Genomic DNA, 72,089 nt, shown 5'->3' with positions numbered 1-72,089 from the left:
TTGCTATATATTTCTTTCTTGGTTTTAGACTCCAGCATCTTGCCAACATCAGTGAACTGGTCTATAATTACCTGTCTTTCGTCTCTCCCTGTTTTAAATAAGGGAATCACATTTGCAGTTTTCCAATCTGCCACTCTATTTTTGGGACTCAGGTTTCTAACACGTTACTAAGGCTCTCCTATCTCTTCAACTGCTTCTTTTAAAACCCTCCAATGATGGGAAGGGTGCAGAGAAGAAGCCTGCAATCAATGATTGTTGACAAATTTCCTCAGTTCTATTTCCAGTTCAGTTTTATTTCTATTCCTTGAAAAACCTAACAGTTTATTGGGTTTGTTCTCCAGCAGTTCCTCTGTCTTTATTGCCTTCCTTTTATATTCAGCTGAATCAATTCATTGATCTGAATTAATTTTTCAAGAAGTAGGGAAATGATTTCCACAATGGTATTAAATAGCTCCAGTAAATGTTTTGAGTGATGTATTAATTTTTAATATTTCATGCACAAGAACATGTCATTCAATGATTTGCAATCCCTCTCCACAGATAACAATATGCCCGTTGATTCTTCCCATAAATACTGTATCTCTAAATTCTAGGTGCAGAAGTTTGACATATTCAAACAGAATTAACTGGCTTTGGGGCAATTGTGGTGTTGTTGATTCTGCATCAGATTAACCTAATCTAAAGGGTAAATTGGAAGTCACAAAGATTGACTGCTATTTTACAATGACAAAGCAGTGTGAATTTACTTTTCTTCCAAATCAGGTGGGATTAACCTATGAGAAGGAAAGAGGTAGAGCCAATGATCTTTTATTGGGATTTTCCGAATTTGCCTGCTGATGTCAAATAGCACAGCATGTGAAATTTTCAAATTAACACTGAACATATTTTTTTATTTTCCAAAACAAAAGGAAGCAAGCCCAATTTCTACCCAAAATTTAATGTGAGGAAAAATTAGGTGAACGTCAAATAATTAATTTTTCTTGGAGGATTTTGTGACTGTGCTTGTGCACATTTTAAGATAATAGTCTTTGAAAACCCAGTCCCTGCCCCAGGCACTGAGTTACGAAAATCTAAAGACTCTTTTAGGTACATTGAGTTTAGAAAGTGATGACTAAAGATTCAAAAGAGGCAAAACTTAGTAATGCTTACCTGAAGGCTCAATACTTTATACTTTATTGTCATCAAACAATTAATACTAGAATGTGCAATCATCACAGCGATATTTGATTCTGCACTTCCTGCTCCCTGGATTACAAATCGATGCTAAATATTAAAAATTTAAATTATAAGTCATAAATAGAAAGTAGAAAAATGGAAAGTAAGGTAGTGCAAAAAAACCGAGAGGCAGGTCTGGATATTTGGAGGGTACGGCCCAGATCCGGGTTAGGATCCGTTCAGCAGTCTTATCACAGATGGAAAGAAGCTGTTCCCAAATCTGGCCGTATGAGTCTTCAAGCTCCTGAGCCTTCTCCCAGAGGGAAGAGGGACGAAAAGTGTGTTGGCTGGGTGGGTCGTGTCCTTACAATACAAGATTAAGAAAGGCTGGAAAATCTTAGTATAGATTTTCCAATACCATTATTTTATTTCTATAAACAGTCATTTGGGAAAAGAGAGAATAGTCAGCATGTGATCTGGAAAAGACGAAGTTTGTCAAGAATTAATGCCTTCTCTTAAGCAGGATTCTGCTGTGAATTGGATTCAATGCTAATTAAAATACATTGAGAGTTACTTTATGGATTGTGTTGTGGTTGGTAGAGTACAGCAATACATGCATGTGAATGATGAGGAAAGTTGTCTTGAGTCTACAGCAAGTTACAGGTTACTTGGAAAATCGGATGGAGCATTGACAGATGGAATTTAATCCCATCAAGTAAAAGGTGATGCATTTTGTAATGTCAGATAATGGTAGCACATATTGTTACGTACCCCGTAACTGGGTTGCCAAACCAGCAGAAATGGATCACTCAGTTGGAGTCTGGATTACTAGAACTAAGAAAGTTTTATTAAAGAAACAAGCAACACAGTAATTGAAAGGATAATAAATGCAACAGTTCAGCAATGATAAACACACATGTGCACAGAATTAAGATACCAGCATCAATCAAGCTCTATCGTTGTCTAGGGGTAAATGACCAATTTCAAAGTGACACAAGAGTCCAGTTCGATTTAGTTCAGTGCGCAGTAATCGTTGCCATGGCGATGGACAACGTGGGGGGGGGGAGGGAGAGAGAGAACGAGAACGACTGATCATGCAGAAACGGCTTCCACTCACAGACCGGCGATATTGCTCACAAGCAGCTTTCGGGCGGGTCCTTTGTGATGTCACCTGAGGTCACCGACTGTGACCCCTCCTCCAGATGCGGTCGATCCTCTGCAGTGAACCCGGCACCCAAGCGAGGGTGGACACACACCGGGTTCCCGCTGATCATACCTTTCCACCCTGTGCGTTTAAGGTCCAGTACTTCCCACCGACTCATGAGAGGCGCACCGCTTCCAGGGTCTCGTTACCTCGGGTGTCGTGTGTGTCCTGCCTTAGCGAACCTGTCCCTTTTTATCCCCCTGCTGGGGTATCCCCTGTCCATCACTTCAAACAGTTCAGGGTTCAAAGGGGGAGCCGCTCCAGACAGCTCTCTCTCCCGTCCCTTCATTACACATCTCCAGATCGCCTGTCCATCACTTCAAACAGTTCGGGGTTCAAAGGGGGAGCCGCTCTCGACAGCTCTCTCTCCCGTCCCTTCATTACACATCTCCAGATGCTGCTTCATTGTTCCTTATCTCTCCTTCCCCTGAGGACAGGTGACAGACCAACGGCTGATGCCACTCATGCTAGCCCAGGCCAGCAAACGTCTTAATTTATGTGTATTCTCGTCACAATATATACCAAAAACTAGGGTGCTGATAAATGTTATTGAACAGAGTGTACTTTGCTTCAAGTCCACAGCTTCCTGACAGTGGTAGCGCAGGTGGATAAAATGGTGAAGGTACGTGGCATGCTTGTCTGTATAGGTTGGGGCATAGACCATAGAAGTTAGGATGTGGCATTCCCCCAGTACCCAATACACATTAGTTTGTACTGTGATGGACATTCACTGTCCAGTGCCAGGGAATTTTTTGCCAAGCTCAGCTTTCTGACACAGTAGCTAACACTTCTAAAGACCAGAGTTGTTTTTTGAGTAAAGTAAACCTCCACCCAAAATTCTTGTCATAAATAGGAGCCAGTCTTTGGTTCTTAATATAATTGGCAAGTAATAATCAGTCTGAAGTTAAAAGGACAGCTTCGCAAACAAACAACACAGTCTATAGAGCGCAGGCTGTTGGCCCACAGTTCAGTGACCAGAACTGCCAAATTTGGAGTATTGTGTACAGTTCTGGTCACCAAATTATAGGAAAGATGTCAATAAAATTGAGAGAGTACAGAGGAGATTTACTAGAATGTTGCCCGGGTTTCATCTCCTAAGTTACAGAGAAAGGTTGAACAAGTTGGGTATTTATTCTTTGGAGCGTAGAGGTTGAGGGGAGGCTTGATAGAGGTATTTAAAATTATGAGGGGATTGATAGAGTTGACGCGGATAGGCTTTTTCCATTGAGAGTGGGGGAGATTCAAACAAGAGGATATGAGTTGAGAGTTAAAGGGCAAAAGTTTAGGGATAACGTGAGGGGGAACTTCTTTACTCAGAGAGTGGTGGCTGTGTGGAATGAGCTTCAAGCAGAAGTGGCTGAGGCAGGTTCGATGTTGTCATTTAAAGTTAAATTGGACAGCTATATGGACAGGAAGGGAATGGAGGGTTATGGGCTGAGTGCAGATTGGTGGGACTAGGTGAGAGTAAGAGTTCGGCATGGACTAGAAGGGCCAAGAGGGCCTCTTTCTGTGCTGCAATTGTTATATGTCATATGGGGCTGACTGATGCAGAGAAATCCTACGGGGTTATGTTAATTGACCTTTATCAACTATATAACTAAATATTTGCAGACCAGGTTGATGCTATCACTTCACGCATCAAATACCTGATTTATCAATAGTTGGGAGATTTGTGTACTCAGAAGTCAGCATTCATAGCATTGATTTTGGGAGTTTGGGAACTCTGTCCCCAAAAGCTTTTAGACCACTTGTATAAAAAGGTGAAAAAAATCTCATGTGTAAAGGCAACTAAGTGGCAATAATGGAGAGCAGTGAGGCTTGTTAGGAATGGTCAAAGAACACAAAGAATGACAGAAACATGGTGTGAACTAGAAACCATTCCTCTGCCTTTGATTTCTGTGACAGATGACCTGTTCATCTCCAGTCTTCTTAGCTCATAGGAATATATCTGTGTTTTCCAAACTCTTTGTGTTTTAGAAATCATTTGTAATTTTGAAGTATTTTACAAGATAAAAATTCTCTGCATTTTAAATGTGAATTTTATCTAAATTTAAACATGTATCATGAAAAATAAATGAACTGTGATTGAACTACTTTGTTGGCTGAAAGTACCTCCTCCTTGACAGGGATGGAGTCCCTGTATTGGCAGCTAAATGCACCATGGAGAATAAATGGGGAAGTAGACTAGCATTTGGAGTGTGGTTGGCAACTGAATAACCTCTTTTTAGTGAGAGTACCTATCTCTTAAAGTCCAGCGCTACGTCCCCATCATGAGAAGTGGAAGTAGGTAAGGCTGGCCAACAGGCCCCAGGTGAAACTGTATAGGTTATTCTCCTGTACAGTGGCTACAATGCATCAGAGAAACATTGATGAACTCCAACCATACCAGCGACTTTGGATGATGAAGACGGAGAGTCATCAATGGCCTATGCTCCACTGGGATCTAAGGGCCCAACAAGTAAAATGGGAAACCTCATTTTCCCTTATTAGAAAGAGAGAGAGACTACGGTATGTTGAATTACTGGGTGAACGAGTAGTCTTTGGGGTATTGCAAGTCTGTGTATTTATAGATGCACATGCGAGTGCTCAGTGGGGGGTGCCGATGCTTTTTTACTGGTGGGGGAGGAGGGGCTTGTTACTTACGTGTGGGAGGGGGGAGTTTGGGGGGGCTTTGGGGTTCTAACATTTAACTGTCATTCATTCTTTGGGGCACTCCTCTGTGTTTGTGGATGTCTGCAAAGAAAAAGAATTTCAGGATGTATATTGTATACATTTCTCTGACGCTAGATGTGCTTTTGAAACCTATTGAAGAAGAAGAAGAGTGAGGGTACCTGTAGCTATCTATATTGGAGAGGGCTTATCATCTTAATTTGAATTTAGAGCTATGGTCATCAAATCTAGTACCATCAGGGTACTTGGAGTATCATGTGCAGTTTTGGTAATCATGCTGTAGGAAAAAAATCGGTGCACTGGAGAAAATGCAGAGGAGATTCATCAGAGTCTTGCCTGGATTGGATTATGTTAATTCATACTGAGATTGGTTGATAGAGTACACCAACACACAGTGTCAGTTTTATTCCAAAAGTCTTAAGTTTAACAGTCCAGAATGTTTCAATGATTGCAAGTATAATTTTGTCCCAAATTACCAACTGAAAAGAGTTATTTAAATAAGCCTGATGTTGGTCTTCACATTTTGTCAATGGCCATGGCCCTCCCCTATCTTAAATGTTCTGCAGCTCCTATTCTTAACAAATAACTGGCCTTCTGGATTACAGACCAGTTTCCTGTGAAATCATGCTGAGTTTGTTACCATTTATTGAAGAGCATCTGGTGATGTGGTTGTAAATGAAGCAAATGGTACAAAGCTGGGGCTGTTTCAAAGTTCCAAGCTGGAGGTAGCTGAGCCAGAGCGAGCAGGAGGATAATCTTCTCAGAGATCACTGGGTGGGATACAGCAGGAAACCAGCTGATCATTTAATACAGCGGTCCCCAACCACCGGGCCGCAGAGCATTTGCTACCGGGCCGCGAGGAAACGATATGATTTGGCGATATGAGTCAGCTGCACCTTTCCTCATTCCCTGTCATGCCCACTGTTGAGCTTGAACACACGCGAGGTCATTAACAGCGCATCATCCATGTCAGCGCGGGAAGAAGATCAACTCCTCGAGCTTGCAAATGACGGCGGGCTGAAAAGTATGTTTGACATAACATCTCTGCCGGCATTCTGGATCAAAGTCAAGGCTAAATATCCTGAGGTAGCCACGAAAGAACTGAAAATGTTGCTTCCATTTCCAACATATCTCTGCAATGAATGCAACGAAAACTAAATAGACTGGAGATAAGGAACCTCCTTCGAGTATCGCTGTCTCCCATCACCCCTCGATGGGACCGTCTTGTTGCAGGGAAACAAGCCCAGGGCTCCCACTGATTCAACGATACTGGTGTGTTGCAATGATTTTATATGTTCATACGGGGAAAATATGTGCTGGGTGTTTAATATCCAAACGTTCCTTAAAATGTTATGATGCTATTGACTGATAAGTGACTTATATAACCATATAACAATTACAGCACGGAAACAGGCGATCTCTGCCCTTCTAGTCCATGCCGAACGCTACTCTCACCTAGTCCCATCAACCTGCACTCAGCCCATACCCCTTCATTCCTTTCCTGTCCATATACCTATCCAATTTTTCTTTAAATAATATCGAACCTGCCTCTACCACTTCTACTGGAAGTTATTTCAACACTTACTTCAAGCTCCCCGTCCTCCCCTGATGATTGACTTATCACTATATTCATGCGAGGTAAATATGCGCTGTGTGTTTAATATTAAATTTGTTAGATAAACCCTTTTAGAAACGAAATTGAGTGTATTAGCCCCTTATTACCAATATTCCGGTTGTGATGAACACCCCCCCCGAACAGAATCGCCAAAAACGCTTTGCAGAGAATAATATCGGCAGGTACACGCATGCGCACTGGTGCCCGCACAAGGCTTCATGGTCATTGTAGTCTTTTTTTGACTGCTACTCTTGTCCGTTGGCAACCCTACCACCCCCCCCGGGTCGGCCGGTCCGCAAGAATATTGTCAATATTAAACCGGTCCGCAGCGCAAAAAAGGTTGGGGACCCCTGATTTAATAAAGTAGTTTTATGCCTCTGATACTCCTCATAGATACATTAACTATAAGACAAAGAAGAAAGTGAAAGTGAAGAAATGTACATGTGTGATTAGGGAAATGAAGGTGGAGTTGGCAGGGAGAAGACAGTAGAAAGAAAGATGGAATGAGCAAAAGAATGAAAGATAATGAACAAGTCAATTAAACTACATTTAGATCATATCATTTTTGATCTCCGGGCATTCTATTGAATTCTAGTGAAATTTGCACTTCGACAACCAGCAAACTGTCTGTAACTTATTGTTAGCCATTATCATGGACAGGTCTTTCAAAGTTTTCCCACTATAATTACAAGCAACTTCGCAGATCCCCAACTTACATCTTACAGACTTCGGATAATCTTCCCTATCCACCTATTTTATAGTTATTTACACGTGGTACTGGGAACAGCCCTTGAATTCTCATTGGATACATACGACTCTTGTTTTTGCTGCATTTGCCCAGCTTTCTATGGTGAATGGCCTGTCTTCATCTGAGGGCACAAGATCCAAAGATCAGTGAAACCAACATTAACCAAAATAAGCCCATTGGGAAGAAACAAAATAGTCTTTTCTTGTGGATTCTTTATGGAGTTCATACTGTAAAAGAAGAACTGCCTTCATAATCGCACTTAGGACAGGTCCTCTGAAATGATAGCACCCAGGAATCTAAAATTGCTGACCCTCTCCACCTCTGATCCCCCGACGAGGACTGGTTCATAGACCTCCAGTTTCCTCCTCCTGAAGTCAATAACCAACTCTTTGGTTTTGCTGATATTGAGTAAGAGGTTTTTGTTATGGAACCACTCAGCCAGATTTTTAATCTCCCTCCTTCACGCTGATTCATTGTCACCTTTTATTTGGCCAACAACAGTGGTGTCATTAGCAAACTGGAATACTGTATTGGAGTTGTGCTTAGCCACACAGTCATAGTTGTGACTATAGCAGGGGGCTATACACAGAACCTTGTGATGCACCTGTGCTGATTGAAATTGTGGGGGAGATGTTATTGCCAATCCGAACTGACTAGGATCTGCAAGTGATGAAATTGAGGATCCAATTGCACAAGAAGCTATTGAGGCCAAGGTCTTGACCTTATTGATTAATTTTGAGGGGATGATAGTTTTGAATGCTGAGCTGTAGTCGATAAAGAGCATCCTGATGTATGAATTCTTGCTGTCCAGATGTTCCAGGTTTGAGTGAAGAGTCAGTGAGATGGCATCTGCTGTTGACCTGTTGTGATGGTAAGTAAATTGGAGTGAATCCAAGTCACTCCTCAGGCAGGAGTTGATATGCTTCATCACCGACTTCGCAAAACACTTAACCACAGGATGAAGTGCTACTGGACAATAGTCACTGAGGTAAGTTACCACGTTCTTCTTAGGCACTGCTATAAGTGAAGTCTACTTGAAACAAGTGGGTACCTGAGACTGCCGAAGCAAGAGGTTAAAGATTATGGCGAACACTCCAGCCAATGGATCAACACAGGTCTTTACTACTTGGCAAAGTAGCCCATCTGGGCTGGATGGTTTTTATAGATGCATCCTCCTGAAGGTTGCTCACACTTCAGCTTCAGGGATTGAATCACAGGATCATCAGAGGATGTGGGAGTTTGTGATGGTTCCTCCGTCTTTTGACAATCAAAGTAAGCATTGAAGACATTGAGCTGATCTGGAAGTGAAAACATGTTTTTGCCTATGTCATTAAAATTTATTTTACAGCCCTGGCACAACTGTCGAGCATCCTTTGTTGATTCAATTTTAGTCCGGAATTGCCAATTCACCCATGATGTGGCTTTCTGGAGACCATACCTGAACCTTTTGTAACCTTCTTGTCACAAGACTTGAATGCCTCTGATCTGGACCTCAGCAGATTTCAGATCTCATGATTCATCCAGGGCTTCTAGTTGGCAAAGACTCTGAATAATTTTGTGAGTGCAGTCTCATCTACAACTATTTTAATAAAGCCCTTGTCAGCATGGTATGTTCATTCAGATCCACAGATGAGTTTTTGAACACTGCCGAGTCCACCAACTCAAATCAATCCCATAGCTACCCTTCTGCCTCTTCTAACCCTATCTTTGTTGTCCTAATCTCTGGAACTTTACTTTTTAGCCTCTCTAGATGCAAGTAGGAGAGAGTTAACTAAGTGATTAGATATCCTGAAATGCGGTCTGGTCATGGAATGGTAGGCATTCCTTATCTTTGTATAACGTTGGAAGTGTGTTGGGACCTCTGGTGATTCAGGTTATTTGCTAATGGAAATTGGGCAGATTTTTCTTCAAACAAGTCTGGTTGAAGTCCCCATCTATGATCTGAAATGTGTTAGGGTGGACTGCTTCCTGTTTGGAGACCGCAACATCTACGAAGCATCTGGACAACTACTTGAATTGCCAAGGCATAATGGGCTACAGGCCAAGTACTGTTCAATGGAATTAATATAGACAGCTAACCATTGGCTGATGTAGATATGGTGAAGTGATGGGCTGTGTAATTCTTCAACTCTAATTTTTAAATGAAGCACAACTAATTTGGTCTTCACACCCAAGTAATCGGATTTATTTCAATTCAATATTCTGGTTTTCCACCAGATTGTACACTCTCAGAGAAAGCATTCTAATACAAACAACAGGAATTCTGCAGATGCTGAAAATTCAAGCAACACACATCAAAGTTGCTGGTGAACGCAGCAGGCCAGGCAGCATCTCTAGGAAGAGGTGCAGTTGACGTTTCAGGCCGAGACCCTTCGTCAGGACTAACTGAAGGAAGAGTGAGTAAGAGATTTGAAAGTTGGAGGGGTAGGGGGAGATCCAAAATGATAGGAGAAGACAGGAGGGGGAGGGATGGAGTCAAGAGCTGGACAGGTGATTGGCAAAAGGGATACGAGAGGATCATGGGACAGGAGGTCCAGGAAGAAAGACAGGGCGGGGAGGGCGGGGGACCCAGAGGATGGGCAAGGGGGTATATCCAGAGGGACAGAGGGAGAAAAAGGAGAGTGAGAGAAAGAATGTGTGTATAAAAATAAGTAACAGATGGGGTACGAGGGGGAGGTGGGGCATTAGCGGAAGTTAGAGAAGTCGATGTTCATGCCATCAGGTTGGAGGCTACCCAGACGGAATATAAGGTGTTGTTCCTCCAACCTGAGTGTGGCTTCATCTTTACAGTAGAGGAGGCCGTGGATAGACATGTCAGAATGGGAATGGGATGTGGAATTAAAATGTGTGGCCACTGGGAGATCCTGCTTTCTCTGGCGGACAGAGCGTAGGTGTTCAGCAAAGCGGTCTCCCAGTCTGCGTCGGGTCTCGCCAACATATGAAAGGCCACATCGGGAACACCGGACGCAGTATATCACCCCAGCCGACTCACAGGTGAAGTGTCGCCTCACCTGGAAGGACTGTTTGGGGCCCTGAATGGTGGTAAGGGAGGAAGTGTAAGGGCATGTGTAGCACTTGTTCCGCTTACACGGATAAGTGCCAGGAGGGAGACATAATACAATATGATTTTGTTATTTAGTGAATTCCTCATTATGAGATCACAATAAATCCTATCTCATTACAAGAAAATGTTGAAAATTGTCCGGTGTGCATTACTCCAGAAAACTTCTCCAAATCCAATCAGTGTATTTCTGTTCCAAATTACTTTTGTGCAGTAGATTTGCTTCATCTTTGATTATTATTTTTATGTTATCACACCTAATTTTTTTTACAAAATAATAAACTTTAGTTGTTACACAACTAAATGGCCCACTCCAGTTCCTCTTTCTACCCAACACAGGCATCTCATGATCTGCTCCAACTAGTTCATGTGGATGTAAAGTTTAAACAACCAAGGCTCTCCCTATCAGCACTGTGGGTGTACCTACACCTCAGGGACTGCAGCAGTTCAGGAAGGCAGCTCATCACCACCTTCTCAAGGGCATCTAGGGATGGGCAACAAATGCTGGCTTAGCTGGTGATGCCTACATCCAGTAAGTATATTAAAAAAGGGATCAGAACTTGGGCTAATATCAAGAAGGGAGCAGTATCAGAGGGAGCATTCAAGTGAAGGGAAAATCATGTGTTGAAATGAATGGATCAATGGTCATAGGGCACCAGAGTAATTTTGTTAGATGTGCTCCCCATAAAGTGCAGGAGTTCTGGGTTTGGGACCCCCTAATCATTTTTCATCATCATCATCATCATCATCATGATGTGACATGTCGTCTGACATGAGCAATCATGGTCTTCCTGTCTCTATCCACGACCATGATTGTCCCTCGCAATTTTTTCTATAGAAGTGGTTTGCCATTGCCTTCTTCAGGGCAGTGTCTTTACAAGACAGTGACCCCAACCATCATCAATACTCTTCAGAGACTGTCTGCCTGGTGTCAGATATCGCATAAACAGGGCTTGAAATTTGCACCAGGTGTCCATATGACATCCACCACCTGCTCCCATGGTTTCATATGACCCAGACTGGGGGGGCAGGGGGAAAGCAGGTACTACACCTTGCCCAAGTGTGATCTGCAGGCTAGCAATGTCTTACACCTCCTTTGGCAGAGACGAATCTCCACTCCACCACCCACCTAATCAATAACCCTTATCAAACTCCAGCCCACAACCTAACATTGAAGCCACTAGACTCCATTATCCCCTCCCTGAGTACCATACAAGCCCCAATAGTGTTGATGCAAGATGGAGAACGACCTTTTTATGTGTTCAAAGATGCAAAGCTGATTCTATCGCACACAGTTTCATGGTTCACATGAGGATGAAGCTTCTCTGCTTGGAATCCTCAACCATCACTACTTGAATGTGCCCACTAAAGCACCTTGTCAGTTCTTAACCGTATTGTTGTTGTTCTCTCTGGCTATTGATTGAACAACTTCAATTCATGACTAGTGCAAAGATTAGATTACCCCTCAGTAATAATGATCAGTTAGACACAGAGAGAATATAAAATTTCTGACAAATACATGAATTTACACAAATAAATCGCTGTGTGCTCACCCACAAGGTTTCCTTGACCCTCCAAAAACTGTTAAAGAAGAGAAAAGTTAATACCCGGGAAAGAGTTCATGCTAGCCTGGTGTTCCTCATAGTCTTGATAAGATCCCCACATGTCCAACATGAGGTCCTCCACATCCTATCCGTGATGATTAGTCTCTGGAGCGTTATCGCTGTCCGTACTCCCAAAATCCTCCATTCTTATTCTTTTTCCTATCAGGTCAATCTATGATGTTTCAATTTTGTTGGGTCAAGGCCATCTGACTGACCTGTGTCAGCTTCTCATTGGATGTGGCCCCAGGGCTACAAGCAGGATTGCTCTATGGCTCTCCTTTCTGCCTCAGGTGATTTCATTTGATCAGTCCAACTCAGACTGGTTCAACAACCATGAGAAAACCTGCAGCTGGTGGAAATCCAACAACAAAGCACGCAAAATGCTGGAGGAACTCAGCAGATCTGGCGGTATATATGGAAAAGAGAAAACACATTGGGTCAAGATCCTTCATCAGGACTGGAAAGGAAGAGGAGAAGAGGGGGAGAGGAGGAAGAAGTAAATAGTGGTTGGGGATAGGTGAAACCCGGAGAGGGGGAGAGAGTGCAGTAAAGAGCTGGGAAGTTGACTGGTAGAAGAGGTAGAGGGCTGGAGACAGGGGAATCTTATAGGAGAGGGTAGAAGATCATGGAAGAAAAGGAAGAAGGAGGAGGGAAGTAATGGGCAGGCAAGGAGATAAGGAGAGAGAGGGAAACAGGAATGGGGAATGGTGAGGAGTGGGCAATTATCGGAAGTTCGAAAAATCAATATTCATGCCAGCAGATTGGAGGCTACCAGTTGGAATATGAGGTGTTGCTCCTCCAGTCTGAGTGTGGCCTCATCGTGGCAGTAGAGAGGCTATGGACTGACATGTTGGAATGGGAATGGAAAGTAGAATTGAAATGGGTGGCTACTGGGAGATCATGCTTTTTCTGGCAGATGGTGCGCAGGTGCTCAGCGAAGCAGTCTCCTGATTTACTTCGGGTTTCATCGATATACAGGAGGCTGCAGCAGGAGCACCGAGTTCAGTAGACACAGATAGACACAGGTGAAGTGTCACCTCACCTGGAAGGACTGTTTGGAGACCTGAAATGTAGTGAGGCAGGAGGTGTAGGGGCAGGTGTGGCACTTGTTCCGCTTGCAAGTATAAGTACTGGTATGAAGATCAGTGGGAGGGATGAATGGATGAGGAAGTTGTGTAGGGAGAGATCCCTGCAGAAAGTGGAAAGGGGAGGAGAGGGAAACGTGTGCTTGGTGGTGGGATCCCGTTGGAGATGGAAAAAGTTACAGAGAATTGTGTGCTGGACACAATAGACAATAGACAATAGGTGCAGGAGTAGGCCATTCAGCCCTTCGAGCCAGCACCACCATTCACTGTGATCGTGGCTGATCATCCACAATCAGTACCCTTTTCCTGCCTTCTCCCCCCCCTTCACTCCACTATCTTTAAGAGCTCTATCTAACTCTTTCTTGAAAGAATCTAGAGAATTGTCACAGAGGCTAGTGGGGTGGTAGGTGAGGACAAGAGGAACCCTATCCCTGGTAGTGTGGTGGGAGGATGGGGTGAGGGCTGACATATACAAAACGGAAGAGATATAGGTGATCACAGAGTTGATGGCGGAGGAAGAGAAGCTCCTTTCTTTGAAGAAGGAGGACAGCTCCTTATTTCTGGGATGAAAAGTCTCATCCTGAGAGCAGATGCAGCAGAGATGGAAGAATTGAGGGAAGGAAATGGCATTTCTACAAGTGACAGGGTGGGAAGAGGTATAGTCCAGGTAGCTGTGAGTATCAGTAGGTTTATAAAAGTTATCAGTAAATAGACTGTCTCCAGAGATGGAGACAGAGAGAGATCAAGAAAAAGGAGGGAGGTGTTGGAAATGAACCAAGTAAATCTGAGGGCAGGGTGGAAGTTGGCAAAGTTGAGGAAGTCGATGAGTCCATCCTGGGTGCAGGAAGCAGCACCAATGCGGTTGTCGAAGTAGCATAGGAAAAGTTGAGGGGCAATGCCAGTATAAGCTTGGAAGACAGTTCCACGTAGCTGACAAAAAGGCAGGCACAGCTGGGACCCATGTGAGTGCCCATGGCTACACCTTTTGTCTGAAGGGAGTGGGAAGAGCCGAAGGAGAAATTATTGAGAGTAAGAGCCAGTTCCACTAGATGGAGGAGACTGGTGGTGGAAGAAAACTGGTTGGATCTGGTGTCCAGAAAAAAGCAGAGAGCTTTAAGGCCCTCCTGATGGGGTGTACAGGTATATAGACACTGGACATTCATAATGAAAATGAGATGATTGAAGCCAGGGAACTTGAAATTATTGCAAGTATCAAGATTGTGTTAAGTATTATGGATGTAGGTAGGAACGGACTGAGCAAGGGGTGATAAAACTGAGTCAAGGTGTGCAGATGTGACTTCAGTGGGGCAGGACAATCAAGCAATGAGTCTATCCGGACAGGCTGATTTATGGATCTTGAGTAGGAAGTAGAAACAAGAAGTGCAGGGTAAGAGAACTATGAAGTTTGTGGCAGTGGAGGGGAAATCCCCGGAGTTAATAAGGTTGGTGATGGGGTGGGAGATGGCGGCCTGGTGCTCCTTCATGGGGTCCTGCTCTAGGGGTACGGAAGAGGAGGTGTCTGAGAGTTGATGCCTGGCCTCAACAAGGTAGAGGACAGTCCGTCAGACTGCTACCGCACCCCCCTTAACTGCAGTGAGGTTAGGATTAGTGCAGAGAGAGTGGAGAGCAGTGCGTTCAGAAGGAGTGCGGTTAGAATTGGACAGGAGTTGTGAAGCTGAGATGGTTGTTGTCTCATCAGCAGTTAGCAGTAAAAATATCCAGAGCAGGTAGAAGACTAGAGTGGAATGTCCAGGAAGAGCAAGAGGGTTGAAAACAGGAGAAGGGGTCATTGGTACGGACTTGTTCAAACCCATCAAACCAGGTCAGCCAAAAGAAGGGTCCAGATTGCCTGACCACAGGCTGTTCCTTCTGCAAGTCTGCATTTTACATAATAAACAGCGTTACTTCCAAGTCTGGTGTCAGATTTAGCAGGTCATTCGCAGAAACTTTCTGTGATCATGTTCAATTGCTTTGATTAAGTTATCGCTGAGCAAGAATCAGTTCGCCAAACAGTTCACAAAATGGCAGCTGCAAAGGCAGTCTCATAAAATATCCTCCTCCCTTCCTGCCACCACATCACAAAAGCAAAGTCTTTTGCTTTGTCTGTTTCCACTACCCTGTTCACACATTTTTACATTTTAGATCTTTCTGGTCAACTGAACCCTCCCTCTGTCTCCATTTCCCTCTGTAACCAGTATAAGTCTCAAATAATACATGCCCAAGTTGTACTTTCTTTAGTAAGACCTCAGTTCTGTTCTCTTTTTCCATTCTGATAGTTCTTTTACCAAACACTTTTGAAAACTTGAGGGGAAGTTTCAGCACACCCTATCACAAGTGAAATTTGGGCAGAGCCAGATGCTGATGGTTCCTGTTAATAATATGATTAGACATTAAAATGCATGACTACTACCCATTTCTAAGCCAGTTAATGAATGAGACATACCTATCATGGTGATAAGGAGCAGAGGGAGAGTGAATAAAAGAGCTCACACTTTAAATATTGTTGAGCTAGGATAGACTGAGACGAGGTGTGGGTGATGAGTCAGAAATTTAATGCTGAGAGCACAATTTGTTTATTCTTGGCTGACAGCCTTGTTTTTCAGTTCCAACAGCTGGTGCCCTTGTTAATCTACTTTACTACTTTCGCAAATGATTTCTGCGAAACGGAACCAAATTCCTTGGGGTCACTGGTGTTTGGAGTGCTGCAACTGGAATTCCCCAAGTTTACGGTGAGATTTAATTGGAAACAGTGCATCAATGTTAGCTGAAGGAGAATGGCTAAGGAACCATCAGGGTTTATGGTCAAGGTCAGGGATGAGTTCCACTGGACCCATCCGGATCATCCTGGGTCCCCGGGGAATGGCCGTGGGATGCACCTGCTGCTCATTCCAGACTCATCACTTGCAGCCTACTTAACCCTGGTTCTCATCCACAGTCCTTGTTCACTCATCAAACCAGTCAGTTTCAACCAGTTGCTCCTACCTTCACTCTCCCTGCCTAAGGTTTACCTTGTTGCCTGTTGTGTTGGTAAGGTTTAGATTCTGTTCTCTCTTGTTTTGGGCCTCTTCTTGGTTTATTATTTTGCTGTCTATAGGTAAAGTACTGTTTACTTCTAAATTGTCTCCATTGCTCTGCTGTTGGTCAACCCTACGCTACATTTTCTGACACTGTCCAATCAAAATAATCCAAGTAATCCTGATTTGCAAAATTCCCTGAATTCTTCATCTGAGTGTGTAAGTAACTAACTTCAGTTCTCTCCATAATTCATTATTCTTGTCTGGCTCACGTCTCCCATTGTCTCAATGGAGAGTTTTATCCTTGAGTCCGCCCAGGGATGCCAATCTATGCTGAAGGTATTCACCCTCAATAGTAATGAGCAGTTCAGCAGAGAGAGGAACTGTATGAAGTGACAAATATTTTTATTGGTTCAATTAACAATAAGCATGCAAATTATACAAAACTAGATACCTGTCTGCATACTCACTAGGTTTCTCTGACCTTCCCTGGACAGTCGAATAAATCAAATGGTAATACCCAGGAAGGGTTGTTGCTCTTAATCCAATGTCCACATTTCCGATGTGGGATTGTCTGCTTCTGTGATAGTTGGTCTCCAGAGTTGTCACAGCCTTTACTACCAAAATCCTCCATTCTTATCCTCTGACTTAGAGATCAATCTGTTGTGTTTCAATTTTGTTGACTCAGAACCATCTGCGACAGCCAAGTCAGAGCAATTCAACCCAGGTCAGGTCCTGATGAAGGGTCTCAGGCTGAAAAGCCGATTGTTAACTTTTTTTGCATAGGTGCTGCCTGGCCTGCCAAGTTCCTCCAGCATTTTGTGTGTGTTGCTTGGATTTACAGCATCCGCAGATTTTCTCGTGTTCAGCCTACCACTTAGCTAAGGCTACTTTAGACCACAGGCTGTTTATTCTACAAGCCCACCATTTCCACATAACCAAAAGTAAATTTGGAAATTGTCTCAAGTTTATTGACAGAAACCTCATTGTGGTCACTTTCAGTTGCACCAATTTAGCAAATCCCTGAACAAAAACTAGTTCACGAAACCGTGCACAAAATAATGGTTGTCACCACAGTCTCACAAAATGGCAGTTTCCATTCCTTTAACCACATTGCATGAACATGAAATCCACTGTCCCTTACTATTCCCTGTTTACTAATTTGTGGATTTTACTGTAAGTCTTTCTTGCCAGCAGTCTGATAGGATGTTATAGTTTCAATAGGTTTCAATAGATACATTTAATGTCAGAGAAATGTATACATTATACATCCTGAAATTCTTTTTCTTCGCAAACATCCACAAAAACAGAGGAGTGCCCCAAAGAATGAAAGACAGTTTACTGTTAAAACCCCAAAGCCGCCCCCCCAGCTCCCTCCACCCATGCATAAGCAGTAGCAAAGCAATTAACCCCCTTCCCCCACCAGCAAAAAAAGCATCGGCACCCCTTACAGAGCACTCAAGCGTGCAGCAAAGCATTAATAAAGACACAGACTTGCAGTACCCCAAAGACTACTTGTTCACCCAGTAATTTGACATACCGTAGGCTCTCTCTCTCCCTAATAAGGGAAAAAGATGTTCCCATTTCACAGTGAGAGGGGAGACATAACAGAACAACTCACCGATTTATGATGTTAGAAGTCTGTTGCATCGCTTCTTCCGAGCTCTGCGCCCAAAGAACTTGGGTCTCTGGGCACACAGCCAGCAGCCAGCTCACTGCTTTTGATATTCTGTCTCCCACGACACACCAGTTTCTGCGGCGGCACCGACTTCGAATCCGCCTGCCTCCAGAGCCATGAGAATCGGCACCCTAAAGGCGCACTGTTCTTCTAGGCCGCATCCTTGGCATATGAAAAAACGGCCAGTTGTGAGACACCGAGAGCGGGTCTCAGTTCCACGAAGAACCAAAGTCAGTGTGTAACTCCAGGTCAGGGTCTTCAAAAGAACCCTGAAAGGGAAAAACAGAGATATTAAAGATAGAAATAGAGCTGTTTCTGAAGATGCCAGCAAAGCTCCCAAATGTAGACAATATCTACTGCCCGACCATCACATGATGATCACCGGAAATGAGGAGTTAGAGTTTATTAATTTTATATTCTGAAACTTGAATTTATTTGCAAAACCCCCAGCTGTAATAAAGGGATGAAAATTGAGCAGTCACATAAAGTGACAATCATAAGAAACTAAATATATGAAATTTAAGAAAATACATAGGATATAATTAGCAGATCAAGAAAGATTTCCATTCAATAAGGTTCCATGAGAATTGGTAATGTGAAAAGATAAAATACTCTTGAAAGATTCAAATATTCACTCTTGTTTATTTCTCCACCGAAGTTGTCTGACTCATTGAGGGCTTCCAGCATTTTTCATTTTTAAATTTGCACTTCTAGTGTCAGCATTTTGTATTGCTTTTCAGCAGATGAAGACACAACAACTTCAAAGTGGACACTAATGGTGGGGAGCAAAGGCCAGGGACAGTAAAAGGCAAATGGAGTGGATCCCATAGAAACAGGATTGATTCAGTGTTAAAAGAGAGGGATCAAAGTGAAAGAAATAGACTGGAAATGGAAAAGATGCTTTCAGTAGTGGAGAAATCTAAGACCAGAGGGTACAGCCATAAAATAGAAGGTTGGACCATTAGAACTGAGATGAGGTGGAATTTCTTTGGCCAGAGGATGGTGAATCTGTGAAATTCATTGCCACAGATGTCTATAAAGGCATCTTTATAATCAAGAAACTATCAACCTCTGTTTCAAATATAAGTTTACGAAAAAAAAAGGCAGGAGAATGGGGCCGTGAGGGAAAATGGATCAGCCATGATAAAATAGCAGAGCAGACTCGGTAGACTGAATGGCCTAATTCTGCTCCTGTGTCTTATGGAATTGGTCATCAGGCGTGAAGTATTAAAAAAATGAAAATTAAAACTTGAAGATGCTGGAAAACTGAAATAAAACATAAAATGCTGGAACCAATCAACAGGCCAAACAACATCCATTGAAAAGGAAACAAAGTAATTTTTTCCAGTTGAGAAAATTTTGTCAGAATTTGGAAAAAGATAAGAGATTACTCTCAAGTTGTACAGACAGAGGAGGGAGGATGGATAGAGCAGCAGGAATTTTCTCAGGCTTTCAGAGAGTGGATAAACGCTACAGTAATTCCATGAAAAATTATTAACTAAGGTTGCATTCAGATATAAGACTATAAAACCATAAAACATAGGAGCAGCTTAGACCATTGAATCTGCTCCACCATTCCATCACGGATAATTTATTATGCCTCACAACCCCATTGTCCCGCCTCCTCCTTGTAACCTTTGATGCCTTTACTAATCAAAAACCTATCAACCTCTGCTTTAAATATAACCAATTATTTGGCTTAAACAGCTATCTGTGGCAATGAATTCCATAGATGCACTACCCTCTGGCTAAAGAAGTTCCTCCTCATCTCTGTTTTAAAGGGACGTCCTTCTATTCTGAAAATGTGCCCTCTGGTCCTAGACTCCCCCGCTATTGAAAACATTCTCCCCGTGCCCAGTCAAGCTAGACCGTTTAATATTCAATAGGTTTCAATGAAATCCCCCCCGCCACTCATCCTTCTAAACCACAGGAGTAGAGTCACACAGCTATCAAAAGTTCCTCATATGTCAACCTTGACATTTTTTTCATTTTTAAATTTGCACTTCTAGTGTCAGCATTTTGTATTGCTTTTCAGCAGATGAAGACACAACAACTTCAAAGTGGACACTAATGGTGGGGAGCAAAGGCCAGGGACAGTAAAAGGCAAAAGGAGTGGATCCCATAGAAACAGGATTGATTCAGTGTTAAAAGAGAGGGATCAAAGTGAAAGAAATAGACTGGAAATGGAAAAGATGCTTTCAGTAGTGGAGAAATCTAGGACCAGAGGGTACAGCCATAAAATAGAAGGTTGGACCATTAGAACTGAGATGAGGTGGAATTTCTTTGGCCAGAGGATGGTGAATCTGTGAAATTCATTGCCACAGATGTCTATAAAGGCATCGTTATAATCAAGAAACTATCAACCTCTGTTTCAAATATAAGTTTACGAAAAAAAAAGGCAGGAGAATGGGGCCGTGAGGGAAAATGGATCAGCCATGATAAAATAGCAGAGCAGACTCGGTAGACTGAATGGCCTAATTCTGCTCCTGTGTCTTATGGAATTGGTCATCAGGTGTGAAGTATTAAAAAAATGAAAATTAAAACTTGAAGATGCTGGAAAACTGAAATAAAACATAAAATGCTGGAACCAATCAACAGGCCAGACAACATCCATTGAAAAAGAAACAAAGTAATTTTTTCCAGTTGAGAAAATTTTGTCAGAATTAGAAAAGAGAAAAGATATTACTCTCAAGTTGTACAGACAGAGGAGGGAGGATGGATAGAGCAATAGGAATTTTCTCAGGCTTTCAGAGAGTGGATAAACACTACAGTAATTCCATGAAAAATTATTAACTAAGGTTGCATTCAGATATAAGACTATAAAACCATAAAACATAGGAGCAGCTTCTAAAATTGACTCCTTCTACCTTAGGCCACGAATTTATCACCCCTCGTATAGCCACTGTCTTGCTTTCTTTATAACTACATTGATATGTTGGGACCAGTTTAGCTCCTCAGAGATCTTGACACCCAGGAACCTGAAACTGCTCACTCTCTCCACTTCTGATCCCTCTATGAAGATTGGTATGTGCTCCTTCATCTTACCCTTCCTGAAGTCCACAATCAGCTCTTTCGTCTTACTGCTGTTGAGTGCAAGATTGTTGGTGTGACATCACTCCACTAGTTGGCATATCTCTCTCCTGTACGCCTCTCGTCTCTGTCTAAGATTCTTCCAACAATGGTTGTATCATCAGCAAATTTATAGATGGTACTTGAGCTATGCCTAGCCACACAGTCATGGGTATATAGGGAGTAGAGCAGTGGGCTAAGTACACACCCCTGAGGTGCACCAGTGTTGATCGTCAGCAAGGAGGAGATGTTATCACCAATCTGTATAGATTGTTGTCTTCTGGTTAGGAAGTTGAGGATTCAATTGCAGAGGGAGGTACAGAGACCCAGGTTCTGTAACTTCTCAATCAGGATTGTGGGAATGATGGTATTAAATGCTGAGCTATAGTCGATGAACAGCATCCTGATATAGGTGTTTGTGTTGTCCAGGTGGTTTAAAGCTGTATGAAGAACCATTGAGATTGCATCTGCCGTTGACCTGTTGTGGCGATAGGCAAATTGCAATGGGTCCAGATCATTGCTGAGGCAGGAATCGAGTCTAGTCATGACCAATCTCTCAAAGCATTTTATCACTGTAGATGTGAGTGCTATTGGGCATTAGTCATTAAGGCAGCTCACATTATTCTTCTTAGGCACTGGTATAATTGTTGCCTTTTTTGAAGTAAGTGGGAACTTCCGCCCGTAGCAGTGAGAGTTTGAAAATTCCCTTGAATACTCCTGCCAGTTGGTTGGCACAGGTTTTCAGAGCCTTACCAGGTACTCCATCTGGACCTTCTGCCTTGTGAGGGTTCACTCTCTTTAAAGACAGCCTAACATCCACCTCTGAGACAGAGATCACAGGGTCACCAGGTGCAGTAGGGATCTTCACAGCTGTAGTTATATCCTGCCTTTCAAAATGGGCATAGAAGACATTGAGTTCATCTGGTAGTGAAGCATTGTTGCCATTCGTGCTATTGGGTTTCACTTTGTAGGAAGTAATATTTTGCAAATCCTGCCAGAGTTGTCATACATCCGATGTTGCCTCCAGCCTCGTTCAAAGTTGTCACTGCCCTTGAAATAGCCCTCCGCAAATCATACCTTGTTTTCTGGTACAGGTCTGGGTCGCCAGATTTGAATGCCACAGATCTAACCTTCAGCAGATGATGTACCTCCTGGTTCATCCACGGCTTTTGGTTTGGGAATGTACAATAAGTCTATGTAGGCACGCACTCATCCATTTAGGTTTTAATGAAGTCAGTAACAACTGCAGCATACTCATCCAGGTTCGACAGTGAATCCCTGAATACAGTCCAGTCCACCGATTCAAAGCAGTCCTGTAATTGCTCCTGTGCTTCCCTTGTCCATACCTTCTTGGCCCTCACCACTAGTGCTACAGTCTTCAGTCTCTGCCTATACTCATGGAGTAGAAGTACAGGCAGGTGATCAGACTTCCTGAAGTGAGGGCGTGGAATAGCATGGTAGGCATTCTTGATGGTGGTGTAACAATGATCCAATGTGTTGTTTCCTCTGGTATTGCAAGTTATCTGTTGATGGTAATTGCTTAGTGATTTTTTTCAGAGTGGCCTGGTTAAAATCCCCCAAAATGATGGTGAAGGCATTACGGTGTGCTGTTTTTTGCACGTTGATCCCATGGCTCAGATCATCTAAAGCCTGCTTGATATTGGCCTGAGGTGGAATTTAAACTGCTATCAAAATGATCCTGGAAATCTCCCGTGGTAGGTAAAAAGGACGACACCTTACTGCTAGATATTCCAGGTCTGGTGAGCAGAATTGGGACAGCACTGATATATTTGTGCACCAGGAAGAGTTGATCATGAGGCATACTCCTCCACATCTGCTTTTGCGAGACTCTATAGATCTGACAGTGTATAGTAAACCCGTTGATTTGAATCGCACCCTCTGGTACAGAAGGAGTTAACCAGGATTATGTGAAGCAAAGGACACACGCTGTCCTAATGTCCCTCTGATTCAGCACCCTGGCTCGGAGATCGTCAATTTTATTCACCAGAGACTGCACGTTTGCCAGCAAGATAGCTTGTATTGGGAGTTTAAAACTCCGTTTTACTTAAACACACTTGTAACCCTGACGTGCAGCCACTTTTCCTGCGTGGAAACCTACGATGAACCTGTCTCCAATTGGCATTGTTTCTGTCAGTTCTAACCAATGATTGTTTGTTTAAGCGCATTAAGACATCTTTGATGACTTTACTGACCTTGGAAGCAGTTGAGTTTTTTAGCTGTATCAGGCTGAAACGAAGATACTTAATCGCATCCATTGAGAGTTCTGCCACCACATGAGTCGCCTCGAGGCGCCCCGGAAGTAAAAACCAGAAGAATTGTTAATGGACAGGAACTTGAAGCTACAAACTGTCCCCATCTCTGGCTTACCAGTGAGATTTAGCACATGGTCTCTAGAATTCCTCTTTCTGAAGTCAATGATGAGATCCTTGGTTTCAATGACACTGTGTGTGAGGCTGCTATTGCAGCAACATCTAACCAGGTCTTCTTTCTCTCTCCATATACTGACTCAATATCAGCCATGGTTCACAGTATTGTCAGCAAATTTATCTATGTTATCACAGTTGTGGGTGTAAAGATAGCATGTAGCACTGAGGTACATCTGTGTTGATTATCAGTGAGGAGGAGATGTTGTTACAGATCTGTTCTGACTGAGGTCTGCCGATGATTGTGGTCAATGCTGAGGTATTACCACTGAAAAGCAGCCTGATGCACTGCTATCCCGGTAGTCCTGAACTGTGTAGGGAGTCAGTGAAAAGGCATCTGCTGCTGATCTGTTGCAGTGATAGGCAGATGAAGTGGATCCAGGTCATTTCTGAGGCTGGAATTGACTTGTGCCATAACCATCCTCTTGAACCTCTTGGTTACGGTGGATCTAAGTGGTGAGAGATGGTAGTCATTGAGGAAGACCACCATGTTCCTCTTGGACACTGATAGATTCACTACCCTTTTGAACAGGTGGGAAAATCAGACCACAGATGTGAGAAGTGTGAGAAGCTTTTGGAAACACCAGCCCATTGGTCTGCACAGATCTTCAGCACTCAGCGAGGTGCACTGTCTGGGCTGGAAGTTTCTGACTACAGAAACTAAACAGTCATAAATAGGGTGGGTTGTCAGAGGTTTTTTTCCCAGGGTAGAAATGCCAAACTCATGTGAGAATATCTTTAAGGTGAGGAGCAAAACAGAAAGGAGATTTACAAGGGAAGGACTTCTACACAGAGAGTGGTAGGTTCTAGGGAAGCACTGCCTGTGGAAGTGGTGGATGCAGATATGACAGCAGTGAGTCAGAAGCATTGAGACAGATACAGGAACAGAGGGAATGAAATGATATAGACAGAATGCAGACAGATGGGACTATTTCAATTGGCATCATGGACATATTTTACAACAAAAGGTTCTCAGATCCACTCAGAGAGGCAGAACTACACAAATCCCTATTAACTACTTAGAATGACAAATTGATGTTTATTAGGACAGAGCAGGGCAAGTATAAAGATACTTATCTGGGTAGGTGTGGGCCCCTCTCACTGCAGTACACCCCTCACTTGACTCGCGGTGCTGTTCATGACAGACGCCTTGAAGAACTACCCCCAAACCCCGAGACTGCTCACATTTTATACCCTTTCCAATAATATGCAATGCTGCAGTAAGTGAACCAATACAAGGCACCAGCTGAAGCAATTGAATCGGAACCATTTATGACTTGTTGCCACTCTTCATGAGTCCCACCCCTATGTTGATCGAACTTTCATGTTCCCATGGTAGTAATGCATTTCCATGGTTGTACACCCATAGTAGTAATCAAAGTTCTTTTACGTTCAAGGCCACAGCAGTGGTGAGGCATTTGATAATCACAAAGATGCACTAATCCTTTACATTACAGGTTATTGCAGACATTGTGGGCTATTCCTGTACAGCACACTTCCGTGTTCTGTATGTTGTATGTTTTAACCTCAGCAATGAACCATTAGGATTTCTTAAACCTCAGACGTTGCTGTTCATTAAATTGTAGAAAATTAACCTGATTTTATTTGACATCTGCTGAAAACACTTTGCACTGGAAAATATGGAAGAACAAGCTTGAGGAAAAGTAGAGAGAACATCTGGAATCCTCTGGTTAAGATTTTTACTGCTATGCAGTAGGTATTTCATTTTAGCAACTCTGTAAAAGCACTATGTTCTCCTTTTAGGATTTATTGGCTCTGGCTAAAAGATAAGGGGCTATGATCTTCAACTTAAGAATGTTGTGTCAGCCAATCAGGAGGAAGTTGGAGAGAGTGGAGCGGAGAGAGATTTGTGACGGACGGATTTTTTTTTGGCAGGAGCTGCGAAGTACAGGAGGGAAGATAGCTGAGAATGCCATTAGAAGGAGAGTCCCCATTTCACGAAGTGCTTTGTGCATATGAATAGCTACAAGGAGAAAGGGCCAATGCTCCCGTTGGTTCGAGATGGATCTCCAGCGAAATTCGGAATGCGGTGTGTGCTTTCCTGCAGACTGTGGGTCCAGCATGTGAGTGAAAAGGACAACTTCAAGATGAGCTCCAACTTTATGTGCACATTTGGACTCAGTTAACTGTAATAGGCCCTTTGCTATTTCTTTCTCCTACTAACTGTTCCATAAAGCTTAAATTTGTAAATATACTATCTTTAAAATTTTATACTGTATACGTTCTGTTATTTTGTGCTGATTGACAGTTGTGCATGGGCAGTATTTACACAGCATTAGCTCAAATCGAGGTTTCTTTAATCAAAACATCACAATGTTTCTGTTTGACTGAACCCCAAATCGTATCGACCCTGGATGTATATTATTTATGAAAGATGGCCTTCTCACCACTAAGTCCCGTGGCTGTTAGCAGAGCCGGCTAAGGAACCTCGTTTGCATACGAGCCTGGGGAGGGGGTTGCACATGTTTCAGCTGTGCTAAGCCTCAGATGTTAGCTGCAATTCATGCTCAATAATGAATGGCAGCAATGGTTATGTCATGTGAAACATCATTTGGCGTATGACAGGAAAATTGATTTTGGTCTTTGTTGTTTCACGTACAAGATTCATAATCAGCTGAAGGCCATATCTGTGTAACAAGTGATCCAGTGGTGAACAAGAAGTCCAGGTGCTTATTTCAGAGGGTCATCACCTGTACAAAGAGACATTTCCTGACAAATCTAGGTTCACAGATGGGAAAATGACTGCTGTGGCAGGACTTGCATACCATCACTTCTTACAAGGTGAAACCAGGTTGCACATATTATGCCACTGTTACGTACCCCGTAACTGGGTTGCCAAACCAGCAGAAATGGATCACTCAGTTGGGGTCTGGATTACTAGAACTAAGAAAGTTTTATTAAAGAAACAAGCAACACAGTACTCTAATCAAAAGGATAATAAATGCAACAGTTCAGCAATGATAAACACACATGTACACAGAATTAGGATAACAGGATCAATCAAGCTCTATCGTCGTCTAGGGGTAAATGACCAGTTTCAAAGTGACGCAAAGTTCAGTTCAATTGAGTTCAGTTCAGTTCACTGTAATCACTGCCGTGGGAGATGGACAGTGGGGAGAAGGAGCGAGAGAGCAAAAACAAATGAATATTCAAACGGCTTCCACACAGACCTTCGATATCCTTCGCAGTCAGCTTTTGGGCGAGCCCTTTGTGATGTCTTCTGAAGTCACCGACCGTGACCCCTCCGTTTCCAGATACGATCGTTTCTCTGCGGTGAACCTGGCACCCAGGCAAGGGCGGACACACACCAGGTTCCCGCCGATCGTACCTTTCTACCCTGTGCGTCTATGGCTTGGTCCCGCGAACAGTCCTCCAAAACCTCCCACCGACTTGTGGGAGACACACCGCTTCCAGGGTCTCGATACCTCGGGGTGTCGTGTGTGTCTTGCCTTAGTGAACCTGTCCCTTTTTATCCCCCTGCTGGGGTATCGCCTGTCCATCACTTCAAACAGTTCAGGGTTCAAAGGGGGGGCCGATCTTGACAGCTCTCCTTCCGTCCCTTAATTAACATCTCCAAATGCTGCTCCATTGTTTTCCTTATCTCTCTTTCTCCTGAAGACAGGTGGCAGACCAACTGTTGATCCCACTGGTGCCAGCACAGGACAGCTAACATCTTAATCTATGTGTATTCTCGTCACACCACAAACAAGAGAAAATCTGTAGATGCTGGGAATCCAAGCAACACCTACAAAACGCTGGATGATCTCAGAAGGCCAGGCAGCATCTATGGAAAAAAGTACAGTCAACATTTCGGTTGTAACCAGTGGCTGATAACAGAGCACCCTTCAATAAGGCGAACGCTTTGACCTGCTTCTGTGGTGCAACACCTCATGGAAGGAAATATCAACTCCACTGGTTATTGGTGTGATCACAAAAAGACTTCCTGGAAAGAAAAGGGCAGTCAACAAACTGATAACTGAATGTACAAACTTCAATATGACATCCATTTGAGAGTGCCTTGTAGATTTGACATTTTCCATTATAAATTTTCAGGTGCCATAATACTTGTGAATTTCAGATTTGTCACAATTCAATGAACTCTGACTGTAAGAAAGGAATTAGCAAAGCATGATTGTTTAACTTACAGTAGCTGACTTTTAATTGTCAAACATAAACTGAGCTGTGATGGACTAGAAATCAGATGCACTTGGTTCTGCTATTGTCACGAATATATTCTTCCAAATTCAAAAAAAATTACATATTGATAATTCTAAATGAGGCAATGCAAAGTCCCTGATTATCCCAAAGATTTTCTCATACAATATTTTATCACTTGAAATGCTGTTGCTTTTCAGTTTAGTGGTGAGTTGACTGTGGAATAGCTACTGCCTTGTCTCTGTCTGTTGTCCTCACCACCAATGTACATCACACAAACATGGGGTCAGAAATTAGTTTTTGATTCTGATAGTAATTGCATCGAATAGGAGGGCATCTGGATCTAAACAGTTGCCAGCATTTCAAATTTTTCAAAATAAAAGCATTGTGTATTGCAATATGGTCGAAAGAGTTTTATCTATCTTTAGACTATAATTTTGGAAAATCTGTCGATTTGATTTTGTCCCTCATTGTATAGTATCAGATCCTAATCATGAAGTGCTATTGCTGGATTGAATTATTTTTTGTTTGTATTTGGACAATGCAACTGAAAACTCGTTCCATTAATGATGCACTTACAGCTAACAACATTTTTTATTGCTGATATTCATTAAGTTCCAGACACAGGCTCCATACATAGTTCTATATCCTCCTTTCTCCAGGGAGCAAAGTGCATTTCTCATTTTGGGAAGGTGATCAGGTAGAATTGATTTGTGATCTATTAAGGGACGCTGCTGCACTTCCTCCCAGTGTAGGAGTTTGGTTTCTCAGTGCTGCACACTTTTTCAGCACACAGATGAACAGTTTTGACCCCAAAGATATTCAATGTAGCTGGCGACAAAATCTTCAATGCAATTTCACAAAAAAAGATTATGTGTGTTCTGGAAATCCGTTGCCCCTTTACTGACAAGTTTTATGCTCTGTGGATAGGTGAAGCTATCAAATAGCATTGCCTTCAGTGATAATGTCTGTATCCAGGTAGATGCCCTTGTATTTCCAGTTAACCTGCAGCCATCAGCAAGCACATGGGTCCAATAAATCTCCTTTTCTGGATTTATCTATCATAAAGAGCAAAGAAAACTTTAATTCATTATATTAATTTCCATTTTTTCAAAGCATCTTTTCTCCAGTCCTACACACAAAATGCTGGAGGAACTCAGCAGGCCAGGCAACATCCATGAAAGGAGTAAACAGTCGATGTTTTGGATCTCGGCCTGAAACATGAACTGTTTACTCTTTTCCATAGATGCTGGGTTCATCCAGCATTTTGTGTGTATTACTTCAATTTCCAGCATCTGCAGATTTTCTCTTGTTTCTGCCTCTCCAGTCCTTATGTTCTTCCTGAAACTAAAATTCCTACGTCAGGTGATCCCAGTTTGCAGTGATATTTATCTCCCTTCTTTTCATTGTAATCTTGTCAAAACAAGCAAAAGCACAGCAATGTTATGCTCATTGCTTACCATCATTCTTGCCTGCGAAAGAGAACTACTGTTTCAAATGATACTGGAAAGGAGTGGTATTCATTTAATGTTGCTTTCAGCTGTGGTGTTGATATTTTACTTTCAGTTTGAGAGTTTTAATTAGCAACCGTGTTGGCCTAACATTTATTATTTTCCTTTTCTTTAAAATTTTACAATTCTCATTAAAGTCAGTGAACTGTTGACCCACTTCAGTGTCCCTTTCTCTGCACTTGGGCCATATGTAAACACTCTGACAGCAGGTCACAACCAGAAAAAATGAACCCAGCATACAGAGGACAGCTGAAGGTGGCCCTGAGATCCATTGGCCAGGTAGTGGATAAGTTACAGGCAATTGAATCAGTTCTGGGAAAAGATACTGAAGCAATAATAATAATAAGCAGATAATCTCATTTCAATGAGCCATCTCAGCTGAAGGAACAGATGTAACTGCTCACTTGGAATATTTCCTCAAAATATCCATGGTATCTCTGTGTCTGACTAACACTTTATTGCATTTGTTACATTGATAGCTAGGAGGGCCATTTTGTTGAAGTGGAAGGATACAACGGCTCCCACTTTGTCACAATGGTTCTCTCAAGTGATTTTATGTATTAGTTTGGAGAAAATTAGAAGTCGAACCTTTGAACCTATGTTTGATTTTGAGAAAATATGGAGTTCATTTGCTTGTTATTATCATTTGAGTTAATTAATGGATTCTCCACGATCTAATTGTAAATTTTTTGGTACTTTTTTTTGCTGGCGGTTTGATGTTTATCTTTAGAAGCTTTATGTATGGCCCTGGGGTTGAACACCTAGTGGGATTTTTCTTTTTTCCCACTTTTCTTGCTTAGTAGGGTTTTATATCACAAAATTTTTTCAATCTTTATATAATTTTTTTTGAGACATTGTAAGTGTTGTTTACTTAGATGTACTCGTGTTTATTTTGAAAAAAAATAATGAAAAGATTTTGAAAAGAAAGATATAACTGCTCGCAGCAATTAGTTCAGCAGCTCACAGACAAAATGAGTCAGATATCTGCAATTCACCTTCTTATGGTGGCTAGCCACAAACTTATTTTGGACAGCCAGTGTCAGCAGACAGCCATTAGCATTCTCACCAACACAATTCTGCAACCTCCGGTTATGTCAGTCCCACTCCCAGAATCTCACAATCCCCCTTTCTTGCTGCCCTGGCAACCTCAGCCACTAATGCTGCCTTTCCCACATCTGGACCAGAACCAACTCCCATGTCCCATGTCAATACTAGAACAAAGTATTCCTCCACCAGGCAGATACTCTGGTGACCTCAGCAGCTATAGAAATATCAAAACCCAGTGTGAGCTGACTTTCCAAGCCCAGTAAGGTTGCTTTGATGATGATGCAGGTAAACTGATGCACATGGTAAATCTCCTGAATGGACTTCCACGCAGCCAGTTCAATACTCTATGAGAGCAAAGTCCCCACAGCCCCGTCATTTCAATATTTTGTTGCTGAGTTAAGGAGAATTTTTGACCTTCCGGTATGATTTGGATGAGCACATAATAAATAAACTACAAACGGTAGTAAAGTTTTCTGATCTCACAAAATTAGGGGGACAGGCTGATATCATTTGGGCAGCAGAGTCAACAGAGTTAGATCCAAACAAAATCCAGATGTGGGCAGATAAATGGCAGATGAAAGAAATTTAATGTAAGTGAATATAAATTATTACATATAGGAAGTAGAAATATAAGATATAAGTATATAAGGGGGGATCTTGTGTTCAAAAATGAGAGGCATCCTGGTAGACTCATCAATATCAACATCTAGACAATGCACAGAAGTGATTAGGAAGGCTAGGAGAATGTTGGGCTATATAATGCACTCAGTGAAGTTCAAGTCTAGAGTTTTTCTCCTTAAGCTGTTTAATGTGCTTGTGAGGCCACATCTTGAGTACTGTGTACATCTTTGGACTCCAATTGTGTGAGGGATGTAAAGACACTGGTGAAAGTCCAGAGAGGGGTGACTAGTCTCATTCCAGGTCTGCGGGTAAGAGCTGTGAAGAAAGATTGAAAGAATTAAATATTTTTAGCCTTAAGTAGACATAGAATAATAGAAGTGTTCAAAATTATTAAGGGTATAAGAAAGGTGGATGCCAGCCACTACTTCAAAATTAGTCCATCATCAAGGACATGGGGCCCAAGGTGGAGACTGGTTAAAGGGAGATTTCAGACCAGCATCAGGAAGCAGTTCTTTACACAGCGAATTGTGGACACATGGAACAAACTACCCAGTTGTGTAGTGAAGACATGAAAAGCAGTGACACTAGAAGTCAAGATGAGCCCGTAGAGGAGTCAACGTATACACAAGGGAACCAATTTCCAGAAGGTTATTAAGATTGATAAACTGGTGTGAGTTTAGAAGTTCAAATTGAAGGAAGAAATGCTGGGGTGAGGTGGGGAGAGAGAGAGAGAAATCTTCATCCCCCAGCCCCAGAGTAGGATCATCACCCTGCCTCATTAAAGATCAAAACTTAACAAGGTCGGGCTGCCAACCAGCTTGGCATGCAGTGTCTAAGTGTTGTAGCTTCAATAGTTGACAAGCCAGCTCTATATTCTTAGCCTCTAACTTGCAGCTTAAGTCTGGGTCATCAATAATGATTCTCTCAGCATAATACAGCATTGACTTAGGTCTTCAATCTCATTCTTTAGAGAGGAGAAGATGGCGACGTGACACAGCGTGCGTGGCCGCTCTGGAAAGATATCAGTATTTGTTAAGTAGGTACTGTGCACAATCCTGATTTGATGGAGACAGACGTAAGAAGCACGGAGGAACATCTGGGGAAACTTCTGAAATGCCCGCTTCGCTACCGCTGCTACTGTGCAATCGAGAATTTCCGGAGGGGAAGGCCCCAAATCCTTGGCTTTGTTTATTGCTTAGTGGCCGGGGCCGGGCTCGAAGCGCTCGGCAGAGGTGGTGCTCGGTGCTTGGTGTCGGAGGCTCGAAGTTTTCAGATGGACTCAAGAGTTGGTTGTGGTTGGGTGCTTCCAGGGTGCTGCATCGGCCAGTTTGCGGCGCTGGAGGTTCATGGCAGGGAGAGTTTTTCTTCCTTCTACCATCCGTGTGAGATGATGGGACTTTCGAGAGACTTTGAGACTTCTTTTTAACGTGCCCATGGTCTGTTCTTTATCAAATTACGGTATTGCTTTGCACTGTTCTAACTGTATGTTATAATTATGTGGTTTTGTCAGTTTTTCAGTCTTGGTTTGTCTTGTGTTTCTGTGATATCATACTGGAGGAACATTGTATCATTTCTTAATGCATGCATTACTAAATGACAATAAAAGAGGACTGTGTGTCCTCATAATCTAATCTAATAATCTAATGTTCTCATTTTATACTGATGCCTTACAATCCCTGCAAGGAGCCAGAGAGCATCCTGCTGCTATCCTTTCTCCTGAGAAAATCCAATGATTAAAATATGGAAACAATGTGATGTCCCATTTCAACCCTGGCAAAATCTAACTGGTCTGACCAATCCACTGGCATTCCATAACCCATCAGTAAGTTAACAAGACTTCCGAAGCCTGTCCACCCTGGGACTCTGCGTCTCTCTTATGGGAGGGTCTTCTCTTTTGAACAACCTTTTAAAGAAGTGCGTTGCTGCTCAAATAATGAGACCCCAAAATGTAATGTTGAATCAGGTCTGCGGGTCTGGCAAGACAGAAAACACTGACTGTGAATAAGTATATTAATCATATATTTCTAAACAGTAAAATTTCGACAAAACAGCAATGTTCCCCCAAGTTACAGAGACTACAAAGCTGAATATTCAACAAACATATTTAGTTAAAAGTGCCCGCAGAGCATATCTTCCCAATGGTTATGTGCACCTCTTGCCTTAAACAAAGGAGAAGACAGCAAGCCTCCCCCACGTGCTAATTTATACCTGGGATATTTGAAACTTGACACCAGGTGGCCAACCAATGGGAAAAGCAGCTGCTGTTTCCAAACCATCCAATCATGGCGGAAGCAGCTTTCGACAAAGAGAATAAGCCACGCCCCCACAGGAGAGTAGCCTCCAGCCTAATGGCGTGACTTTTGATTTTTCCTTCTGGTAACAAAAAATTCCCTCCCTTTCCCTTCGTCTTCTGTTCCCCACTCTAGCCTCTTTCCTCTTCTCACCTCCTGTCACTTCCTTTTGGGTCTGCTCTTCCTTTCCTTTTTCCAATTGTTTACTCTCCTCTCCTATTAGATTCCTTTTTCTCCAGCCGTTTACCTTTCCTACCCACTGGCTTTACCTGTAACCTTCCCCTCCCCTGACCCTTTTTATTCTGGCATCTTCCCCCTTCCTTTTCAGTCCTGTAAAAGGGTCTCGGCCTGAAACGTCGACAGTTTATTCATTTCCGTAGTTATTGCCTGACCTACTTTCTCAGCATTTTGTGTGTGTTGCTTTGGATTTCCAGCATCTGCAGACTTTCTCGTGTTTATAATTATGAATTTCGTCTTATCAGTCCAGTGTTGTGTTTCCCGTTCCCAATCATCTCATCATTTTTGCCCTCGTCCAGCCTGAACAGTTGCAAATAACAAGCCCTCACCACTGGTACCATCTATGTCGTTCCGTTCTCAGTCTCCACCAGAACACATTCCTACAGTCCTCCTTATTCTCTACAATTTCAAACATTGCTCAAGTTCCCACACTTCTCTCTTCTAATGATGGTTCCCTCCTGGAATCAGCAGTTTGTGATCTCTCCACAGATGAAATGCTAATAAACCAGACACCAGGTTTAACTGACATATCAACGCTGGCTTCTTCTGTGATCCGGGTGTGACTAAGAACAGAAAAAAAGATGGATCCCTCATGGAATTTGCCACAAGGTCTATCAGTGGCTCGAACTGGGCAGTACAACAGTGAAAACAATGTTCAGTAGTTTCAAGCAAAGTCTGTTGTCAGGGTCAAATTCAGTTTTCATTCTTGTTTAATGTAAATCACAACAATATGCTGTGAACCTTTTTAACTACATGATTTTTTTAATAAACTCTTTTTCAACACATAACAGCTTTATTTCAGGACTCTTGAACATTCAAATTTCTTTAATATTTTTGGCATGTACTGTAGCACTGAGAAGTCAGGTCGGACGAGTTGTACTTTTCTACAGATTTTAAAGAAAGCTCAGATGTGACAAATAAAATACATTTTCCTGAAATGACAAGAAAACCATCATATAACTATGAACGAAACACAATAGGAAAAAAGGGGTCCAGGGAATGCATTTTCTGACGAGGCACATTTCAGCCTTTGTGACTCAGAAGTGAACTCAACAATTTCAGGTAAGGGTCTGCTTTAGCAGTGATGCCAATGATGTTCTCATTTCTGGAAGTGGAGAAGTATAGATTACGTTATCTTACTATCTCCAGCTATTGGCATGCAAATCCCAAATAAATTCTCCACTGAAACTCCTCTCTTCTCAACTGTCTTCCTTGGTTGCTTGCAGTTCAACCTGAAGCTCAGGTGAGAGTGTGAGCTGCTTCTTTGATTTATTTTAAATTCCAGCGACAACATAACATGGCCACAATGTTTGGCAGAACAACACAGAGCACAACAAAACAGAACATCCCAAGCAATAAAGCAACAACAGAGAAAACAAGCCCATTTCCTCCCTCTCAGCCAACCACATATACGGACGGCCCTTGCAACTCTAAGACAAACCTCCTGCCTCCAGTCTCCAAGCTTCAACATTACAGAGACAAAGGAGTTCAAATACCCCTAAACAATCATTTTATTTCACTCTACGAAAGACATTTATTTTTTTCAAGCACTTGCACTTTCCCACCCTTTTTGGTACTTTCACTGAACTATTTCTCTTCAACAGTTTTAATGGAGGATGCTAGGCCTGAAATGTTATCTGTTTCTCTTTCCAAAGCTGATGCTTGACCTGCTGAGTTTTCCAGTACTTTCTATTCTTTTACTTAATGCTGTGTACATTTCCTGTTTTCCTCCCAAGGACCTGATGAGATTACCCCAGTTTATTGATGGAGGCAAGAGATGAGATTACTGGGGTCTTGACCGGTATCTTCGTGTTCTCTCTATCCACAGGCAAAGTCCCAGAGGACTGGTAAGTGGCTAATTTTGTGCTTCTAATTAAGAGGGGATCAAAGGAAAATCCTGGGAACTATGGGCCGGTGAGTCTCCAGTCAGTTGTAGAGAAATTGCTGGAGAAAATTCTCAGGGAGAGGAAATGTGAGCATTTGGATACACATGGCCTAATTAGAGAGAGCTTGGTGCAGGGAAGGTCATGTCTTACTAACTTGATTGAGATTTTTGTCCAGGTGACAAGTTAGATTAATGAGAGTGGTCAGTGGATGTTGTCTACCACCCCACCAGCCTCTGCTTCCAGCACAAATAACTCTGTAACTTCTGCCATCTCCAACGGGATCCCACTGCCAAGCACATCCTTCCCGTCCCACCTCCCCCCACTTTCTAGTTTCTGTAGGGATCACTCCCTATGCGATTCCCTTGTCCGTTCGTCCCTCCTCACTGATCTCCCCCCGGCACTTATCCTGGCATCGGAACAGGTTCTACACATGCTTCTGCACCACCCGCTTCACTACCATTCAGGGCCCCAAACAGTCCTTCCAGGTGAGGCGACACTTCACCACTTCACCTGTGAGTCTGTTGGGGTCATCTACTGTATCGGGTGCTCCCGGTATGGCCTCCCGTACTTCAGTAAGAACTGATGTAGAAGCGGTGGAGATGGAGGAATTGAAAGAAGGTGATGGCATTTTTACCAGTAACTGGGTGAGAAGAGGTATAGTCAAGGTAGCTCTGAGAGTTAGTGAGTTTATAATAAACGTCAGTAGATAAGCTGTCTTCAGAGACAGAGATAGAGAGATCGAGAAAGGAGAGGGAGGTGTCAGAAATAGAAATAGACTAGGTAAACTTGAGGGCAGGGTGGAAGTTGGAGGCAAAGTTGATGAAGTCAACGAGTTCCGCATGGGTGCAGGAAGCGGCACCAATGCAGTCGTCAATGTAGCATGGGGAGTGATGCCATGATACCTTTAAGAATGAGGGGCTGAGTGGCCTTTTCCTGTAATTGTTATGATCTTATGTTGAATGAATTATTTTCTGAAAGGAATACACTTTGTGCACCTGGGAGAAATCTGATACAAAAACAGTAAATGTGGGAAATAACCAGTAGGTTATGTAGCATCTGTGTGCAAAGGGAAATGGTTTACTATGTTTCATGTTGATGAACTTCTGCCTGAACTGGGATAAATTAGAATTGAAACAGTTGTAGAGAAAGTGGAGAGGGGAATGAGAGGGCAAACAGAACAAAAGGAATGGGCCTTCCACTTGTACTGCCAATCCATAAACTAATGGTTGAGATTATAGTCTCCCTCGCCTGCACCAGGAAACCGTGTCTTCCTTCATTCACTATTTACATTTCTATTGATTCATCCTGAATTATGTTTCAACAGAGTCTTCACAGCCATACTTGGCAGAAAATCCCAAGGATTCAGCATCCTCTCAATGGAGAGATTTCTCCTCAGTTCTGTCCCAATCTATTATCTTGAGGTAGCGATCACCTTGTTCTAGATACACAAGTCATCTTCACATCTACCCTGTCAAGCACCGCATTAATCCTGGACATGTCAGGAAGATCACCTCTGGATTTTCTAAACTCAGATGAGTTTAGGCCCAGTTAATTCTGCAACAAGCTCTCCATGTTGGAATCAATTTGGGTGAACTTGCTCCATTAATCACAGATATATACAGAGACAGGGAAACAACACCTATGCACAATTTTTCAGATCCACTGGTGGAGTGAATGAACTAACTGTGAGAATGAGGATGGCAGGTCCACATGGAGAGCCCCCAGAGATGACAGAACTTGCTCGATGCTTGATTCTCAGTAAATTGGCTATGTATATTTTCTAAAGCAGTTTCATAACAAATTTAATACTTCCATTTTCTTAAAGCCTAAATGCATTGAAAATTTTAAGCTCCTTATGGACCACGTTAGGGAATTGGAGTTGGAGCTGGATGAACTACAGATCCTTCAGGAGGCTAAGGGTTTGATAGACAGGAGCCACAGAGTGGCAGTCACACCGACGTTTGGCTGGGTGACCATCAGATGAGGGAAAGGAAACGGGCAGTCAGTGCCGAGTAAGCACCCCACCCACGGCATTCCACATGTGTGTGAAAGACAGGAGGATGGCCAGTGTGAGTGTAGAGCTTCTCAGGGATGAATGGGGAAAATGTGCCTGGTGCTGGAGGAGGTGGTGAAGGTCCTTAAAGAATACATTGCTTCAGTGCTCACCAAGGGCAGACGCTTTGATTGACATGAGACCAGCATAAAACAACCTATCCCCAATGCTGTCAGATTGCTGGAAAGTCCATGAACCCACAAAGACTACCTCTTTTACACTATTTATTTATTTTATTTCTTGTTGTGACTTAAGCATAATCCTATTATGTCTTGCATTGTACTGCTGCTACGAAACAACAAATTTCACAAGATACGTCTGTGATGGTAAAACTGATTCTGAACTTCCCAAACCTTTCCCTTTTGCTTTCTGACTAAATTTAGGGCATCTCAAGCCAACAATGTTTCTCTTACATTTGCATCCTTATCCTTACCTTCTACTGGAACATGCCAATCCTGAATTCTAACAGCTGGTCTCTGCAGAATACCCACATGACAGATGTGGATTTATTGACAGCAGCTACTCCAAGTCAACACTGCTTAGTTCTTTAATATCCTGTCATAATTAGCCTTCCCCCAATTTAACTTCTTCCAGCAAGGTCCATTTTTATCCTTACTCATAACTGCCTTAAAACATGAGTCATGGTCAATATATCTAAAATGTTCACCCACTGTCACCTGGTCCAAATTGTTTCCCAAAATCTAGGTTGAGTACAATCTCCCATGTATTTGGACCCTCCACATACTTTATCAAGAACCCTCCCAGATGCACTGAAGAAACCTGCTCCATCTGTGCCTCTCAGATAACCGAGGTTCAAATCAACACTGGGAAAGTTAGTCCCCACTATGACAGCTGTTGTTCCTCAACCTCACAGTGACCAATGGGAGGCCAATTATTTTATTGAGAGACAGCACAGAGTAGGCCCTTCGGGCTACGCCGCCCAGTAACACCCCAATTTAATCCATGCCTCATGATGGCACAATTTACAATCACCTTCCAACCGGTACGTCTTTGTTCTGTGAGAGGAAACCAGAGCACCCGGAGGAAACCCACATGGTCACAGGGAGAACGTACAAACTCCTTGCAGGCAGTGGTGGGAATTGAAACCCGGTTGCCCGTACTATAAAATATTGTGCTAACCACTACGCTACTATGCCAGTCCAATTATGGTGTTAAGTTTAACAAGTATTATAAATCCAGCAGTGTAATTGCACATTTCTATTCCTGAGCTCAACCAAATTGCCACTGTAGATGATCCTTCCAGTATGTCTACTCTGTGTACCGTGCTGGCATTCTCCCTAATTGGTAGTACAACCCCTCCATCCCTTTATCACCCTTCGCTATCACATCTAAAACAACAAAACCCAGGAATATTGAACAGCCAGTCTTGTCCTTCACAAATCTAGGTCCCTGTATTGGTAACAGACTTATCCAGCCTCTTCCCCATAATACTGGCATTGAAATTAACACATTTTAGCCCATCCGTCCCACAGTGTTTATTAGCTTGGCCCTGGCCGTCCTTCCATTCAATCTTATTTGTCATATCATCATTCTTGCCCTCAACCCTATCAGCTGCTGCCATGCTACTGTGGGTCACATCTGACTGCACCTACAGGTGCTTGATTAGTTAAAGGCTATGAGGAAAAGGCAGGAGGTGGAATCGTAGAGCAGACTCAATGGACTGAATGGCCTAATTCTGCTTCTAGCCACACTGAAAATCAACACTGGCGCACCTCAGGGATGTATGCTGAGTCCACTGCTCTACTCTCTCTACACCCATGACTGTGTGGCTAGGCACAGATCAAATGCAATCTATAAGCTTGCTGACAATACAACTATCATTGGCAGAATCTCAGATGGTGACGAGAGGGCGTAGAGGAGCAAGATATACCAGCTAGTTGAGTGGTGCTACCAGCAACAATCTTGCACTCAACATCAGCAAGACCAAAGAATTGATTGCGGACTTCAGAACAGGTAAGACAATGGAACACACACCAATCCCCTTTCAAGTTTCTGAGTGTCAATATCTCTGAGGGCCTAACCTGCACCTAACACACTGATGCAGCTATAATGAAGTGGCTATGCAACACACACAAAATGCTGGAGGAACTCAGCAGGCTAGACAACATCTATGGAAAAGATTACATCTGATATTTCGGCTGAGACCCTTTCTGATGAAGGGTCTCAGCCTGAAACGTTCACTGTACTCTTTTCCATCGATGCTGTCTGGTTTGCTGAATTCCTCCAGCAGTGTGTGTTGCTTGGATTTCAAGTATCTGCAGATTTTCTTTTGTTTGTGGTAAGACAGTGGCTATATTTCATTAGGAGTTTGAGGAGATTTGATATGTCACCAGAAACCCTTGCAACTTTTTACAGATGTACAGTGAAGAGCATTTTAACTGACTGCCTGTTATGGGGGTGGGACACTGTACATGATTGAACTAATCTGGAGAGAATTGTATAATTACTCAGATCCAGCATGGGCACTAGACTCTGTAGCATCCAAGACATCTTCAAAGAGTGGTACCTCATAAAGGCGGCATCCATCATTAAGCACCCTTTCCACCCAGACATGCCCTCTTCCCATTGGTGACATCAGTTAGGAGGTACAGAAGCCTGAAGGCACACACTCAGCAAATCAAGAACAGCTTCTACCCCTCTGCCATCCGATTTTTGAATGGGCATTGAACCCATGAACACTACCCCACTACATTTTTATTTCCTATTTTTTGCCCTGCTTATTTTTCATTAAGTCTCCGATGGCAATAAGAAGGAAAATAGGAGTGAAATTGATCAGCTGGATGAGCGGTGGTGCAACAACAACCTTGCACTCAACGTCAGCAAGACCAAGCAATTGGTTGTGGACTTCAGGAAGAGGAGCTTACAAGATTATATGCCAGTCCTCATTCTGGGGTCAGCGGTGGAAAGGCTAAGCAGCTTTAATCTACTGGTTGTCCACTTCTCTGAGGTTATATCCAACATATAAATGCAGTCATGGAGTAACATGACAACTGCTCTACTTTGTTAGGAGCCTGTCAGATTATGGATGTTACCAGTCTCTTATATCTCCATTAAGTACCCTGAAGAGATCTCTGACCAGTTGCATCACAACCTAATATGAAGGCTGTAACGCATATGATCGCAAGAAGCTGTAGAGGGTTGTAGACACAGCCAGCTCCATCATACACACAACCCACCTCGCCATTGACAACATCTTTAGGAGAAGGTGCAGCAACTTGAAAGGTCACACGTAATGATTCAGGAACATCTTCCCTACCACCATCGGATTTCTTAACCGTCTATTAGCCAACAAGCACTGCCTCATTATTCCTTTTTTACATTATTTTTTAATTTTATCATATATGGCAATTTTATAGATTGCACTTCATTGCTTCCACAAAACAACAAATTTCATGCTGTAGGTGACTGGTAATAACACTGATTTTAAGATGGATTCTGACAAGGTAAGTCAGGGTCACCATAAAAAAAGAGGAGGAACACAATTTGTTAAAGATCAGTGAAAAGCAAGAGGAATAAGAGTGTCACAGCAAACTTGATGAGCTGAATGGCCTGATTCTGCTCTGATGTCTTATGATCTAATAATCTTAAATGCTCCCGTCTAGCACTAACAAACCTTCCAATGAGGATATTGGTTCCCCTCCAAGTCAGGTGTGGAAAGACTTGTTTAAGCAAGTCCCATCTGTTCATGAATCTAATCATTTTAAATGTAAAGTCCTTCCTCTTGCACCACTCCTTTGCAGCTTAGTTAATGGCACTATGTATCTCTTTCTCACTTCACTAGCACATTGCATGATAATAACCCTGAGATTACAACACTGCTATTTACTGTATCTTTTTACCTAGCCCCCTAAAATCATTTTGCAGGGCCCCATACATACTGCCACCTCTGTCATTTTGAGTATGTGTTGTCATTAGGGACCACAGATTCCAGCTGATCACACAACTGGAAGGATATGCAACCTAACCCTAGCATAGTGATTCACGGAGCAATTCAAGAAGAGACAGAGTAGAGAAATATATTGTAACTGGATATGGTATAATCACAGGAACAGATACTGGTTCTCTGTCAAATAAAAAGAATAAAAACCAAATAAAAAAGTTCGTTCCTCCCCCTGCACTGGTACTGGTGTTCTATGAATTCAAACGCACTTCATTCTTTGTGCCACACCCATATTCCCTCAGTAGAACCTCCTTTTCTGCTGATATGATTGGTACCCCCATGGCTCACGACAACTGGATATTTCCCCGCTGTTCAAAATTCCTCCAGAGAGCAAAAAAGATGCTCTGAACCCAGGCACCAGGCAGGAAACACGGCCACTGGAACTTACAATTAAAATTACATCAATAGCAAGAACCTATCACAGGCTCAGACTATGCAGAATCTTTATGGGTACTATGATTGCTTCTTGCTATTGAATTAATTTCACTGGTGATGGTGAACCTTATAGTTAATATAAAGGGTGTGATTGCACTCTGAATTACAGTGCCAGCTAAGCTTCCCCTCCCTGTTGCAGTGTTTAAAGCTTAGAAAACAGTTCTTGATCATATTTGAGCCAGGCATCCAACACTTGCTACAGATGTGATCACCAGAATCCATGATGGGCTCCACCTGCTCTCACATTATGCAACTACAACACACCACCTGGTCCTGCAAATCTACTTTATTTAATTAGTTGTCATCTGTTTTATTTCCCCTAGGTATTAAATTGCTATTCTCTAATAAGCAGTAAGGGAAATGGGCAGAAGGAGCAGGTTTACCCTGTGATCACTGCCCTCACTAACACATATGCAGCTTTAGATACTGTTGTGGGGGAAATGGCCTTTCAAAGGCCAGCACCAGAGATAGGTCTGTGGCGCCATACCTGTCTCTGATCCAAGAAGGGAAGGGTGTTGTCAATCAGAGCAATACTGATGGGAATATGATAGTAAAGAGCACAGATGAGTGTTTCTGTGGCTAAAGTTGGAACACGAGGATGTTGTGTTGTCTCCCTGGTGCCAGGAGCACAGTGGGTAGAGGATATTCGGAGAGAGGAGTGTGATCATCTGGAAGCTGTTATCCCTATTGGTACTAATGACATAGACAGGGGTATGGACGAGGTTCTGCAAGATGATTTTTGGGAGCTAGGTAAAAAGATAAATAACAGAGTTATAATCTCAGGATTACTACAATGCAATATGTTAGTGAAGTGAGAAGTAGATATATTAGGCCAGTAGATACATCACAAAGGAGTGATGTAAGAGGAAGGACATTTATGAATCATTGGGCTCTCCTCCTGAGAGGTGGGACGTGCTCAAACAAGACTTTTCATACCTGACTCAAACAAGACCTTTCATGCCTGATTTGGAGTGGAACCAATATCCTGAGAGAAAGGTTTAAAGAACCTTCCTTATCAAGAAACCACAGTCAGTACACGTCAGTGATGACTTTACTGATTATCAATTTATCGATGGAGTTTAAGCAGACACATAGTCATACACATGCCCTCTAGTCTGAGACTATCCCACTATCGGAAACTTCCTCTCCACATCCACACTCCACCTTCCAGGCCCACGACCACTACCATCTAGAAGGACGAGAACAGCAGGTACCTGGAAACACCACCACTTGGAAATCCCCCTCCAAGTCACTCACCATCCTGACCATCCTTCATTGTCACTGGATAAAGATCATGGAATTCCCTCCCTAGCGGCACTGTGGGTGTACCTACACCTCAGGGACTGCAGCGGTTCAGGAAGGCAGCTCATCATCACCTTCTCAAGGGCATCTAGGGATGGGCAATAAATGCTGGCATAGCTATCGATGCCCACATCCTACAAATGAATAAATAAAAAGAAACTCTGTTTAGCGCTTTCAGTATTTTATAGGCTTCAATTGCATCCCTTCATTCTTCTAAACTTCAGCAAATAAAGGCCCAAATTCATCAAACAGTCTTCATATGTTAACCCGTTAATTCCAAAAATATTCTTATGAACCTCCTTCGGACCATCTCCAATGACAGCACATCTTTTCTTAGATAAGAGCCCCCAAACTGCTTGATGATCCATTTGCTGAGAGGGACAGCAGCCCATGTTTAAAAGCTTGGTGACTAATTCTGAGGGGTTATGAATCCCAACCTCTACTCAATAAACAGCAGCATAATGTATGTTTCACCTTTGTCTGGATTCTCCAAAGCCGAGTTGAACCAACGTGGCTGAGGCCATTACAGACCTGCTATGGCAATAAGCGAATTGCAGCAGATCCAGATCCTTACTCAGGCAGAAATTTATTCGATCACCAACCTCTTGATGCCATCATTATAGTAGATTGAGTGCTATAGTCCATAAGACCATAAGATATAGGAGCATAATTAGGCCATTCAGACCATCGAGTCTTCTCCACCATTGGGCAGCAATTGAATGCATGTCAACGATATGTATGTATCATTGAGATGCATTCTATATTTCATATACAATAGCATTGGAGAGAGATAGGAACAGAGAAGTTAGAAAAGCATTTAATTGGAGGAAGGGAAATTATGAGGCTATCAGGCAGGAAATTGGAAGCTTAAATCTGAAACAGATGTTCTCAGGGAAAAGTCTGGAAGAAATGTGGCAAATGTTCAGGGGATATTTGTGGAGGTCTGCATAGGTACGTTCCAATGAGACGGGGAAGTTATGGTTGGGTAAAGGAGCCATGGTGTACAAAGGCTGTAATAAATCTAGTCAAGAAGAAAAGAAAAGCTTACAAAAGGTTCAGAGAGCTAGGTAATGTTAGGGATCTAGAAGATTATAAGGCTAATAGGAAGGAACTTAAGAAGGAAATTAGGAGAGCCAGAAGGGGCTATCAGAAGGCCTTGGCAGGCAGGATTAAGGAAAACCCCAAGGCATTCTACAGGGATGTGAAGAGCAAGAGGATAAGACGTAAAAGAATAGGACATATCAAGTGTGACAGTGGGAAAGTTAGTATGGAACCAGAGGAAATAGCAGAGGTACTTAACGAATACTTTACTTCAGTATTCGCTATGGAAAAGGATCTTGGTGATTGTATTGATGACTTGCAGCAGACTGAAAAGCTTGAACATGTAGATATTAAGAAAGAGGATGTGCTGGAACTTTTGGAAAGCATCAAGTTGGACAAGTCGACGGGACTGAATGAGATGTACCCCAGGCTACTGTGGGAGGCAAGGGAGGAGATTACTGAGCCTCTGGCGATGATCTTTGCATCATCAATGGGGACGGGAAAGGTTCCGGAGGATTGGAGGGTTGTGGATGTTGTTACCTTATTCAAGAAAGGGAGTAGGGATAGCCCAGGAAATTATGGACCAGTGAGTCTTACCTCAGTGGTTGGGAAGTTGATGGAGAAGATCCTGAGAGGCAGGATTTATGAACATTTGGTGAGGTATAATATGATTAGGAGTAGTCAGCATGGCTCTGGCAAAGGCAGGTCATGATTTATGAGCTTGATTGCGTTTTTTGAGGATGTGACTAAACACATTGATGAAGGAAGAGCAGTAGATGTAGTGTATATGGATTTCAGCAAGGCATCTGATAAGGTACCCCATGCGAGGCTTATTGAGAAAGTAAAGAGGCATGGGATCCAAGGGGACATTGATTTGTGGATCCAGAAATGGCTTGCCCACAGAAGGCAAAGAGTAGTTGTAGATGGGTCATATACTGCATGGAGGTCGATCGCCAGTGGGGTGCCTCAGGGATCTGTTCTGGGACCCTTACTCTTTGTCATTTTTATAAATGACCTGAATGAGGAAGTGGAGGGATGGGTTAATAAGTTTGCTGATGACACAATGGTTGGAGGTGTTGTGGATAGTGTGGAGGGCTGTCAGAGGTTACAGCAGGACATTGATAGGATGCAAAACTGGGCTGAGAAGTGGCAGATGGAGTTCAACCCAGATAAGTGTGAAGTGGTTCATTTTGGTAGGTCAAATAGGATCAGAAGGATCTTGAGGTCCGAGTTCATAGGACGCTCAAAGCAGCTGCGCAAGTTGACTCTGTGGTTAAGAAGGTGTACGGTGTATTGGCCTTCGTCAATCGTGGAATTGAACTTAGGAGCCGAGAGGCAATTTTGGAGCTATATAGGACCCTGGTCAGACCCCACTTGCAGTACTGTGCTCAGTTCTGGTCGCCTCACTACAGGAAGGATGTGGAAGCCATAGAAAGGGTGCAGAGGAGATTACAAGGATGTTGCCTGCATTGGGGAGCATGCCTTATGAGAATAGTTTGAAGCCCTGGGAGATGGAAGGAGGATCAGCGAAAGAGAAACCGTGAGCTCCAGCTTGTGCACATTAGATTGTTTCATTAAAATGGACCTTTTCTTTTTTCTTTTGCGTTTTCCTTACTAACCCTGTAATCAAATTAGGAATTACAAAGCCAACTCGTTTAATTGTATGCGGTGTACTGACTGCTATTTAGTGGTACTTATTTGTAATAGGGTAGAGAATTACACAGCATCCACACAAACAGGGTTTTGGGTTGGCTTAACCCTCAATCTCACAGGTTTGGCGGGGCCGGAGATTGTCTTCCCTAGACTTACACAGCTGATGGAACCAGAGTGCTTCATAAAGAAAACACAGCAGTGCCCCTGCTTGGTTAGGAGTTAGTGATATTTCAGCATTGTTATGTTAATATATTTGCTCGCGGTAATGGCTGTGGCTCCACACAATCTCATGTGAACAGCTCATGGCTTCAGCTCAGCTCAAGTACATGCGACCAGCTCACCAATGTCACTTCTGGTTCCGGGGTGAACCAGAACTGAAGTTCTTTATTATGTACATGCATATCTTCCTCCTTAAAGAAAACAAACATAATACTATACCCTCATAAACTTGAAAGAATCAGTAATGCTTTCCAACAAAGGTATTTACATTATCTTCAATTGTGATAAGCAATTACAGTCCTTTATTCACTTAGCAACTCTCAGTCAGTGTCTGAGGTTGTTTGATGATGCTTTTTGGTCTGTTATTTATTTCCACAGATGTAGTGCAATAGTACTGTCTTTCTGAGAACTCTGATCAACATGTTCATTCCTTTCACATCCATCTGCCAAGATCTTATTTGTTGATCTCTGTCCTTGTCCTTGCTGTGTGACCATAATTTGTCCCATGTGCCTCATAATGGAGTCCTGGACTACATCCATGTGATCAGTGAGTCTTTCGTAAGTTCCAAGTGATTCTGTCTCAATTCACAGAGCTCCTTCTGTTTACTGCATATCATAGATAGCATAAAGCATAGAAATTTAGAACATAGAAAACCTATATCACAATACAGGCCTTTTGGCACACAATACTGTGCTGAACATGTACTTACCTTAGAAATTACCTAAGGTTACCCATAGCCCACTATTTTTCTAAGTTCCAAGTACCTATCAGAGTCTCTATTGTGTCTGCCTCCACCACCGTTGCCAGCAGCCCAATCCACGCAATCACCACGCTCTAGGTAAAAAACTTACCCCTGACATCTCCTCTGTACCTACTTCCAAGCACCTTAAAACTGTGTCCTCTCGTGTTAGCCATTTCAGCCCTGGGAAAAAGTGTCTGGCTATCCACATGATCAATGCCTCTCATCATCTTATACACCTCTATCGGGTCACCTCTCATCTTCCATCGCTCCAAGGAGAGACAGCCAAGTTCACTCAACCTACTCTCATAAGGCATGCTCCCCAATTCAGGCAACATCCTTGTAAATCTCCTTTGCACCCTTTCTTATGGTTTCAACATCCTCCCTGTAGTGATGTGACCAGAACTGAGCACAGTACTCCAAGTGGGCTCTGACCAGGGTTCTATATAGCTGTAATATTACCTCTCAGCTCTTCAAATCAAAGATATCGGCAATAGCAACTCCTCCTTTTGGTTTGTGTTGAACTGTTCTTGTTGTTCTGACCTTGGGGTTTGTGTGCTCTCCCCATCTTCCGTTTTATTTTCCTCTTCAACTTTGAAGAGAATCGTGGACATATTTTTGATTTCTAGTCTTTAACTGGAGGTCGATGAGGGACAGATTTTGAATCATAGCTGCATGATGTGTAAACAGGACTGGCAACAACTTCATCATGATCGCTCTGTTTAGCACTGGCATCCTGATTGTCATGCCGGTGTAGCTGGTACCGATGTCTACGGAAGATGGACTTCTTGTGTTTCTCTGGCATAAACTCTCTGGAGCTCTCACGGATGCTGTTACAAGTTTCGCAAGTTGAATCAGGTCAGCTTCTGAGCCCCTCAAAGACATCTGCGTACTGGTTCATGTGTGAATTGTGACAACTTTGGTCTGTGAAGCCACGACAAAAACCTTTTTCACCAGGTTGAGCTTTTTACATGCACTCAGAACTAATGTTGGCTATATTCCTTTCTTCTACAATCAGTAACTGTGCCTTTAGGTGCTGCTCCCTGTGCTTAAAAGTCACTAGACAACTCCGTTTTACTGCAACGTTCTCTCCAGTGTGTCCTGTCACTTTTTATTTTCACTGGGTAATTCTTGCTCTTAACTTGGAGTCTTGCAATCATCACTCATTAACAGATTCACCTGAGCTCCAGTGTCAAACTTGAATGGAATTACTGTCTCATTTACAGACACTGGAACAATCCATTCTGTTTTACCAGCAGCCAGTCTGTGAAGAACCTACAAGGACTTCCTCCATTTCTTCAGCAACAGTGTGCAACTTTCTCTTGGTAGCCAGCACTTTGCAAAGATAACTCTTCCTCCCACAATTATTGCAAAACTTTCCATAAGCCGGACACATCTTTGGGATGTGCCTCCCTCCACATTCACTGCATTTGCTGTTTGAATCTACCTCTCTTCCATGTGGTTGCTTTCGGGAAATACCTTGTGATCTGTCCTTCTGTTTTCACAGCGTGCCCTATTATTTCTGTCCTGTACATCTCCTTAGTTCGAGATTGTGTTTTCTCCACTGCCCTACACAAATTCACAGCCTTTTCCAGCATTAAATCTTCTTCACACAGCAATCTTTCTTCTGAGAACATCATTTGGGATTCCACCAACTATTTTGTCTCTATCTGGTGAGTCTCTCAAATCTCCAAACTCACAGGACTTACTGTTACATACCTCATGGATATCTTGTGACTGTCTTATGACCATGATGTAATTGAGTATTTATGAGCATGAGGTAATGGACATGTGATGGTGGGGTGATATAATTTTCCCGCCAGTGTGAGGTCACGTGATGACATGTTCGCCACGGGTATAAAAGGGAAACCCCTGGGGTGACGCAGTTAGTTTTTAAGTTTAGTTCGTTATTTAATTCGTCAGATACTCCGTTATGCTGCATAGTCTCATGACACAGTTTCGTTTTAAAGTGGAGTTCTACTTTTTATTGTAAGTAGTATTGGAGAGTGAAGACCTTACCAAAGTACTGGAATTCACCGAATTGAGTAAAGCTGATATCGTTCGGCGGTTTTGGAGAGGATCGACCTTTATTGAATCTTCGTTCAAGAAGTAGTGACCTGCATGAGGGAACCACTGCTAAAGCAGGAAGGGTTGTGCAGTGTCTATTCTCCAGAGGAAAAAGTCAGTTCCTCTAAACCGGTTTATTTCCGTCATTGTGAATCCTGCGGACAAGGCAGTTTCCGGCTGGGATTAGCAGTAATGTCACGTCTTAGAGGTATTCTTTACTTCAGGAAAGTCTCTCCTCATTGACTGTATAAATCTCTTGGACTTTTGAATTTACCATTCTAAGAACTGTGTTCAAATTTACCACTTTAAGAACTGTTTTCGCATTTACCCTTTTAAGAACTGGTCCAGAGTTGCCGGTTAAGTTAGTCGTTTAAATACATTTCGCTATTTTTGAGCAGGATTTGTTTGTTTGTCTGCATGTTTGTTTGTTTTTATAAAACCTGACTCAATTCTATATTCATTGTTGCTGGTCACGTGAAGCTGTGAGAAGTGTGTGAAGCTCAGCTAAGTACAGGTTTCCCCTGCTGTCCAAAGGTAGAGCATTCCTATGAAATGGTTCGTAAGCCGGAATGTGGTAAAGTGAATAAGCAATTACTATTTATTAATATGGGAAAAATTTCTGAGTGTTCCCAGACCCAAAAAATAACCTACAAAATCATGCCAAATAACAGTAACATATAGGAAAAGCAGGAACGATATGATAAATACACAGCCTATATAAAGTAGAAATACTTTTGAGCAGTACTGTCTGGCGCAGTAAAAATGTCATGCAAGCGCTCTCAGCAGAAACACTCTCTCCAGTAACCTTTAAGCTATGAAGCTGCCAAATCATCCCAAATAACACAGAAAAATACACAGCCTATATAAAGTAGAAATAATGTATGTACAGTGTAGTTTCACTTGCCGGAATCAAGAAGACGCCAATAAATTGCAGTTTCGTCACAGTTAAACATTTGCTTATACGAATAACCACCTGACTCAATCGGCAATCGCCTCTGATCTGGGCTGACATTTACGTGCCGTGCAGCACCTAATTAATTAGCTTGACTATTTCGGCTTTTTTCTTAAAGATGTGCTGGGTGCGTCCCGCCTACTGCTGCACCACTGCATTCTTTGCGGCAATGTATCAGTCTGTGGCCCGGAGGCTGGGGACCACTGCTTAAACTATGAAGCTGCCCTCGCCTCAGAAACCGATCAAACCACCCATGACTACCTTTAAATTCCACTTTCGCAACACTTTCATCACCATCATCCAGTGCTTTCTGTTTCAGCCTATTAAAAAGACTGACTGAGTTCTCCTTAAATATAAGAAAACTTAATGGAACACCACGCTTTGTACACCCATCAATCCACTCAAGCAATAGACTTTCCATTTTATCCATTATTGGATGCCGACTAAGAGAGACCACTTTGCTATGAGCAGAACCAACAGTAACATCGGCAGCTTCGAAATTCTTTCTCTCTGCGTATAAATAGTGCGAATGGTGGACGCAGGCAAGTTCAACGTGCAGACAATGTCCTTACTTCACTCACCACGATCAAAAAGCTTAATTATGTCTAGTTTTACGCTGTGTAACACCCTTACGAGCCCTTTCAGGCTTTTCCAATACTTTAGAACTCATCTTGCTAATGGATGCATGAAATAAATCCACATAAAGCACGCGTTTGAGCATTGCTGGTTAGAATGCAGTTCTGGGGGAGGAGCTTGGCTGTTCAGGCCTCTTTTCGTAACAGTGAAAACATCTTCTGTTAGCGAAAACAGGTACCTAATATAGGTCTTTCGTAACAGCAAGGTGTTGTAAAGCAAACATTTGGAAAACAGGGGCCACCTGTATTGGTCAAAGCTAACACCTTGTTTCTGTTCACATGAAAATAACTTACGTTTTTTTAAATGTGATGTTTTTACTTGGGACAAAATTCTCCTTGAATTTTGTCATCAGAGTCTCCAATGTCAAGTGTCTCATCAATTTGAAAGCCGTTGTAGATGTCCAAAGCATCTTTGCCGATTACATGTAGAAAGGTAGATGCTTTCAATTTTTCGTCTGCCCCCCCGCCCCCCCCACCCCATCCTCGGTTCTGCTCACTGATGAACATATATTGAATTGCTGTTTGAAGTGTTTCCAATTATCAGTTAGATTGTCGGTAAACTTCATCAGTGCGGGAGGACTCAGCTTATCCATGACTGAATTTTCGAGCTCTAACCGGAATCTCTCTTGGTGAATTCAGTGAACAACAGTAATTTCAGGACACAATGTGCTCTCTAGCATGTAGCTTCTCTCTGTCAGAACATAGTGTTTGCTTCTTAATTGCTCACGGTGTTTCCTGCTCATGCTGACTTCTGACCTCGTGTTATGTTTGTTCTTATTAAAGACAAACAGCATAAGCAAAGACACCAACACATATTTTATTTACAGGATACTCCAGTCATGGTTTCAGCTGACATGATTCATGTGACCAACTCGCCAACGTCACTTCCATTATAAGTGTGAACAGCCGCATTGCACACTGGGAACTGAAATTCTTTATTATGTACACACATAATAACACAGCATGACATCTAAAACTTTGACAAACATCTATTGATGTATGGTGGAGAGAATATTGACATTACAGCCTGGTATGGAAGCACCAATGGCCTAGAATGGAAAATCCTCCAAAAAGTAATGGATACAGTCCCATGCATCTTGGATAAAGCCTTCCGCACTATAGAACACATCTACATGGAGCATTGTTAAAGGAAGTTGCTCTTTCCTTGCTGCTGCCATTAGGAAGAAGGTACAGGAGCCTCAGTACTCCCATCATCAGGTTAGGAACAGTTATTACCCCTCAGCCATCACGTTCTTGATGCAAAGGGTATAACTGAGCTCTTCCCTCATCATATGGATACACATTCAAGGACTGCTCATCTCATGTTCTTGATATTTATTGTTTATTTTATCTCTTGTATTTGCATGGCTTGTTGTCTTTTGCACACTGGTTCCTTGTCCATCCCGATGGGTGTGGCCTTTCATTGATTCTATTGCTGTACATGCCCACAAGAAAACCACCACTGCCTGTAAGGAGTTTGTACCTTCTCCCTATGACCATGTGGGTTTTCTCTAGGTGCTCTGGTTTCCTGCCACAGTGCAATGACGTATCACTTAGTAGGTTAGTTGGTCATTGTAAATTGTCCTGTGAGTAGGCTAGGATTAAACTGGGGTATTGCTGGGCGGCGTGGCTCAAGTGACCTGAAGCCCCTATTCTGCACTGTATCTCAATAAATAAATAAACAAAAACAAATATCGGGGTTATCGTTGGTGACATATATGTAGTTTAATAATAAATTCACTTTGAAATTTGAATTTTGAACGAATAGATATTTAAGTGAGAGTTAACAGAATTATTGAAAAATACTGAGAACAACAGATTACAAACAGAGAACACAAATTTCTGAATGAAATTGTGCCACATTCTTTGTTTTGGAGACAAGGAATTGATCAGAAATGATTAGGACTCCTTTAGAGACAACATATGAGGGTTTATTTATAGCTCTAACATGTTCATTTAAAAGAACCATCGTGAACTGATGCTGACCTTGGTTGCAGATTAAAGCGCATGATATGAAACACTTCTTTCATCTCTCTCTGACAGGATGTAACACTCCAGAAATGAACATTTACTCCAACACTATAGGTTGGAATTCTACTGATCACCCAAGTGATGGGAGAAGAGTATGAATTGTTTTCTTGTAAAAGTGGAGAGACCACAGATGATATCATCTGGACAGGGCTTGTGCTCTAGCAGTGGACCAAGCAAAACTGAATTAATCATGTATATATGTACACACATTAAAATGAAATACAATTCAGGACTATAGTGCGATGAGGAGTGGGTAGAAGGACAAACATGGAATATTGAAAAGAGAAGATGATTCTGCCAACATGGAGTATCCAGCTGGTGGCAATGTGATGGGGAAAGTTGTTTAATAATTATAATTCATACAGACTATACGAATATGACTACAATACCACCTGCTACACCATCTCCACAGGCAATAGTATTTTCCACCCCAGCATAACTGCAAAGTGAAGAGGGCATTACAGGAGTGACTGGTCAGGGACTGGTGACAAAACCTACTAGAGAGAAGGTAACATTGGTCCCTATAATCAACATGTACAGGTGATCTCAAAATTAATTGGTCTTGCTATCCTCACTCAGTGTCCTACTCTCAAACAACAATTACCTCAACTTTTGTTGAAGGAGCAAGGGACTTAAGGCCATAGAACCTGTAGAGGGCTGGAGGAACTCCTGGGGGCTGGGTGTATAGCAGGAAGGTCTGCAATCAGCATTCCAGATAGAGCAGAACTACAAGCAGTTTGAGCAGCCAAAGGGTAATGTCAGGGGTGTAAGGGGTAAAGGTGAGTGAAAGATATGACTGACATGAACAAAACAGGAGAAAAGGTGTGTTCCCGAGTGAGGTAAGGATCCTGGAGCCTTATGAGGAAATGATGGGAACACATCTCAAGAAGAAGATAAGGAAATTATGTGCTCTGTGTATTCTGTATGGCTACTTTCCCAAATGAAAGGTGGTCTGCTACAATGAGCTGGACATTAAGTCCCTAACTGGATATTGACCCAACAGCTTAGACAATGGAGTGATGTCACGCTATCTGACTGCCTCCTTATTGCCTTAGCCAGAGCAAGCCAGGTAGATTAGGTTTGTCAGGATTCCCTGGTAAATACTTGTTCAGAACTCAGCAAATGCCTCACCAGCTGCGAATTAAGACCTTTGTTCCATACCAAGTTCACAAATTATACCTGCACAGGCATAATATAATTGTCCATACACTTACACACCCAATATCAATCAATACGAGAATATTGATAGTTCCGCGGTCAGAAACATTTAAGACCAACTTCATGAATGTAAGATGTGACGACAATGAGGTTCTGAGAGAGTTTGTGGCTACAGAGTTAACGTCCATTCCACCCCTCCACTCTGACTGATAAACACCAGTAGATGAAGGGAGGGGTTAATACAGGAGTGGTTAGAAGAGAACAAACACAGATGGAACCATGCAAGGGAAGCGAGGAGATATCACGAGAAAAAACTGCACTTGAATAGGCTTGGCATTGGGGATTAAATGTTTACATCAGCCCTTGGGTTGGAACAATTAGTGGCATTGGTAGCTTTGTTTCTTATGTTTTGTTGTTATGGGAATAGGTATAAGGGGTTAGAGTCATCCTTATTAATTAAGAAATAAGTAAAATTGCTTGTTGAAATAAACAGGTTTTGTAGCCTTGGGGAAAAATACACATGCAGGACAACAGATACTTTATTGAGTCTTTAATTCCTTTATCTGTTTTAGATGTTTTAATGCAGAAAGAGGGTTATCAAAATAAAAATGACAAAATGAATTAAAAAGAAACACAGTTCCTGCTGTTACAATCCCAGCTTAATTTCGGTCCACACGTTTATATGCTGTATGAAAATAAATAAAACAAATTATGCAAAACCAATACGGTAATGGCAACTTTTGGCACACATGTGCTTAATATTCACATGTAGGCTAGACCCTGAAACGAGTTTTCCCCACTCACGCTACCAGGCCGAAAAGGAACTTTATACAGCCATGCTATCCGGCACCAATACCTTACTTGCAAAAATCTTTCCTCACCAAATCTAGGAAAACCACTCAAATATAATTCACTTTGGAACACGGTCGCTTTTCTTTCTGCTTGCAGATGCAAAATGACATCTCCTTTTTCTCTTTAAGGCACAGGCAGCTATTTTAGCAGTACGAGGGTGAGCACGTAAGTGCCCTTTAACAATAAAAAATGATATTCAACTGTCATCTGGTTACATATGGAATTGGGACAGTGACAAGGAAGATGTGAGTGCTCTACATTTTCTAAACCACCCTGGAGATGACATAAATTAAGGGAGAATTGGATGTGAAGAAAGACCCTCCCGAAGGCCTGATCATCCAGAAGGATGAGTGTAAATAAGCAGTCATTGTGATGAGATTGGCTAAGTCAGAGCCCAAAAGATGAAATGTAGGGGTGCCAGTAAACATCCAATAGGAACAGAGTATTCCTGGCTCTGTCACAGCAGAGAGATAAACACAGCTGATCATGTAACGGAGAGATAAACAGGTTTTCCACAGGATTGTTATCTGGCAAAGGAAGTCTGTGACAGGTTCAAACTTGCTCAACCACATATTGGTGATCACAAAAAAGTGATCTATAATAAATCGTGCTGGAAACCATCTGAACAACAAACTTAAAATTGCAGAAGGTTGCCTTGATATTAAAAGATAAAAGTGGGACTGCACACAGCCTATGTAGCACAAAGGTACTAACGCATTACATTCTAAAAAACTTATCTCACTCTCAGTATAAATGGCACATATGGGGTAGAGATTCTATGTGTTGCAGGGGTGGTTGAGGGAGGAGGAAGCAGACAAAAAATGTGTAAGAATAATGAAGGCTTAAAATTGCAGAGAATTCATTCGAGGACAAGTGACTCCCCTGATGGTGTCAACTTGTTATAATGAAAAAGTTTGTTTGAAAGGTAACTACAGACTCCATCTGAATCTGTTTCATCTTCAAAATATGGAAGGATAATACCAGGAATAAAAGAGCCCTGAAGTGTCATTGGATGGGAGAATGCAGACCAGGATGCAAATTGGCAGGTCAAATTTCATGTTATTATGGGAAGTGTGAGAAGAGATTGCTGCACCTCTGGAAATGAAATTTGTGACCTCACTGGCCATGGGAATAGTGACAGAGGATTGGAAGGTAGCAAATATTATTCCTTTGTTCAAGGAAGGTAATAGCAATAACCTTCACAATTATACATTAATGAATCTTACATCATTGGTGGGGAAAGTATTGGAGAGCATCCTTAGAGACAGAATTTACGAGCAGTTGGTGAAATGTAATCTGATTAGGGATAGTCAGTATGGCTTTGTGAGGGATAGGTTATGCCTCATGAGCTTGATCGAATTATTTGAGGATGTGACAAAAGATTGATGAAGGCAGAGCAGTGGATGTGGTGTACAGTGGTGCTGGAAAGTTTGTGAACCCTGTAGAATTTTTTTCTTTTTCTGCATAAATATCACTTAAAATGTGATCAGATCTTCATGTAAGTCCTAAGACTAGATAGAGAGAGCCAAATTAAATAAAACATGATACTTGTCCACTTATTTAGTGAGAAAGAGGATCCAATATTCCTTGTACAGTATTTGTTGGAAAAATATGTGAACCTTTGCTTTCAGTAACTGGTGTGACTCCCTTGTACAGCAATAACTTCAACCAAATGTTTCCGGTGACTGTTGATCAGTCCTGCACATTGGCTTAGAGGAATTTTAGAGCATTCTTCCTTACAAAACTGCTTCAGCTCTGGGATGTTGGTGGGCTTCCTTGTATTAACTGCTTGTTTCAGGTCCTTCCACAATATTACTATAGGATTATGGTCAGGACTTTGACTTGGCCATTTCAAAACACGAATAATCTTTTTTAAACCATTCTGTTGTTGATTTACCCTTGTCTTTCAGGTCATTGCTTGTTGTCTTATCCAACTTCTATTAAGCTTCAGGTGATGGCTTTCTACCCTGACATTCTCCTGTAAAATGTCTTGATACAATCTTGAATTCATTCTTCCCTCAACAATTGCAAGCTGTCCAGGCCCTGCGGCAGTAAAGTAGCCCCAAACCATGATGCTCCTTCCATCATGCTTCACAGTTAGGATGAGGTTTTGGTGTTGGTGTGCAGTTCCCTTTTACCTCCAAAGATAGTAATGTGCATTTCTGCCTAAAAGTTCAACTTTTGTTTCATCTGTTCACAGTACATTGTCTCAGAAACATTGTAGAACATGCAGGTGGTCTTTTGCAAACCTGAAACATGCAACAAAGTGTTTTTTGGAGAGCACTGGTTTCCTCGATGGTGTCCTTCCATGAACACTATTCCTGTTCCGTGTTTTTCTTATAGTGGACACTGAACAGAGGCTTTATCAAGTTCTAGAGCTTTCTGCAAGTCTTTTGCTGTTAACCTTGGGTTCTCTTTCACCTCCTTCAGCATTGCAAGTTGTGATCTTGATGTGACCTTTGCAAGATACCCACTCCAAAGGACAGTAGCAACAGTACTGAGTTTCCTCCATTTGTAGACAATTTCTCATACTGTGGACTGATGAACACTCAGGTCTTTAGAAATGCTTTTGTAGCCTTTTCCAGCTTCATGCATCTCTACAATTCTTCTTCTAAAGTCCTCTGAAAGTTGTTTTGATTGAGGCATGGTGCACATAAACAGATCTTTCTTGAGAAAAGCAGGCTGTCCGTAACTTGACTTGTGTGTCTTATTTATAGGGCATTGCACCTCTACAATCCACTCCCCCAATCTCATCTCATTGATTGGAACACCTGACTTGTATAGATAGCATTACCCAGAGCTTTACATACTTCTCCCAACAAACACATGTAATGAACAAGTATAATGTCTTTTGTGTTATTTATTTAATTGGGTTCTTGAACTAGTTTTAGGATTTGTATGAAGGTCACATTTATGCAGAAATAGAGAAAATTCTACAGGGCTCACAAATTTTCTGGTACCACTGTAGGTATCTTGTGGTGAATGTCTTGTCAGCTGACACACAAGTCTTTCTTTGCACCACCAAGGCTTATTAACTCAAGGAGCTCAGCATTTTGGGTTGCTCTAGATTTCTAGGACCAACGGAATTCTGTTGTAGTTATGAATAGCTATATGAGTGATTGGTACTCAATTCGAATATTAATTTCCTCCACCGCAAAGAAGACAATCATGGTTGTGTGTGCCTTTCTTTCCCTCATGTGTTAGTTACATTTCATCCAAATATATTAATACACATCCAAGGTCCATTCTTATCTGGCATCACCACCACTTGCATCAGTCACTATTGGTCTCGGCACTTAATAGACTAACCCTTTGCTCTCACTGCCCCTTCTATTGGTACACATAACAGAAAAAATATCATTTGTTAAGTATTGAGGATATTATATCTGATATTAATGGTATATTTTTGATTGTTAAAGGAACAATTTACAATAAGAAAATGGCTTTGGTTAATATATATGGACCAAATACTGATGATCCTTCCTTTTTTAAAGAGATTTTTGCTCTATTACCTGATTTAAATGAATATATGTTATTAATGGGAGGAAATTTTAATATTTGTGTAGCCCCCCCCCCCCACCCCGGCCAACCTCAGGGTCGCTCGGCTCGCTGTTATCTAGGGAAACAGCCCTCGGCCCCGCCAAACTGGGTAATAGTTTGTGTGGATGCTCTGTGATGTAACCCACCCCGCCCAAATAACAGACAATACACCAGATACGATTAAATGATTTACAGTTTATAGATATTACTGGAACTAAATAATTAAGAGAGAATAAAATATAAAAGGAAAATAAAGGCACCACACTTATCAAAGTTCAATCTCTTCGTGCACAAACAGTTGGAGCTCAGGACCCTTCTTCTTCACCCTGCGTCCCCTCGGACCACCTCGACCCGCCGCCTGGGACCAACAACGGTGGTCGACAGACGCTCCACACGAGTCCGTCTCCATCTCCTCACCGAACGCCCTCCTCAGGGTCTGACCCCGTTAGCGGAAATCACAGCACCTGGTCCATCCTCTGTCCCGCTCTCCGGCCTTCTGCCCCAAAACCCCGCGCATGCAATATCTTACAGATACATCAAAAACATAACAACTATCGCAATTGGTTCATAACATCTTCTTATCAGTAACGTGATTCAACAAGCTGCTAGCGGAAGTACTTTCTCAGCATTTAACATAACAAAGAAGCATGCCCAAGTATAACATAAAAAAGAAGCCATTTTAATTAGCTGACGCAGTAACATAAGAGACGAAACGGCCTTACATTTGCTTAAATCCCTTGTTAGATAACTCATCATCTAGACATCAACTCCCTAATCGTTCTGCATCACTTATTAATTCCTTTTTAATTGATTATGGTTTAATTGAAGTCTGGAGACATTTGCATCCTACTGGTAGAGAATATTCCTTTTTTTTACATGTTCGAGAATATTCGAGAATCGACTTTTATAGCCGACCCTTGACTTTTACTTAATGTTCAGAAATGTGAATATGATGTAATTGTTATTTCTGATCATGCTCCTTTAAATTTAATATTTGATTGGAAAGATGTTACTTCTACAAGACCACCTTGGCGTTTTCCAGAACATTTGTTACAAAGTTCAGATTTTGTTGAGTTTATTGAAACTCAGATAAAAGAGTTTTTTCTCTTTAATAACACAGGAAATGTCTCAAAGTTAGTAATTTGGGATACGTTAAAAGCTTATTTACGTGGTCAGATTATTTCTTATTTAGCTAAATTGGAGAAACAGACAAGAATAGAATTAGATAAAATTGCTAAACAAATTAAAGAATTAGATAGTATCAACACAATCCTTCCAAACATTGAATTGTTTAAGAGAAGAGTGGAACAACAATCACAATATAATTTATTATTAACTTATCCTATTGAAGGATATTTGCTTAAATTAAAAAGTCAGTTTTATATTTTTGGGGATAAAAATAATAGGCTATTAGCTTCCCAGTTAAGGGCTGCTAAAGCTAAAAGACAAATTTTAAAGATTCGTAAAGATAATGGAGATATAGTAAGTAATTATGAAGACATTAATATTTTTCAGGATTTTTATTCCGATCTTTATAAATCTCAGTTTCCAGCAGATTCCTCTAAAATGAAAACTGTTTTATATAAGATTAAATTTCCTCAAATTACTGCTGAAGATCAACAGATCCTCGATGCTCCAATTGTTGAGCATGAAATTCAGAAAGCTATATGGTCAATGCAATCAGGTAAAGCGCCTGGACTCGATGGTTATTCGGTAGGATTTTACAAAAAATTTGAAAAATTACTTTCTTCAAACCTTTTGGAAATATTTCATGAGTCTTTTGAGAAAGGTAATTTACCCTCTTTTTATGAAGCTTCTGTTTCTTTAATCCTTAAGAAAGATAAAGATCCTACTGAATTTTCAGCTTATAGACCTATTTAGCTATTAAATGTGGATGCTAAAATTCTTTCCAAGACAATGGCTAACTGTTTGGAAAACATTTTATCTAAAATTATCTCTATCGATCAAACAGTCTTCATTAAAGGCCATCACTCTTTTTCTAATATTAGGAAATTGATGAATATTATATATTCACCGTTATCCAAAACACCCCAATGTGTTATTTCTCTGGATGCAGAAAAGGCATTTGATAGAGTTGAATGGACTTATTTGCTTAATGTGTTAGAGAGATTTGGCTTTGGTAATAATTTTAATAAGTGGATTCAAATGATCTATAAGAACCCTATCACTACTGTTATTACTAATAATCTTAGGTCTCCCTTTTTTGTACTTTCAGGAGGTACTCGACAAGGGTGTCTATTAAGTCCTTTATTATTTAATCTCTCACTGGAGCCTTTGGCTATAACAATCCTTGAAGCTAAAAATATTCATGGTATCTCTATAAATGGGACCACACATAAGATTTCTCTTTATGCAGATGATCTTTTGGTTTATATCTCGAATTCTGAAGATTCTATTCCTAATCTTTTGGAATTATTAAATGATTTTGGAAAATTTTCAGCATATAAACATAATTTAAATAAAAATGGATTATTCCCTTTAAATGTTCCTGTTTTTATACACAAGGATATTCCATTTAGAATTGTGAATTCTTTTAAATATTTGGGTATTATCATCACAAAAAAAATAAGGATCTTTATAAAGCTAACGTAGTTCCTTTATTCGACTCTATGAAACAATTATTTTCTAGATGGAATCCTCTTACACTTTCTTTAATAGGTCGTATTTATGCTGTGAAAATGATGATTTTACCAAGATTTTTCAAAATATACCTATCATTCTAACCAAAAATTTTTTGATCAAATTGATTCTACTATTTCGCCCTTTATTTGGAATAATAAAAAACCAAGAGTTAACAGTTTCATTTACAAAAATCTAAAAAAACGGATGGTGGACTCGCGTTACCTAAATTAAGATTGTATTATTGGGCTGTTAATATTCAACAATTATGCTTTTGGTTACATTGGCTCGATAAGAACCAAAAGCCAGCCTGGATTGATTTGGAATTTAAAACTTTTAATCAATTTTATTTAACTTCACTACCATTACCTTTACAACTTGCTAAAATTTCCAATTTAAGTTCCTATCCTGTTATTAAACAGTCCTTACGGATCTGGTTTCAGTTTCGCAACTCTTTTAATTTTAAACAATTTAAATTTTCTCGTCCTATATTTTGAAATTTGCTATCTAAACCTTCAATTACTGATCCCATCTTTCTTTTGTGGAGAATTAAGGGGATTTGTTCTTTTGCAGATCTATTTAGTGATGGTCGATTGATGTCTTTTGAAGAGTTAATTAGTAAATATTCTCTCTCTCAACACATTTCTTGCAATATTACAAAAATATGTTTCTACGTTTCCATATATGCAAGAATCTGATTTGTTGGATACCATTTTGAATATAAATCCCTTAGTGAGAGGCTCCATTGGTAGAATTTATAATTTATTTTTACTACAATTAGATAACCTCTCACTAAAGATTAAACAGGATTGGGAGAGAGAACTTAATATGACTTTTGTTAATGAAGATCGGTCGCGAGTTCTAAAAATGGTTAATTGTTCTTCGATATGTGACAATCATTGTTTAATTCAGTTTAAAATTGTTCACTGTTATTATTTAACAAAAGAGAGGCTATCCAAAATATCTCCTAATACAGATAATTATTGTGATAGGTGCAAAAATGAAGTAGCTACTTTGTCACATATGTTCTGGTCATGTCCCCCATTGAAATCTTTTTGGAAATCTTTATTTTCTACAATTTCTAAAGCTGTGAAAATTAATTTACAACCTAATACATTGACTGTTCTATTTGGAATAGTTCCACATCACATTCAGGGTGTTTTATTTTCAAATCAACATGTAATTGCATTTGTTACATTGTTGGCAAGAAGAGCTATTTTATTGAAGTGGAAAGATACCTCTGCTCCGACACCAACTCAATGGTTTTCCCAAGTGATGTTAACTCTTAGTTTGGAAAAAATTAGAAGTAGAACTTTTGATCCCCGATTTGATTATGAGAGAAGGTGGAGCTCTTTTGCTAAATATTATCATTTAATTTGAAACAATTTACATGGTTTCCTTCCAATTTTATGTTATATAAATATGATTTGGTGGTTGTTGCTTTCTTTTTCTTCTTTTTATATATATAAATGATTGTAAGACATATTGCTCCAGGAGTTAGTTCCTAATGGGCTTTTTTTTTCTCTTTTTTTGTTTAATAGTTAGTGGGGTTTTTGTTTAGTTAGCTGGGGTTCTCTTTTTTCCTTCTTTTCCTTTTATAAATTTTTTTTCATTATCATATATGTTTTTTTCAGCTTTATTAATCATATACATACTAATTTGTTGAATGTCTTTATTTTATAGCTGTAGAAGATTATATATTAATAAAACAATTTAAAAATGAAATGAAAAATTTAAAAAAAACAAGAAAAGAAAAAATATATATCCCATTAGAAAAAAGAACTAATCTAACCAAACTAGAAGAAAACGAAAGAGGAAAAAAAAGAAAAAGAAAGGGCTATTATGATATCTCAGATAGAACCAATAGTGTCACCACTTCCGCTCCTCTCCCCAAATATTGAAGTAACAAAATAGAATTGGAAAGGGTCAAATTACATCATGTGGAAATATTGAATAAATGTTCTCCAAACCTCATCAAATTTAATAGATGGGTCATAAATGACACTTCTAAGTTTTTTCTAAATTTAAACAAGACATAGTTTGAGAAAACCAATGAAATGCAGTAGGAGGATTAATCTCTTTCTAATTCAATAGTATAGATCTTCTAGCCATTAGAGTAACAAAAGCAATCATCCAACAAGCTGAGTAGGTCAGATGACGTTGTTCTATCATTGGTAAACCAAAGACGGCAGTAATAGGATGAGTTTGTAGATCAATATTCAAAACAGTTGAAATAATATCAAAGATTTCGTCCCAATATTTCTTCAACAAAGGACATGACCAAAACATATGAGTTAGTGAAGCAATCTCAGAATGACATCTATCACATATAGGGTTTATATGAGAGTAATAACGAGCTAATTTATCCTTTGACATATGAGCCCTATGTACAACTTTAAACTGTATCAACACATGTTTAGCACATATAAAGGGAGAATTAACTAGTTGAAAAATTTTTTGCCATTTCTCAGTAGTTAAAGTAAGCTTAAGTTCCCTTTCCCAATCGTTCTTAATTGTATTCGAAACATCTGGATTTATATTCATTATCATATTATAAATAATTGCTATTGAACCTTTTTGAAAGGGATTTAAATCTAAATTTTTTTCATTATTTCAGTAGAATATGAAATAGGAAAGGTAGTAAGAACAGTATTTAAAAAGTTTCTGATCTGTAGATATCTAAAAAAGTGGGATCTAGGTAAATTGCAGGAGAGGAAGATGGCAGCGCGCCGCGCGTGCTGAGCTCTCCGATGAAAAATGATGTCGTATCTGTTAAATAGGGGCCGTGGACAATTCGGATTTGATGGAGAGTGGACGTGAAAGCACAGAGGAACATCTGGAGAAATTTCTGAAACGCCTGTCCACTGCTGTCGTTACTGTGTGGTCGGGAATCTTTCGGAGGGTAGGCCTCAAAATCCCTAGCCTTGCCTGCTTTTGGCGACCGAGAAGGAGGTTGAATCATTCAGCAGAAATGCCGCTCAGTACTCGGTGTCGGAGAGCTGATCAGAGCTCGAAGTTTTCAGATGACTCAGAGTCGGATTATGGTCAGCATGGCAGGGAGAGTTTTTCTTCCTTCTCCTGTCTGCGTGAGATGTGGGATATTTGAGAAACTTTGAACTTTACTGTGCTCACAGACTTTCTTCATCAAGTTATGGTATTGTTACACTGTTTGTAACTATATGTATAATTATGTGGTTTTGTCAGTTTTTTCAGTCTTGGTTTGTCCTGTGTTTTGTGATATCACACCGGGAGAAATAATGTATCATTTCTTAATGCATGCATTACTAAATGACAATAAAAGGGGACTACGTGTCTTCATAATCTAAATAATCTAATTATATTTATTAGATAATTGTTCAAAAGACATAAAACAATTATCCAAAAATAAATCAGAAAATTGTATTCTTCCAGACTAGAAAGGTTTGGTCCAAAAAACACCTCATATTCTGTGTGGGTAGCCTGTTATAAAAAAATTATTTCCCTCTCCCCTCTTCTTCTCTCCCTCTTCCTTCTTCTTCCATTCCCCACTCTAGGCTCTTAGCTCTTCTCACCTGCCTATCTTCTCCCCCGGTGCCCCTCCTTCTTCCTTTTCTCCTACGGTCCACTCTCCTCTCTTATTAGATTTCTTCCTCTCCAGCCCTTCATCTACCCACCTGGCTTCACCTATAACCTTGTAGCTATCCCACCTTCCCCCACCTTTTTATTCTAGGATCTTGCCCCTTTCTTTCCAGTCCTGAAGAAGGGTCTCGGCCCGAAAAGTCAACAGTTTATGCATTTCTATAGATGCTGCCTGACCTGCTGAGTTCCTCTGAAATTAATGTCGTTTTAAAAAAAAATCTTTGTCTGTGGTCAGCAACTGATCCTCTTGTTGTAATGCTTCACAGCATTTCAGACATTAACAAGGAACAAAACAAATGGAATAACATCTTCACCAGTTAAATAGAGTCAGGGACGGAGCATAACATTTGCTGACTACCCCCCATCCCAATCCCCTCCCTAAAACTAGGTACACCTGTTCATTAATGCAAAAATCTAATTAGCCAGTCATCTGGCAGCAACACAATACATAAAAGCATGCAGAGTCAAGAGGTTCAGTTGTTGGTTAGACCAAACATCAGAATGGAGAAGAAATGTGACCTTAGTGGCTTTGACTGTGGAATGAATGTTGGTGCCAGAGAGGGTGGTTTGAGTATCTCAGAAACTGCAGATCTCATGGGATTTTCATGCACAATGGTCTCTAAAGGTTACAGAGAATGGTGCAAGAAACAAAATAAAACATGGAGAACAGCAGTTCTGTGGGCGAAAATGCCTTGTTAATCAGAGAGATCAGAGTAGAATGGCCAGACTGGTTCAGGCTGACAGGAAGGCAACAGTAACTCAAATAAGCACGTATTATAACAGTGGTATGCAGAAGAGTATCTCTGAACACATAACATGTCAAACCTTGAAGTGGATGGGCTACAGCAGCAGCAGACCGTACCAGGTTATCCTCTTTTGGCCATTTCATTAGGAACGCTCCTCTACCTAATAAAATAGCCACTGAGTATGTCAGTTGCTCTAAAAGTGGGCCAGCTATGCCACCTTTCAGTGACCGGAAATACAATTTTGCTTCCACCTAGGAGAAGGCAGTCTTCAGAAGCATTCCATGTACCGCCACCCAACACACCCACTTCCTTCTCTACAGACACAGTCATCGTAGTGTGCACTGCAGCAACCTGCATTGATTTGTTTCACAATCCATTGTAAACCCAAGATACCCAAGATACTCATCACCTTGAGCAAGGATGCCAAGTGCTTTGGAACACTATCACTTCCAAATTCATCTGAAAGTCACACTATCCTTCACTGCCAACTAACAAAGTCAAAATTTTGGAAGTCACTTTACAGCTTTGTTAAAATCTCTTCATCTTATTGGTCACAGGTAACTCAAGCAGTAATTCACCTTAAAGCAAATGATCATGACGAAAATCAGTAACTCTTGCAGCAATGTTCAAATTCCAGGAATGATTAAAATGAATAAAGCTATGTGATCTTTTTATGCATCCGTTATAGGGTAGAAATATTTAAAAGCTACAGTAGAATTATGAACTTTTTGAGCAGCTGGTTAGGAACAGAGCATTGCTTACAGAAGAAAGGATTACATTTATATAGCCAAATAGAACTTGTACAATTCTTGAACTACAGTGTTTGAAAAACACAGATAGGTTTTTTTTTATATTAGACAAAACCTCAACTAAATGCTGTCTCAACATTTTTCCTGAGCTTTGTGGGATTTGCCAACTATAACCTGAGAGCAACCAGTTGGAACAGTTTACCTTGCCATTTACGATTTGCATTAAAGAAGTGCTGATAAAATTTGCATAACAATGTTGCTTCCTTAGATTACAGACACATAGAAACATAGAAAACCTACAGAACGATACAGGTCCTTCGGCCCACAAAGATATGCTGAACATGTCCTTACCCTAGAACTGCCTTAGGCTTACCCATAGCCCTCTATTTTTCTGAGCTCCATGTATCCATCCAGGAGTTTCTTAAAAGACACTATCGTTTCCACCTCCACCACTGCCGCCAGCAGCCCATTCCATGCACTCACCACTCTGCGTAAAAAACTTACCCGACATCTACTCTGTACCTGCAGACAAGCACCATAAAACTGTGCCCTCTCGTGCTAGCCATTTCAGCCCTGAGAAAAAGTCTCTGACTATCCACATAATCAATGCCTCTCATTAACTTGTACACCTCTATCAAGTCACCTCTCATCCTCCGTCGCTCCAAGGAGAAAAGACCGAGTTCACTCAACCTATTTTCATAAAGTATGCTCCCCAATCAAGCAACATCCTCGTAAATCTCCTCTGCACCCTTTCTATGGTTTCTACATCCTTCCTACAGTGAGGCGACCAGAATTGAACACAATACTCCAAGTGGGGTCTGATCAGAGTCCTTATTAGCTGCAACATTACCTCTCGGCTCATAAACTCAATCCCACGATTGATGAAGGCCAATGCACTGTAAGCCTTCTCAACCACAGAGTCAACCTGCGTAGCAGCTTTGAGTGTCCTATGGACTCGGATCACAAGATCCCTCTAATCCTCCACACTGCCAAGAGTCTTGCCATTAATGCTACATTCTGCCATCGTGTATGAACTACCAAAATGTACCACCTCACACTTATCTGGGTTGAACTCCATCTGCCACTTCTCAGCCCAGTTTTGCATCCTACCAATGTCCCACTGCAACCTCTGACAGCCCTCCACACTATCCACAACACCTCCAACCTTTGGGTCATCAGCAAACTTACCAACCCATCCCTCCACTTCCTCATCCAGGTCATTCATAAAAATCAGAAAGAGTAGGGGTCCCAGAACAGATCCCTGAGGCACACCACTGGTCACCGGCCTCCAAGCAGAATATGACCCGTCTACAACCACTCTTTTCCTTCTGTGGGCAAGTCAGTATTGGATCCACAAAGCAATGTCTCCTTGGATCGCATGCCTCCTTACTTTCTCAATAAGCCTTGCATGGGGTACCTTGTCAAATGTCTTGCTAAAATCCATATACACTACATCTACGGCTCTACCTTCATCGATGTGTTTAGTCACATTCTCAAAAAATTCAATCAGGTTCATAAGGCACGACCTGCCTTTGACAAAGCCATGCTGACTATTGCTAATCATATTATGCCTCTCCAAATGTTCATAAATACTGCCTCTCAGGATCTTCTCCATCAACTTACCAACCACTGAAGTAAGACTCACTGGTCTATAATTTCCTGGGTTATCCCTACTCCCTTTCTTGAATAATGTAACAATATCCGCAACCCTCCAATCATCCGGAACCTCTCCCGTCCTCATTGATGATGCAAAGATCATTGCCGGAGGCTCAGCAATCTCTTCCCTCGCTTCCCACAGTAGCCTGGGGTACATCCCATTTGGTCCTGGTGACTTATCCATCTTGATGCTTTCCAAAAGCTCCAGCACATCCTCTTTCTTAATATCTACATGCCCAATCTTTTCAGTCCACTGCAAATCATCCTTACAATCACCAAGATCCTTTTCCGCAGAAAATACTGAAGCAAAGTATTCATTAAGTACTTCTGCCATTTCCTTTGATTCCATACACACTTTTCCACTGTCACACTTGATTGGTCCTATTCTCTCACGTGTTATCGTCTTGCTTTTCACATCCTTGTAGAATGCCTGGGTTTTCCTTAATCCTGTCCACCAAGGCCTTCTCATAGCCCCTTCTAGCTCTCCTAATTTCATTATTAAGCTCCATCCTGCTAGCCTTATAATCTTCTAGATCTCTATCATTACTTAGTTTCTTGAGTCTTTCGTAAGTTCTTGTTTTCTTCTTGACTAGATTTACAACAGCCTTTGTACACCATGGTTCCTGTACGCTACCGTCCTTTCCCTGTCTCATTGGAACGTATCTACGCAGAACCCCATGCCAATATCCCCTGAACATTTGCCCATTTCTTCCATACGTTTCCCTGAGAATATCTGTTTCCAATTTATACTTCCAAGTTCCCACCTGATAGCCTCATATTTCCCTTTACACCAATTAAACATTTCCCTAACTTGTCTCTTCCTATCCCTTTCCATTGCTATGGTAAAGGAGATAGAATTGTGATTACTATCTCCAAAAAGCTCTCCCACTGAGAGACCTGACACCTGACCAGGTTCATTTCCCAATAGCAGATCAAGGACAGCCTCTCCTCTTGTAGGCTTATCTACATATTGTGTCAAGAAACATTCCTGAACACACCTAACAAACTCCACCCCATCTAAACCCCTCACTCTAGGGAAATGCCAATCAATATTTGGGAAATTAAAGTCTCCCACCACAACAACCCTGTTATTATTACTCCTTTCCAGTATCTGTCTCCTTATCTGCTCCTCGATGTTCCTGTTACTATTGGGTGGTCTATAAAAAGCACCCAGTAGAGTTATTGACCCCATTTTATTCCTACTTTCCACCCACAGAGACTCCGTAGACAACCCCTCCATGACTTTCTCCTTTTCTGCAGCCGTGACACTATCTCTGATCAGCAGTGCCACGCCCCCACCTCTTTTACCTCCCCCCCTAGCCTTTCTGAAACAACTAAAGCCTGGCACTTGAAATAGTCATTCCTGTCCCTGCACTATCCAAGTGTCTGCAATGGCTACAACATCACAGCTCCAAGTGCTGATCCATGCTGTAAGTTCATCCACTTTATTCATGATACTCCTCACATTAAAATAAACACAACTCAAACCATCGGTATGAGTGCGTCCCTTCTCTATTACCTGCCTATCCTCCCTTTCACACTGTCTCCAAGCTTTCTCTGTTTGTGAGCCAACCTCCCTTTCCTCCGTCACTTCAGTTCGGTTCCCACATCCCAGCAATTCTAGTTTAACCTCCCCGCCAGGATATTGGTCCCCCTCAGATTCAAGTCCAACCTATCCTTTTTGTACAGGTCACACCTGCTGCAGAAGAGGTCCCAATGATCCAGAAATCTGAATCCCTGCCCCCTAAGCCAATACCTCAGCCACACATTTATCCTCCACCGCATTCTATTCCTATACTCACTGTCATGTGTCAAAGGCAGTAATCCTGAGATTACTACCTTTGAGGTCCTGCTTCTCAACTTCATTTCTAACTCCCTGTAGTCTGTTTTCAGGACCTCCTCCCTTTTCCCACCTATGTCATTGGTACCAATATGTACCACAACCTCTGGCTGTTTTCCTTCCCACTTCAAGATGTCGTGGATGCGATCAGAAACATTCTGGACCCTGGCACCGGGGAGGTAAACTACCATCCGTGTTTCTTTCTTGCATCCACAGAATTGCCTGTCTGACCCCCAACTATAGAGTCCCCTATCACTGCTGCCATCCTCTCCTTTTCCTTACCCTTCTGAGCCACAGGGCCAGACTTTGTACCAGAGGTGCGACCACTGTTGCTTCTCCCATGTAGGCCATCCCCCCCCGACAGTACTCAAGCAGGAGTACTTATTGTAAAGGGGGACAGCCACTGGGGTACTCTCTAGCACCTGCTTCTCACCCTTCCCTCTCTTGACTGTTACCCACTTCTCTGTCTCCCGAGGCCCCGGAGTGACTACCTGCCTATAGCTCCTCTCTATCACCTCCTCACTCTCCCTGACCAGACGCAGATCATCGAGCTGTATCTCCAGTTCCCTAACCCGGGCCCTAAGGAGCTGCAGCTCGACGCACCTTGTGCAGATGTGGCCGTCTGTGAGACTGGGAGTCTCCAGGACCTCCCACATCTGACACTGAGCACAGAAAACCGGCCCCACTCACATTCTTTCTGTCTGTATTCTAAACAGATAACCTACCTCGTCTCAACCCGTTATTGCCAAAGCCCCTTGAGCCAAAGCCTTCCTACTCTGTCTCCCTCTACTCTGACGCCTGCTCTGTAAAGCTGTCTTCTTTTCAAACTCTTCCCACTGTCCTCACTGGCCAACATCCACGCGCTTGCACAGTTGTGCCCCGTTCAAACTGCTGAAGATATTTTTATATATTAGAAAAAATAAAAATGATTTCAAAAGCACATGTACTATACAGTGCAATCAATCCCAGACTGTCAGACCATGAGAACTTTCAGGAATAGAAGCAATGTTTAGCACAGGCACTGAGCATATGAGTAATACACACAAAATGCTGTGGGAACCCAGCAGGCCACGCAGCATCTATAGAGAAATGCAAACAGATGACGTTTTGGGCTGAGACCCTTCAACAGGACTGGTAAAAAAGAGATTAGATATCAGAGTAAGAAGGTGGGGGGGGTGGGGAAGAGAGGAAGAAGTACAAGACAGTAGGTGATAGGTGAAACTAGGATAGGAGGAGGGGTGAAGTAAAGAACTGGGAAGTCGATTGGTGAACGAGACAAAGGACTGGAGAAGGGGGAATCTGATGGGAGAGGACAGAAGCCCATGGAAAAAAGGGAAGGGGGAGGAGCACCAGAGGGAGCTGATAGCAGTTTAGGAGATAGGGTGAGATGGGGAATTGGGAATGGGGAATGGTGAAGGAGGAGGGGGAGGCAATTACTAGAGGTTCGAGAAATTGATGTTCATGCCATCAGGTTAGAGGCTACCCAAATGGAATACAAAATGTTGTTTGAGTACATAAATTGGGAATTTATGCAACAGTCATAAAGTATGTTGGTGATATGCATTTATGGACAGCTTTGGTTGTCATATTATAGGAAAAATCATATTAACCTAGAAAACCTGCAGAAAAGATTTACCAGGATGTTGCCTGGTCTTGGGGCCTGACTTACAAGGAGAGATTGCATCAACTGAAACTTTAATCCTTGGAATCTATGAGTTTGAGAGGTGAAGTGAGAGGTATACATGATCATCAGGGGCAGAGCCAGGAGGGATTGCCATAGGCTTATGATCAGAGGCAAGAGATTGAAAAAGGAACACAAAGGACAACTTCTTCACACAAAGGATGAGCGTTGTTGCATATTGCAATGAGCTGCCAGAAATAATGCTTGAGGTGCATTAGCAACATTTAAACGTCATGTAGATAAGTACACGAACTGGAGAGGTTTAGAGGGCTGTGGGCCAAACACAGACAGATGGGTCTAGCTTGGTGATCAAGTCAGTAGGCACGGATGTGTTGGACAAATGGTCTGTTTCCATGTTATATGACTGACAGCTGGGGAGAAAAAGACCGAGATTTGAAATCTTGGAAATAATGTCCACACAATACAAAGATTTTTGATTTGAAATAATTTGGAAAAGAAAAGAAAAAAAGATAGGTTTCTGACTGTTTACTTAAATTGGATACCACAGCAGAAAAGCTCAAGAATTCTAATACCTAATTTCTTTTATAATCTAGCTAGCTTTCATTCCAATTTAAATCAGCCATAAGTCTACTCATCCAAACCCTCAGAGGTTCCGCTAATTAACATGATGTTCTTCTATGGAAGAACCAGTTTAAACCCAACACTTACATCTTGGTTGATGTCAATCAATACACACATTATCATTAACCCAAATACATAATTGGATCGTTATGTGCTGCTAGTTTTATTTTTGGTACATAAAGATGAAATTCAACAGAGATATTTGACATTTAAATCACGACTATTGTTTTCAAGATTTTAATTTAGACAAAGCACCTGAAACTCATGTGGTACAGCTAAAACATCACTTATTTTGATCTAATAATTGTTTGGAATAATGATTATTTGTGCTGCCTTGTGCACTATGGAATGATTCTGTTACACTTGTCTTTCCAGATGTTGTTTGGTTCTCAATACAAAGTTAGTTATTTAATAGTGAAAGTATATACAACCAGATATGTCCAAAATGCACAATTTGTTTCATAGCCACCCACCGCCCCCCCCCACACACACACCATGTATGGCACAACACAGCAATCGAGTAGTACCTCATACATTGAACCAAACAGCTTGAAAGACAAAACTATTCCAGCTAAAGCAAACAGTAAATTTCCTGAAGACCATTAATCCCCAATTGAAACCACACAGAATGTCCACTGTGCGCTCAGTTCTTGGATATCAACATATGGCGCTGTGATACTTTGTTCAATCTTTGTAACTCTGCTGAACAGAATTAAACCTGAACTTTTAAAATATGTATTAAAACATAAGTTTTTGTACAACCTCAGGATAACCATACATCGTTAAGTATATATTTGACAACAATGAATTTAATACCATAAC

General features: G+C 41.6%; 2 long non-coding RNA genes and 1 pseudogene across 8 annotated transcripts in view; 2 read left to right on the top strand and 1 right to left on the bottom strand.

The window, feature by feature from the left end:
- The window catches only part of LOC140196460 (uncharacterized), a 34,095-nt gene extending 8,516 nt beyond the window's left edge, over positions 1–25,579 (top strand). For 2 of the 7 annotated variants that reach the window (XR_011885717.1, XR_011885714.1), the window contains 5 exons: positions 8,204–8,263; positions 9,610–9,788; positions 15,746–15,871; positions 22,461–22,618; positions 25,244–25,579. This is a non-coding gene — a long non-coding RNA (uncharacterized lncRNA). The other 5 variants (XR_011885716.1, XR_011885719.1, XR_011885718.1 and 2 more) reach the window with 5 other exon arrangements.
- Positions 25,580–28,040: 2,461 nt separating this feature from the next.
- LOC140197056 (alpha-1,4-N-acetylglucosaminyltransferase-like) lies at positions 28,041–28,989 on the bottom strand (annotated as a pseudogene).
- A 5,978-nt stretch (positions 28,990–34,967) lies between these two features.
- LOC140196461 (uncharacterized) lies at positions 34,968–63,692 on the top strand. The gene is made up of 3 exons (XR_011885721.1): positions 34,968–35,077; positions 39,018–39,143; positions 63,176–63,692. It is a non-coding gene; the product is annotated as an uncharacterized lncRNA (long non-coding RNA).
- Positions 63,693–72,089: the final 8,397 nt, after the last annotated feature.

Source organism: Mobula birostris, chromosome 4, assembly GCF_030028105.1.
Source record: "Mobula birostris isolate sMobBir1 chromosome 4, sMobBir1.hap1, whole genome shotgun sequence".
NCBI classification, from domain to species: Eukaryota; Metazoa; Chordata; class Chondrichthyes; order Myliobatiformes; family Myliobatidae; genus Mobula; species Mobula birostris.
This window is presented reverse-complemented; position numbering and strand designations above follow the sequence as displayed.